This window comes from Peromyscus californicus, unplaced genomic scaffold, assembly GCF_007827085.1.
Source record: "Peromyscus californicus insignis strain IS unplaced genomic scaffold, ASM782708v3 Scaffold_4__1_contigs__length_199733344, whole genome shotgun sequence".
NCBI classification, from domain to species: Eukaryota; Metazoa; Chordata; class Mammalia; order Rodentia; family Cricetidae; genus Peromyscus; species Peromyscus californicus.
This window is the reverse complement of record NW_026294562.1, coordinates 193,445,466-193,499,962: the sequence shown is the minus strand read 5'-3', so window position 1 is coordinate 193,499,962 and position 54,497 is coordinate 193,445,466. Positions and strand designations below refer to the sequence as shown.

General features: G+C 40.4%; 1 protein-coding gene across 5 annotated transcripts; it reads left to right on the top strand.

The window, feature by feature from the left end:
• Nucleotides 1-13,029: 13,029 nt before the first annotated feature.
• On the top strand, nt 13,030-42,831 carry LOC128095647 (vomeronasal type-2 receptor 116-like). 5 transcript variants are annotated; one of them, XM_052714809.1, is made up of 6 exons: nt 13,030-13,235; nt 22,354-22,588; nt 22,954-23,829; nt 24,793-25,020; nt 35,419-35,542; nt 41,912-42,831. In XM_052714809.1, exons 1-6 carry the CDS (start codon nt 13,030-13,032, stop codon nt 42,829-42,831), a joined length of 2,589 nt encoding a protein of 862 aa, XP_052570769.1. The 5 variants fall into 5 exon arrangements, with proteins under 5 accessions (XP_052570769.1, XP_052570771.1, XP_052570768.1 ...); XM_052714811.1 differs by having other exon boundaries at nt 22,354-22,590; nt 22,974-23,829; XM_052714808.1 differs by having other exon boundaries at nt 22,354-22,626; nt 22,974-23,829.
• The last annotated feature ends 11,666 nt before the right edge of the window (nt 42,832-54,497 follow it).

Here is a 54,497-nt window from a genome sequence, read left to right as displayed (position 1 = left end):
TGGTGATACAAACTTTTTTACACCAGATGATGCCATGGTAGATAAGAGGGAAACAGGCCATAAAGGGCCCATGGCAGGTCTGACCAAGTCACAATAGCAGACCCCATGTTCTGTAGAACTGAGACTCTCAATCCTAGTTTAGTTTTCCATGTTTCCATGAATCACAGAATCATCTTCTGCAGATAATATCTGAACCCCAACATGATGTCTGTGTACCACTTGAAACATTTTGTGTCTCTTTCTAATGAAACTAATTCTTGTACTGAGTGGATTTCCAAATGATCATCTTCATGTTAATGTAGAAATCGAGTTTCCTTTTTGAATCTTAACTTTGACTTTCTGTAATATTCTTTTATGAACCATGAAGCAATAAATTGGCATATTGTCATAACACCCCTAAACCTAGAGCACTGTGTCCTCCCACTAATTATCTGAGTCTGAGTACATAGTGTCATAAAGAAATGTAATACTTTAAAATACATCTAGGTTTTCATTCCTCTATACACTGAGTCAAGCTGTCAGGAGAAGGGCTCTGTTTCCAAAAGCACAGGGATCAGTTAAGTCAGTGACTCCACAGTGTGTGTGTGTGGCACTGGAGCTATGATGTGTGTTAATGTAGTGGTGACCACGATGAAAACTATGCACAAAGTAGAATGTGAATCATTGTGCAAACAATGACTTCTCCTTGATAGTGATGTAGTATTACTGGACTAGGACACAGCTAAGTGAGGTTCACTATCCTTCTTGCTCTCCTCTACCTTAACAATCCAGCTGCAGGAGTCTGCCTCCCACCCTACCTCCACACCCTGAGGTTTCCATGGCTTGAATAGAATTGTACTACCCCTAATATTTGTTTTTCATTGTTTTGTTAATCTTTGCCATTGTGACTGAGGTAAGATGAATTATCAAAACCCTTTTGATTTGCATTTCCCTAATAGCTAAGAATGATGATCTTTTTGGAGGTTTCCTGGCCATTTTTTCTTCTTTTTGTAACTCTCTGTACTGTTTCCAGGCCAATTCCAATGACATTTTTGAATTGGTCATTCTTTCTCTTTTTGACTCATTGTGTTTTGGGTTCTTTGTATATTCTGTATACTAAATTCTCTGTCAGATATATACCTGGCAAGGATTCTCTGCCATACTGTGGGCCTCCTTTTCATCTGGTGGATTTTTCCTTTAGCCATGCAGAAGCTTTAGTTTTATGAAATCCCACTTGTAGACTGTTGGCTATTATTCTTGTGCTAATGGAGGCCTTTCCTGTTTGAATATCATGTGGGGTACTGTCTGTGCATCCTTCTAGAAGTTTCAAGTTTAGGTCTCTAATCAATTTGGAGTTTGTTTTTATGTAAGGTGACAGACAATAGTCTAACTTCATTCTTCTGTATGTGGGCATCCAGTTTTCTCAGCACTATCAGTTGAAGATGTTTGGTTTTTCTCCAGCATATGTTTGTGACATCTTTGTCCAATATATCTGTTTTCCTGCCAGTGAATACTATTTTTATTACTATGGCTCTATATTTTATAAGATCTGGAAAATAATACCTCAATATTGTTTCTTTGTTCTGAATTATTTGGACTGTCTGGGGTCTTTTGTCTTTGTCTGGAGTCCATATGAATTTTAGGATAATATTTTTCTGTTTCTGTGAAGAGGGAGACGTGGATATTGATTGGGATTGCAGTGACAAAATCGCTTTTGGTAAAATGGTGATTTTTACAATGTAAGTTTTACTAATCCGTGAGCATGGAATATCTGTTTTTTATTGTGTTTCTCTTTCTCTTTCTTAAGAGGTTTAAAGTTTTCATTGTAAAGTACCTTCACTTCTTTGGTTAGATTTATTACTAGATAGTTTTTGAGACTCTTGTGAATGGGAGTATGTTTATGAATTTCTTCTCTGTGCATTTGTTTTGATGTATAGAAAAGATATTTATTTGAACAAGTTGATTCTCTATCTGCCCAAATTGCTGAATCAGTTGATCATTTCTAGATTTTTTCTGGAGAACTTTTGGCATCTCTAATGTATAACATCATCTCATTAACAAATATGGATAGATTAACTTCTTTTTCTCTCTGTGCCCTCTTTGACTTTCTTCTCTTGCCTTATTGCTCCAGGTAGTACTCCAACCACAGTTCTGTAAAGGAGTGGGGAGAGTGGGCATCTCTGGCCTCTTCCTGACTTCAGTGGTGTTGCTTCATGTTCTTTTCCATCTGAGATCAGGTTGTCTGTGGGTTTCTCATATTTAACTTCTATTGTGTTGAATTGGTCTCTCTATCCCGTGAACTCACAGAGTCCAGACTCATCTCTGCCTGCCAGGTGCTAGGATTAAAAGTGTGTGCCACCACTGCCTGACCTCTATGTTTAACACTGAGTGCATCTGTCCTCTGATCTTCAGGCAAGTTTTATTTCTTTCTCTTTTTTTTTTTTTTTTTTTTTTTTTTTTTTTTTTTTTTTTTTTTTTTTTGGTTTTTTGAGACAGAGTTTCTGTAGAGGTTGGCCTCGAACTCACAGAGATCCGCCTGCCTCTGCCTCCCGAGTGTTGGGATTAAAAGTGTGCACCACCATCGCCTGTAGCTTTATTTCTTAAATTACTAATATCATCACAAAGCCATGAGTCTGGTTGAGGATGACCCTAGTTTCCAGGTTGAATGCATATAGCTCTCGTGTATGTGTGCATGTGTGTTTACAATCTTATTCATGACTGAATTTGTCTCTCAAATAATGCCAATTCCTTTCACACCCAACTCTTCCCTATCCTGTGGAATTCTGGGATATTTTCTCTCTATAGTCTCTGCATCCAAGTCCCTTCATTCAGAAAGAACAAGATGAAAAATTTTGTAGCTGGAGTTTTCTCCAGTCCTGCCTGGGCCCATAGCCACTCAGACCCAAAGAAACACACAAGGGCTTATATTAATTAAAACTGTATGGCCAAATGGCTCAGGCTTCTTGCTAGAGAGATCTTACATCTTAAATTATCCCATTTCTATAAATCTATAACTTGCCACGTGGCTCATGGCTTACTGGTATCTTTATATCTTGTTACCTCTGTGTCTGGCTGGCAACTCTTGACTCAGCCTTCCTGTTCCCAGAATTCTCTTCTCTCATTTTTCTACCTATAATTCCTGCCTGGCTACTGGCCAATCAGCACTTTATTTATTAACCAATCAGAGCAACACGTTCAGGGCATACAGAGTGATAGCCACTGCAAAATTTGTTTTAAGACCTTCACAGGCACCAAGATTTCATCCAATATTGCACAGAGTCCATGCAAGGCATGAAATTCACCTGTGGATTTAGCAACAAGTGTAGAATAAGAAGAAGCTAATTTGAAAGACATTGAAGATGATGCAAACATGATACACCAGAGGATGCCATTGTAGGTGAATAAGGGAAGGCCAGAAAAGACCTATGCTAAGCATGGACAAGTCACAATATCAGGACACCATGTTCTCTACAAAGGAAGACAATCAATGTTAGTTTTCTTTGCCTTGGTCTGGAGGAGACATACAATAGTCCTTATATACATGCATGCTGATGTAACCAATAATATAACCATGCCATAATCTATAAAAATTATGTCTCATTTTTGCTAAAACCAGTGATCATAATGAATGCAAAAATTCCAAATCAACTGCTCTGAAATAATCCTATGCACTGTGAATATGTATTACTCTCATTGGTTTAATAAAGAAGTTGACTGGCCAATACCCAAACAGAATAGAGTTAGGTGGGAGAGCCAAAGTGATAATGATGGGATGAAGAAGGGCACAGTCTGGAGTCATCAGCCAGACACTGAGGGAGCAAGAGTTGAAACTGCCATGCTAATAATGGTACGGCCACTTGGCAGTGTGTAAATAAGGAATATGGGTAAATTTAAAATGTAGGATCTAGTTAATAAGAAGCCTGAGCTATTAGCCAAACATTTATTATTAATATTAAGCCTCAGAGTGGTAATTTGTGAAGCAGCCACCAGGACAGAACTGTTCTACAACAACAATTATATTTCAGTGCAGAAATCAAGATTCTTACTTGTATCTGAACTTTGCTCTATTTTATTGCTTTATTCTATAAGGTTACTTACTCTATCAATATATAGTCATGGTACTTCCCTATACCTAGAGGACTGGGTCAACTTACTACTGACTTTTTGTGGAGAACATGTTGATATTTAGAGAGGTAATAGTTTAGAAGGATCACTATGGTTTTCCCCCCAACCACATAGCAAAATTGTCAGGAGAAAGACTGTGTTTCCAAAAACACAGGGGTAAGTTTTGTCTACTACTCTACTGTGACACTGTAGACTTGATGCATTTTAGTGCAAATGTGCCTGCACAGCAAAGGAGGTGAATTACTGTGTATAAAATGGTCTTTGCTTAATAGTGATAAATTAATATAGGTTAAATAATTTTACCCTGTTCACTGATATTGTAATATACAAGCAGAAATTGAAGTGGGTGTTATTGTGGGCACATGGTAACTATCACTGGCATTTCTTCAACTATTGTCTTCAATTATCTGTAAGCACAGCTGAAAGTGCAGTCTCCTTCTTTAAAAGACAACAACTTATTTCCTACAAGGAATCCTCTAGTGTCACTTTAGTAGGGGATATTTAAAATATTCTTAAACCAATGACAATATGGCTGAGAGTAGATATTACAGAAGGGTTTGAGGAATTTTACCTGAAAAATAAATGCATAAATGTCATCATAATTTTACATTTTTCCATGATACGATGGTAAAAGTTTACTTTGGCTTTTTTGCAGAATAATAAAACAAAATGCAGATGGTATTCCTCTCTTTGTGAGCACTACAGCAGCTTCTCTGTAGATCATTGAGCACAGATGGTGAGAGGGTTCCTATTCTGAAAACCACTCAGCATTAACTGTCACCTTGCATCCAGTTTCCTATATCTTGAGGAAGATTATTGTGTCTCACCACAGGTTTTAATAATAACCTAACCCCTGATACCTTGTAATTCTTCTTTAGAAATTGGTTGTTTTTGAAGTAATCAAGTTAGAATAGGTAAACTGTTCATGGGCTTCATATTATTTGGATTCTTTAATAAATTACAGCTTAGATAAAGAATAAAGTGTTATAACAACAATGCAAGGGTGTCTAAGGTTGTCTGTAGAGGATTCCAAGAGACATTTCTTTCTCCATCCATTTCAGAGTATAAAAGACACAGTCAAACCATTTTATCCTCAATGTTCCAGGATCATAGGGTATATACATCTTTTGTAAGAAGATACAAATTTTTAATTCTGTGTTACAATCATACTGGAAAAAAGAATATCAGTAAATAAATGGGTGAATTCATGAAAGGTTGATTTTAAGAATGACATGCCTTATACCCAAGAAATGCTCAACCACACCATAAGAGCACTTGTTCAGTTATGTTCATATCAGCATTGTTTGTAATAGCCAGAACATGGAAACAACCCAGATGCCCTTCAACTGAAGAATGGATAAACAAAATGTGGTACATATACACAATGGAATACTACTCAGCAGAGAAAAACAATGGCATCATGAGGTTTGCAGACAAATGGATGGATCTAGAAAAAATCATCCTGAGTGAGGTAACCCAGACTCAGAAAGACAAACATGGTATGTACTCACTCATAGCAGGATACTAGACATGAAACAAGGATGACTTGTCTGCTACTCACATCACCAGGGAGGCTACCTGGAAAACAGGACCCCAAGAAAGACACAGGGATCACCCAATGACAGAGAAATGGAATGAGATCTACATGAACAGCCTGGACATGAGTGGCGGTAATGAAAGGCGAGGGTTGAGGGAAAGAGAGCTTGGGGGAGCGGGAGATCCCAGCTGGATCAACAACAGAGAGGGAGAACAAGGAATAGGAGACCATGGTAAATAAAGACCACATGAGAATAGGAAGAAGCAAAGTGCTAGAGAGGCCCACAGAAATCCACAAAGATACCCACACAACAGACTGCTGGCAGTGGTCAAGAGACAGCCCGAACTGACCTACTCTGGTGATGGGATGGCCAAACACCCTAATTGTTGTGCTAGAAACCTCATCCAACTACTGAGGGATCTGGATGCAGAGATCCAAGACTAGGCCCCGGGTGGATCTCTGGGAGTCCAATTAGCGAGAATGAAGAGGGTTTATATGAGCGAGAATTGTTGAGACCAAGGTTGGATAAAGCACAGGGACAAATAGCCAAATGAATGGAAACACATGAACTATGAACCAATGGCTGAGGGGTCCCCACTGGATCAGGCCCTCTGAATGGATGAGACAGTTGATTGGCTTGATCTGTTTGGGAGGCATCCAGGCAGTGGGACCAGATCTTGTGCTCATTGCATGAGTTGGCTGTTTGAAACCTGGGGCCTATGCAGGATTGTTTGGCTCGGCCTGGGAGGAGGGGACTAGACCTACCTGGACTGAGTCTACCAGGTTGACCTCAGTCTGTGGGGAAGGCTTTGCCCTGGAGGAGATGGGAATGGGGGGGGGGGGGGTTGGGGGGAAGGTGAGGGGGACGGGAGGGGGGAGAACAAGGGAATCCGTGGCTGATATGTAGAACTGAATTGTATTGCAAAATAAATTAATAAAATAAAATAAAAAAAAAAAAAGAATGACATGCCTTTATACAAATCCTTCAATACAATATGAGGTGTTTGTAGATGTTGTTGCATTCCTGTTTGGGGTCTGAAATTAGCTGTTTAACTTTAGCTCTCAGAACTTCATAATACGTTCTATGTTCAGTCATATGTATCCTGAATCCAAGTTAACTTATCAATGTGAGAAGACAAATGTGACTAGCTCCTAGACATCACATGCTTGTTACATACATGAATGAATAGTAACTGTGGTTATATGTATAAGGCTTCAAAGATATCAAGAAAGTAAGCAATTTTATCATGGAAAGGGTGATTGTTTCATGATTCTCACACATAGTTGAGGGGTTGTGGATTTTTTTAGTATTTGATTTTATTCTTTTATTAGAAAATTTAAATTGATATAATGATTAATTAAAATCAAACTCATTAAGATAGAAATGAAAGTAACCCTCTACAGGCTAAATATGGTAACAACTGTCAAGGCAGGATATGCCTTATCTGCAGTAGTGGCACAAATGTTATGTTGGTAACCAATTACTTTCTTATTGGATTTAAGATGTGCTCAGTAGACAGACATGCATTCATGGTGAAATAATCTGGCCAAAATCCCCAAGGGGAATCACTCCTATTAATTATCTAAGTGAACATGGTATCAAACAGTCCTCTAAATTCATATCTCCATATCCCCTGGTTAGTGCAACTCTTGACATCATTAGAGAAGCACATTTGTGCAGTGGACAGTCATTAGCACGAATACCCAGAAGTCATCAGAGTGCATAGAATAAGTGACAGTAGAATGGTCAACCACATCTGGAAATATATATCAACCCACTGACATAGGCTCAGGGACCACCATGAAGGAAGACAAGAACAGGTTTTCAAGAATCAGAGGTTAGGGATCACCTGATCAAAGCAATATCTTCTGTACAAAATAGGACTGCGGTACTCATGAACTAATACCACTGTGTTTGCCAGAAGAAAGCCTGTAGTTGAGCAATCCATTTAACCAAGAATGGAGATGGGAATGGCTCCTTAATCCCCATGGCTAACTGAGAAGCTACTGAACTGTGAAATCCTCCAGAAGGAGAATCAGTTTTTATTAAAGGTATGGCACCTGCCAGATCAACCATGTTGTAATAAATGACCTCACAGCCAGTAGTATATGGGCAACACTTATGGCACAGTGACTTACATAAAATATGGAGGATAAAATACTGGAGTTATGGGAGATGAGTGCTGGGCTGGGGAGGACTTGGTGGTGAGTATGATGGAAATATGAGGGATTATATACTCCAAGAGTTAATTGAAATATTATATAAAATTGAAACTCAATAAAAATATGTAGACATATGCAAAAAAAGCAAAACCCACAGAACACCACAGCACACAACATAGCATTATTAATTAGAAAGTGAAGTCCATCTGGAGAAAAATTTAAACTTCAATTCTAAGAGAAGACAATCAGTAATTTTGAATTTTCAATAAAAGGTGAGGTATTAGTCTAATTATCCCTATTTTGAATTTTATATAAGGCATAGATTCTAGTTAGTAATATTAAATTATTGGGTTTATTTCTGCCAGAAACAATTTTCTCATTCATGAACTCCTTTAAAGTTTCAAGTCACCATGTAATCTCCTTCCTTGCTCTCCCACTCCCTCCCTGCTCCAGCTGGACCCTCCCATTTCCCTTTGTTCTCACCCCTCATTCCTTGCCCTCAGCCACCACCCCCCCGACCCCCAGCCAGCTCCTGCAGATCCCATCCACTTCTACTTCGCTGGGCTATCCATGTGTCCCTCACTGTCAGCTAGCCTCTCCAAAGCCATGAGCTGCAGTCTAGCCATCCCTGCCCTACATCATGTGAGTGGGAAGAGGCACAGTGCCAAGGAAGCTCTTAACAATCCACAGGGACGACCCCACTTTAGACTGCTGGCAGTGATCGAGGGAGTGCTTGGACTGGTCTACTCTGGTGACCGGTCAAGTGAATACCCTAGCTGTCATCATAGAGCCTTTATCCAGTGACTGATGGAGGCAGATGCAGGGATCCGCAGCCCGGGGCCAGGCTGAGCTCTGGGAATCCAGTCATGGGAGAGAGAAGGGATTCCGAGGGCTGGGGGACGTTGAGATCATGATGGGAAGACATGCAGAGATGACCTGCTACACTAGTGGAGACCCATGAACTGTGGACTAATGACTGTAGAGCCCCCATGGGAGACAGTTGTTTAGCTCAAACTGTTTGGGGGACACGGAGGGTGAGGTGGGGAGATCGGGATCCATCCCTGGTTCATGGCAGGCTTTTGGGACCCCAGTGCCTGTGGTGTAGCATCTTGTGCAGGCTTGGTGTAGCAGGGAGTGGCTTGGACCTGCCTGGGGTTGGTATTCCGGGCTCTGCTGACTTCCCATGGGAGACCTTGATTTCTAAGATGTGGAGATGGGGCGTGGCTGGGGAGAGAGCTGTGGGGTTGGGAAGAGGGAGGAGGTGGGATCTGTGGGTGGTATGTCAGGTGAGTAGAAAATTTCTTAATTAAAAAAATGGAAAAAAAAGAAATAGAATTAAATCAAATGTAAAATGGAGACCTTGGTTTTCTTAATTTTTCAGTAAAAATCCTAATATAAATATTATGTAGCTTTAATACTTTGTTTTATGAGTGGAATTAGAATTCTCAGAACAGAATATCTACAAATATAACCACATAAAAGAACTTGAGGACTAGATGAAAAGACATGGAAATGTCCAGCCACCCTGCTTTTTCTCAAATAAAAACTTTAAGTAAGTGTTAACATGAACACAAGCATTCAGATGCCATGACTGTCAGTCTGATAGCCAAGATGCTAATTAGTGGGTAGTATGTCCAATATGAACATGTTGGACAAAGTTATTCATGTCTCAAGCAAGAAAGAATGAAAAGACACAGTATTTTATCATTCCACCTAAAATGACAGTAACTTAGAAATTATGAATGACTTATATCTGGGATTTTTCCATTAAATATTTTCAGACTATTGTTGGCAATGAGTGCTGACACTGTGGATACTGGGATATTGAGTAATTATAGCCTAGGGACTGGAGAAGCAGCTGATGGAGTGTTGAAATATTCCTATTCCCTTTGTTTCCCCAACTATAATCAATTGGTGGTTCTAGCATGGCTTCTAAACCGCCATCTTACCTGATCAACTTCAGTTCTTAGTAACAACAGCAGATGTACTAAAATCTTATACCAAGACCAGCAAGATGTCTCAGTGGCAAGAGACACAGATAGACCTGAGGCTCTGAGACCAACCCCAGGATCCCACAGTGACAGGAGAGAATAGATTCTGAGAACTACCCTCTGACTTCCACATCCACACTTTAAGTATCTGTATTTACACACATATGCATGCATGCGCATACACACACACACACACACACACACACACACACACATACACACACACAAATTAAAAAATATAATTTTAGAGCCGGGAGTTGGTGGCGCACGCCTTTAATCCCAGCACTCGGGAGGCAGAGCCAGGCGGATCTCTGTGAGTTCAAGGCCAGCCTGGGCTACCAAGTGAGTTCCAGGAAAGGTGCAAAGCTACACAGAGAAACCCTGTCTCGAAAAACCAAATATATATATATACATATATATATATATGTATATATATATACATATATATATAATTTTAGAACTCATACCATATTAAGAGTGTGATATCTTAGTCTTTCATAAAACACCTACCAGAAAAATTATCATGCTAAATGATCAAATGTTAACAACAAACAACTTGGGGTAATTGGGAAAAGAACCTGAATTCCCATTATCTTCATTTTTTTTTTTTTTTTGGTTTTTCGAGACAGGGTTTCTCTGTGTAGCTTTGTGCCTTTCCTGGGACTCGCTTGGTAGCCCAGGCTGGCCTCGAACTCACAGAGATCCACCTGGCTCTGCCTCCCGAGTGCTGGGATTAAAGGCGTGCGCCACCACCGCCCGGCTTATCTTCATTTTTACACAACACTCTAGTTTAATCAGGCAATGAAAAGAAAATTTGATTGTGAAGGGAAAAAATAAAATTATTGTTATTTCCACTGGATGAAACTATAATGGTTAGAAAGTTCAAAATTTTTAACTAAAGAGTGAATGATGAGCTGAGCAGGTCTGTATGACTTTCAGCATACCGAGGGGATATTGCAAATTCAATGTCACACCCACAATAAAGTAAATATTAAAAATGATTATTGTTACATTGTTTAGTAACAAGATATGGCCAAACCAGTAGGGACTCAATCTCCCTCATTATCAGGAGACCTCATTAGGATCCCCTTTATACATTTTAGGAAGTCTTCAATGCACTAGATTTCTATACCGTTCATCAACTGCTCCTCAATTCCAGCTGTCTCTCCCGAGATTGCCTTCCTCAATCCGATTTCTCTTCACCCCGCCCACCTGACACCCCATTTCTGTTCCCCAAACCCCAGTCCACCCATAAAAATCTATTCTATTTCTCCCCTTGAAAGATTCATGCATTCTCCCAGAGCCTTCTTCTATACCTAAGCTCTCTGGGTCTATGGATTATAAGGTGGTTATCATTTATCTAATGGCTAATACCCACAAATAAGTGATACATACCATATTTGTCATACTGGGCCTAGATTATCTCACTCAAGATGTTTCTTTTTTTCTAGTTCTATACATTTGCATGTAAATTTCATGATGCCATTTTTTCTGTTTTGTTTTTTGAGACAGGGTCTTTCTGCGTATCTCTGGTTGTCCTGGAACTTGCTCTGTAGACCTTGCTGGCCATAAACTCACAGAGATCCCTCTGTCTCTGCCTCTTGAGTGCTAGGATTAAAGTCATGCACCACCATTGCCCAGCTGATGATGTCATTTTTTAAACAGCTGAGTAACACTCCATTGTGCAAATTTACCACACATTCTCTCATATGGAACACATACACACATATGACATGAACTCAGAAGGCAGCTACTTGTGCTGAGTAAAAAAATCAATAGTAAAATGAGTGACAAATGTGGGTAATAAAGGAGCAACCACCAGTAAAGTACACTGGTATACACCTATGAAAATGCCACACTAAGTCCCATTATGTTATGCTCTAATTTAAAAACTAACAATAATTAGTAGAAAGAAACCATTAATCCTGAATGCTGTGATCAATACAGATTCCGTTTTGAAATATGAATTTTCTCATTTTCATATGAATGTCTACTCCCATCACATCTGTCTATATCCACATCTTAAACAGTCTTAGACAGCTCATCACAGAATCAGGGGGCCATGCATGTGTTAAATGTTGATTTTTAAATATTCCACAAGATCCAGAGAACACCAGCCCTGTGTACCTAATCTCCAGTACTAAATAAAATCTACCATCCTCCACACCAAGTAATTACCCTACTTTTGTGCTGTTTGCTTTATAGTTCATATCATCTAAAGGTGATTCCTCATCCCACACTCATCAATGAGCTCTCCCACTGGCAATACATATTCTAGAATGCAGCCAAAGATATATGAGCATGACAATGGAATAAGAACAGCTTACACATTGAACACAGGCTTTATTCCCAGTTACTAATGGTTTCTAAGCTACTGAATACAGTGCTGCTTTGGAGTCACTACTGGGTTCTAATATAAGCAGAAATGAATAGATAATGAAAGATAAAGTTTAAGAAATAGGTCATCAGAAGGAACTGACTTCAGGGAAGCAGTTCATGTTTCTTAACTCAAATACTCAGCTTAATTTCTCATGGATAATGATGGCCTGGGCATTTCTGAACACAGTATAAGACAAGGAATTTCTAGATTTGACCTGATTATTGGAGCTTTGTAAAATGGAGAGCAGGGCTACTGGTTTGTTATTTTGTCTCTGTGACTGATGTAGCATGGTCCATACTGCCCATGATCCATGAATGGTGGATGCCATACACATGAGACTGAGTCTCTCTTATTTGCACTTGGGAATAGAACACACAGTGTGTCCACATGAACTCTGACTGTCATGGGTCGTTTCAATTCTTTACCTTCACATCTTACTGTCGATCTTCTGATATGTTCTGCTGAGATCATTTCTAAAGATGTTCAAACAAATAACTCATTGACACTGTCCTGGGACCAATCTGCCCAACATTGCTTTCTCCCAGGAGCCTCAATACCAAGGGATATGATTTGATGTCATAGGACCTGAGGCTGAGATGTCCTCAGATATATTTTCCAACCCATGTTTTTTACCTCTTCTGTGGAATCAGCTGCAGAATCCTAGGTCAGAGAGTGCTTGACATTTCTCCAGGGTAGTGGAGCCAACTGGAGAGCAAGGCATCTCATCCACATAAGTGATCTCTACAGTAGACAGCAGACATAAAAGCAGATGTGTATACATGTTTATCCATTTGGTAAACTGATATGCATCCACAGACCACACTACCGGCTTAGAGACTTGGAGGCAGGACCTGATGATCACTCTGCATTTCTTCCTCTGGATCCTGAACATCCCCCTCCTCGTGTGCAACTTCACTCACCCCAAGTGCTTTTGGAGAATGAAGCAGAATGAAGACAAGCATGGAGAGGTGGTGACAGGTTGTGTCTTTTACCTTCTTGCAATGCAGAGCAGTGAAATGCAGGTGGACAAAGAGTATTTCAGGCTTGCCCTGGATGTGCTGTAAGTGTCTTTGCATTTTTCATATAAATGTCATGATATATAATGCATAATAGGTGTGTGAATGGGCAGAGCAATGCTGGGAGCTTCTGTCCTTTTCTCCCAATCTTATCTCCAAGATCTGATGCAAAATGTGTTTTGATTTTTAATAATCACTATTTGCCCACTATCAAGCTGTGAGACTTTTAAATTTTTTTCCAATTAGCCTCCATTTACAAGGCAGAAAGCCAAGTTAAAAACAGCATTCTTTCCTTTGTTCTACCATAGGTAGCCATTCTTTTCACAGGTGCCATTGTGAGGTAGGCAGTGGTGTCCTAAGACAAGAAACTCCAGACCACTACAATGAGTTCAGCAGTCACAAGGTGCATTCAAACCTCTTCCAGAGTCTGCTAATGTCACATGTATCAGTGTGTGACTCCTAGTGCACATGCAGGGTCTCTAATATTTGTGCCACTCCTCACTGGGGAGAGTATCCATGTAGCCATTTCGTTCAGCTTTCAGATACTCTGCATGTGATCACTCCACACCTCTGAAGCTGTGAGGAGAAGTACGTATGAGATCCACCTACTGTGAGGTACTTGGGTGTGTCCTTTGTCCTTTCCTCACTTGAACACATGCCCAGTCACAGGCTTTTAGAAATTACAAAGGCCAGATCTATCTCTGTCTTCAAAGTCAAAAAGGAATGTCTGCATTTCAAATGTTGTGTTTTCATCCAGAAAAGGCTAGGATATCACTTATAGTGGTGACTGCTTACTCTCCTTCTCACTTGCTACAGTGGCAGGAGCTGCCTGTGGTAGCTGTCAACGTTTGAGAACTGGGATGGAGAGGCTACACACTGGGTCATCTCTGCTACTGTAAAAGATGTGTGTGTCTGATGTTTTAAGTCTAAATATTTTATTCTCTGATAACTACATTTACCTCTATTCCTCTTTTTCTTGTTTCTTTTTTTTGTTAAGGAATTTTTTTATTAATTTTACATTCCATCCACATATCACCCTCTCTTCCCTCCTCTCACCCCTCCAGCTTTCTCCCTACGCAAACCACTATTCATTCCCTCCTCCAATAAGGTGTCCTCCATGGGGAATCAGCAGAGCCTGGTACATTCAGTAGAGGCAGGTCCAAGGCCCTCTCCCTGCATCAAGGCTGTGAAAGGTGTTTCATCATAGATAGTGTGCTCCAAAAACCCACCTCCTGCACCAGGGATGGATCCTGATCCTACTGCCAGGGGGCCCCTTAATCAGATCAAGCTACACAACTGTCTGCCTTATGCAGAGAGCATAGTCCAGTCTCATGGAGGCTCCACAGTTGTTGGGCAAAGTTCATGAGGTCCCACTAGTTTGGTTTGGTTTTCTCTGTAGATTTCCCTATCATGATCTTGATTCCCCTTGCTCATAGAATCTCTCTTCTCTCTCTTCGACTGATGTCCTGGAGCTTGGCCTAGTGCTTGGCTGTGGATCTCTGCAAGTGCTTTCATTAGTTACTGGATGAATGCTCTATGATGACAGAGTATTCACTGATGTGATCACTGGGGTAAGCCAGTTCAGGCACCCTCTCCACTATTGCTAGTAGTCGAAGTTGGGGTATTCTTGTGGAATCCTGGGAACTTCCCTAGTACTCAGTTTCTAGCTATCGCCATGATGTCTCCTTTATCATGGTATCTCTTTCATTGCTCTCCCACTCCTTCCCAATTCCAGTTCGACAATACTGTTCCCTTATGATCTCTCAATTAATTTTTTAAAGGAATCATTGTCACAATATTGAGTATTCCTGTGTGTGTGTGTGTGTGTGTGTGTGTGTGTGTGTGTGTGTGTGTGTAAGATTTCCCCATCTACTAATGATATATTCAGTTTCTTCATTATTTTAAAGTTTTCATTATTAATGTCCTTCAAGTTTTTTTAAGTTTATTTTACCATATTTCTGAGGCAATTGTGAACTCGGTTTCTTTAATTTCTTTCTCAGCAAATGTGTTCTTTGTATGTAGGGAAGCAACTGAGTTTTGTGGTAATTTTGTATTCTGTCATTTTGATGTAAATAAGTTTCTGTGGAGTGTTTAGGATCTCAAATATGGAAGCCTGTTGTTGGTTTCTATTGTGTTCATTGATATGAAAAGAGGTTGAATTTTTGTCCCAAGTATTTTTGGCATCTAGCAGATGACACTGTGATTCATTTCTTAAGCCGTTTGTGCAGTGCATTGCATTCATAGATTTCCTTTTCCTGATCCATTGTTGCATCTCTGGAAAGAAGCCTACGATCATGGTGAATGATTTAATCTAAGGTGTTCTTTAATTGGTTTTAAATGTACTATATTAAGAATCGACAAATAGCTGGTCATGATGGAGCATGTCTGTAATCCTAGCACTCTGGAGGCAGATATAAGCAGTCTCTGGTGATTTCAAGACCAACCTTGTCTATATAGTGAATTCCAGGATAGCCAGAGAGACATAACTGACCCTGTCTCAAAAAGATATAAGAGTGTTTTATTAAATGATCATATAAGTTTTGTTTTGTATAAATCTTGTTTGGACATGAGAACGACACTGCCCTCATATCTATATTTAGACGGTACTTCATCCATTTCTGCTGAATGGACTAATTTAATAGCTTAATAGCATTGGTGTCAGATATTGGTAGATTTATTTGCATCTAGTAGTGACTACTACTAGTCTGCTAGGTTTTTAGTTGGAAGATGGTTTTTTATTACTGTTTCAATCTCAATCCTTAGAATAGAAATTGCTTAAGGTGTTTGCCACATCTTGGTTTAATTTTTCTAACAGATACCTAAAGAAAATGCAACAAGAATGTCATTCAAACAATTCTCAGAAATTGAAAGGAAAGTAATAGAAGCAATGATATTTTAAAAACTCAGTATGTCCCTGACACCAAAACCAGATAAGAAATCATCAAAACAGAATAAAGGAAAAGGCAGTTATAGGCAAATATTACTGATGTACTTAAACCAAATATTCTCCAGAAAATACATGCAATCCAAATTCAAGTATGTATCCGCAAGATCCACTGTGGACTAGGTGGCCTCATTCCAGGGTTGGAAAGATGGTTTAACACCAAAACTCAGTGAATGTCACAGATAGCTTTAATAGACAAGGCAGACATGACATGATCATCTCAACAGATGCAGAAAAGGCATCTGACAATCTACAGTATCCCTAAAACATTAGGAATAGAGGAGTAATGTCTCAGTGGGATGAAGTCTGCACAAGTCAAACCCATGTCCAGTATTACATCAAATGGAGGATAACTGAGAACCTTCCCTAAAAACACAGAAGGAGGGAAGATGATCATTCATGTATCACAAAAGTCAGTCTTGCTCATATTCTGCTAAAACAATAAGCCCAGAAAAAAGAACAGAATGAATCAAGAAAAGAAGTCAAACTTTTTCACCAGTAGATGATATGAACTTGTACATGAGATGGTCAACACTCCCTAAGTGTGTCTTAGACCTAAAGTATACAATCAGGAATAGAGGAGAATACAAAATCAAAATACAAAATGTCATTTTTGTGTACAAGGAATGATGATACTGAGAAAGAAGTCAAGAAAGCAACCACAGTTACAATAACTTCCCACAATAAAATACCTGAGAAAAATGCAACCAAGGAACTCAAGGGTGTTCATGGTGAAGAATTTGTAACAGTGAGGAAAGAAAGAGAAGACAATGGAAGATGAAACTATGACATGTTGATGGGTTGGCACAATCAATGTGTACATTAATACTTGGTTACATTAACAAAATAATCTAAGATTCTATGCAATCTCCATCAAAATTCCATTGAAACATAACTAAAAATCATAGGCAAAAACAATCCAAAATGTCCCATAAAAAATCAGACTCCAGATAGACCAAGCAAAGGTGAAGAAAGGAAACAATGCTGGAGGTATCACAATGCGTGTGTTCCATTTACAACCCAGGGCAACAGTAACAGAGGATCACAGTGCTAACTGTATATTATATAAATATTTTGGGAAAGCAAAATGGAAAACTCATAATTCAGTTCCATGGGTATAGTCACCTGGGCTTTGACAAAGGTTTCTGCAACAACCAGTGTAGAAGATTCAGTCTACTCAACAAATATAGGTAGGAAACTGAACATTAAGGATTAGCATCTCAAATGCACAAGAACATCAAGCAAATAATAGCCAAACTAAAAATGGGGTAAAATATTAATCAGTGAGATCTCAGAAGATTAAACACAAATGTCTGAACAATACTTAAAGAAATCATCCTTAGCCATCACAGAAATGCAAATAAATACTACTTTGAAAATTCCTCTTACATCAGTCAGAATGTCCAAGACCATTAATACAAATGACAGGAGATTCCGGGAGTGGGGAACACTTATTGATTGCTTGTGGGGGTAAAAACATGTGCAGCCACTATGGAAACCAATGTGACAATTCCTCATGAGGTGGTGAACCTATCTACTTCAAGATCCAATGATATTATTCTTGGGCACATACTCAAGGTATTCTGCATCTTGCTACACAAATACTTGTTCATCATTTCATTCTTGTTCTATTTATAATTGTTGGAAATTGTAAGCATCCTAGAACCTCATCAACTGAGGAATGGATAATGAAATCATAGCACATTTGAACTATGTGGGTTTTTTTTCAGTTGTAACAAAGTTTTTGAAAAGTAATTCCTGAACAATGCCAGAGGCCCACGGTCAGACATTGTTCTGTGTTTGGGGAATCCTACTGGAGAGAGAGAGGGCAAGGAGAGTAGGAGCCAGAGCAATCAAGGACATCACAAGAAAACCCACAAAAACATCTAACGTGTGATCATAGGAGTTCACAGAGACTGAACCAACATCAGGGAGCCTGCATGGTAGTGACCTAGGTGTTCTGCATATGTGTGACAGTTGTGTAGCTTTGTCTTCTTGTGGGACTCCTAACAGTGGCAACAGGGGCTATCTCTGATACTTTTGCTGGCATTGGGACCCAACTCCTTATCCTGGACTGCCTTAATACAAGGGGAGGTGCTTATTCTTCCTGATACTTGATATGGCATAATTTGTTGATAACCATTGGAGGCCTGACCCTTTCTGAATAGAAAAGTAGGAGGAATGAATGGGGGCGGGGAAGAAGTGAGGTGGGGGGAAAGGCTTGGATGAGAGACGGGAGGGGAAACTGTTGTCAGGATATAAAATAATAAATAAACTTTATTTAAGGAATTCCTGAAATCCACAAGTAAATATTGGAACTAGTGAAAATCATCTTGAGGAATGTATTGAAGAACCACCCCCTCCCAAAAAAGACAAATATGTGTTTTCTTTTACATGTGACAATTAGCTTTTAAAACTTTGATATGTGTGCTATCATCTGAATAACCACAGAAGTTAAGTAAGTAGTAAGTGCTGTGGGATGGTCTGTATGTCAAATGTGTTGCTGATTGGTCAATAAATAAATCACTGATTGGCCAGTGGCTAGGCAGGAAGTATAGGTGGGACAAGGAGGAGAATAAAGCTGGGAAGTGGAAGACTGAGTCAGAGACACTGCCAGCCGCCACGATGACAAGCAGCATGTGAAGATGCCGGTAAGCCACGAGCCACATGGCAAGGTATAGATTTATAGAAATGGATTAATTTAAGCTGTAAGAAAAGTTAGCAAGAAGCCTGCCACGGCCATACAGTTTGTAAGCAATATAAGTCTCTGTGTTTACTTGGTTGGGTCTGAGGGGCTGTGGGCCTGCAGGTGATAGAGATTTGTCCTGACTGTGGGCCAGGCAGGAAAACTCTAGCTACAAGTAAGGGACCAGGTTAGAGAGGATCTAGCATGGTAGGGAAAATGGAACGTACTGTTACACAGAGACACAGGGAAAACTAGAAATAGAAGATTAAATAGGGAGGGAATGGCAGAGAGTGGTGAATGTGGGTGTGTTTAGAAGGACAACTCACACTCAAGGCCAGTTGAAAACTATTTGTAAACTGGTACTTGGAAGGTTCCTAAAGTGTTTACATGTGTAAAGGAAGTCTGAATGGAATCACCAAATAAAGAGGTAACAGTGCCCCAGCTAGACATTTTCTGCACCAAATATTTATCTAATGCCAGGAACAGGCTACATATCTTTTGAGTCATTAGCCAAAGGGGATCCATGGAAACTACGAAACATCATTGGCTATTCCCAAGGCTATGGGTTACTCTATACAAGTTTCTGTTAAGGCTTTATTGCAGAAGACACCACTTATTATTTTATTGAAAATGGAGAAGTCAAGCTAGTGTTCTCTAAAGCCTTCACCACCACTGACTTGCATTCATGGTACTGGAAGGTATTCTGCATTCTACCAGAGGAACATTGTAACCACCAATCCAGCTACAGACTTTGTGATCTACAGTGATGACCTGCCTGCATGATACATAAGTACAATAATGACATAAATACCAAGGGTTTAACCAACCAATGTCTGACTGGATTTAAAGTCCACTCCATGAAATGGAACTCGACCTGACATGGATAAAGATTCCTAGAACCTCAGAGTATATATGTGAAAGACATAGAGGAAAATCTAGTACTACTATTCTGTTTAAGGAACACAGCAATAAATTGAATCCTAATGATATTCTGCTATACTCGTTGATCAGTGCATCACTCAGTCTCATCAGAAAAGATGCTTCTTGTAGTCAATGGGAACTAACACAGAAATCCACAAGTGCACATTGTGCATGCAAAGAGTGAGGAACTTTGGAGCACATTGTCTTCAGTGAGTTGTCTCATCAGTTCCTTCAACTCAGGCTCAGAGATCTATGCAGAAGAGGAGACAGACAGAATTATGAGTCAAATGTGCTGGATAACTACAAGGAAGCAGTGTCTTCCAGACACAATGGCTGAGATATATATAAGCTCACCCAGACTGTGTGAGCGTGCCCAAGGCCTGTTGAGGTTCAAATGCTGTTTACAGATGTCTCATAATTGAGAGGGGCAAGTGGACACCAATTTTCACCCCTAAAGAAGAAGCTATGTGAAATAGATACCTGCTTTGAAAAGGAAAAGAAGTTTCCTCCAGTGGAGTCTCACTGAGTATATTATTAGACACACTTCAGGACCAGTCCCATGCGCAAGAGTGGTTCCACAACACAAAACAGACAGAATGGTATTTTTGTAGATTTTTTTTCTTATTTTGCTTCCCTTGGTCTTCTTTGTGTATTTGTTTGTTTTCATTTTTTCATATTTATTATTATATTTTTTATTTATTTTCTTGATTTTACATTCTACCCAAAGCTTCCCTCCCCTTCCCTCTTCCTAGGTCCCCTACAACATTGTTCTCCCCCTCCACCACATCAAATCCTCCTTCACTGTTATACTTTAGATACAGGCAGGAATAGATATCAGTGAGCCTTGGTATATCCAGCTGCAATGAGAGCAGGCACCCCCTCTCCACCAAGGTTGGATCAGGGAATCCAGCTGGAGGAATGAGTCCCAAAAGCAGGCAACAGAGTCAGAGACATCCCCCTGCTCTCACTGCTAGGAGTCCTACACGAAGACCAAGTTACACAATTGCACCAAATAGGCAGAGAGTCTAGGTCAGTCCCATGTAGGCTCCCTGGTTGTCGTTTCAGTCTCTGTGAGCCCTTCTGAGCCCAGGTTAGTTGATTCTGTGGGTTTTCTTGACACTACTGGATCCTGCAATCCTTCCTTTCTTTCTTCTTCGGTATTTCCCATGCTCTGCCCAATGTTTGGCTGCTACAATTTGTCTGGCCTACAAGATATGTTGGAGTAAAGATGGTATAGAAATTGTAAGAGTGACCAACAGATGACTGTCAAAGCTGGAGACCCATTCCATGAGAGGAAATCCCCCTTGAGAACCAGGACTGAGAATCAGGATATACCAGAGACCTAGGATAGAACCAAATATGAGTGGGAAAAAAGTCAATGGAAGGGTTCTTAATGATATTCTGCTATACTCATAAATTGATGTCTAGACCAATTGTCATAAGAGACGTTTCAACCAGATGTCTATTTAGTTTTTGGTGTTTATTTTAATTTTCATTTTTATGTTTTTTTTTCAGAGCTGAGATCCAAACCCAGGGCCTTGCACTTGCTAGGCAAGTTTTCTACCACTACTCTAAATCCCTAACCCCCCTTGTGGTGTTCACTTTGCCTTTTTTCTCCTCTTTTTGGTTTTGTTTTTAAAGAAAAATAGAGAGAAAAAGAATATAAAAGTAGGTATGTATAGCTGGGGAGAACCCAGAAGAAATTGGGAGAAGAGAAAAACATTATCAAAACACAGCCAAGGAAAATATTCAATTTAAGAGTAGGCTATCCCCCCATATATAAAGTGGAGAAGAGACAGCCTACTCAAGAAATGCTAGTGGAAAACCTGCCAACCAGAGGTTGAAAAGAAGTATCTCCAACCATTGTCCTGTTCCAAAATCAAGTCTAAATGGATCAAACACTTTAGTGTAAGTCCATAAAGCATGAATCTGATAAAGAAAACATGGAGAAAATATCTAAATATATAAAATAACTCAGGATATAAGACCACATTTTAACAAGTGTGATTGCATAAAAACTAATTTTGTTTGCATTCAAAAATGTTATGAGCACGTTAAGAGGCAGCCCGCACACAGATGGAAAAATATCTACTGGCTGTACTAGACTGAAGAATATGTAGAATATAGAAAGTAGTAATAAATTGGGACTGTAGACACGAGTCATCAGTTAAGAGCACTTGCTGTTCCATCAAATGATCTGAGTTCAGTTTCAACTACCCATGTTGGCAGGCACCTCAAAACGACTTAAAATTCCAGCTCTACAGGATCCAGCTTCCTCTTCTGGCCACCAAGAAAACTGTATTCCCAAGCTTCCTACAGATACACACACATATCATTTATCAAATGTGCATCCAGTCCTCAAATAGCCACAGTGAAATTCTCCATCACAGTAGACAAGAACACATTTCTTAGTTTTGTGACATCCACTCTTATCAACTTTTTGGGTTTTTTTAAGCTCTCAAGCATCTCTTGTTTTTCCAATCTTACAACACAGAGGAATTAGTCAAACTATATGTGAACATGACATTCAATGCAAGATAGTCCTTGTATTAACTACAAACTTTCACCTATATAGCCTTATCCATACTATACCCTGTGCCATTATTTTCAGAATACCAACTCGAAACTACCCGTTTGCTCTGCCTTTGGCTTTTGCTGTGGAAGAAATCAACAGGAATCTATATCTTCTACCAAATGTGTCTCTCATATTTGACTTGTTCACTGACAATTATCATGATAAACAAACATTTCAAAATTTCATATATTTTGCTGCAAAACAGCATAGACTTCCCCTTAACTACATCTGTAAAGATACGAACAAATGTCACATAATGATTACAGGACCAATGTTAGCACCATCCATGAGCCTGGCACAATTTTTTGAGCTCTGCAAATATCCACAGGTGAGGTTGTTTGGGTGGGAAAGTATGGAATCTTTCTCATTATTTGGCTAAGCCTGATGCTGAGAAGAGTATAAGGGGGAGATTGGCTTCACATTAATGTAAATCAAGTTCAAGTGTAATTAATCATGCACTCAATGGTACATTCCCAATTCATCATTTGATATGTAGATGAGAAGAATTAGCAGTCAGGGTGATTTTCCTTGAACAAATTGTAGAAAGGTGATTTTCTGCAGGTTTCTAACCATGTAGTATAACTGTAGTAATAGGGAAAAATTGTCTTCCTGTCATTTCAAACTGGTGCTTCGCACACCTCAGGGCTTCCATTGAGATTTCTGACAGTCTTCTACCTCATGGTGGTCCCTGTGTTTTATGTCCTTCAGCTCACCTATGGACCTTTCCATCCTATCCTGAGTGATCGTGAACAGTTTCCCAATCTGTATCAGATGGCCCCCAAGGACACAGCTCTGGCCCTGGCCATGGTCTCTTTGATGCTTCACTTCAACTGGAACTGGGTTGGGCTGGCCATCTCAGATGATGACCAGGGTCTCCAATTTCTCTCAGATCTGAGGGGAAAAACTGAAGTCCAAAGAGTCTGCTTAGCCTTTGTGATCGTGATCCCAGTCAACATGGAGTTATACATGTCAAGAGCTGAAGTATATAACAACCAAATTGAGACATCATCCACAAATGTTGTTATCATTTATGGTGACACAGGCAGTGCACTCGCTGTGTGTTTTAGAATGTGGATATCACAGGGTATAAAGAGAATATGGGTCACCACCTCACAGTGGGATGTCACTACAAGTAAGAGAGACTTCACCCTTGACTCATTCCATGGGACTCTTGCTTTTGCACACCACCATGCTGAGATTTCTGGTTTTAAAAATTTTGTTCAGACATTGAACCCTTCCAAATACACAGACATATCCCTGGCAGGACTGGGGTGGATATACTTTAGCTGTGAAGCCTCCACATCTAACTGTAAGACACTGGAGAACTGCTTATCGAACGTCTCACTGGAATGGTTAATGCTACAGAGTTTTGACATGGCCTTTAGTGATAATGCTTATGATATATACAATGCTGTGTATGCTATGGCCCATGCCCTCCATGAAATGCTTCTTCAACAAGTAGAAAACCAGCCAATCAACACTCTGAGAGAACTAGATTCTGACTGCTCACAGGTACTGTATCTTCCAATGGATGGTACTTGGTGTCATCAATGCTATATTCTTTAAGAGTCTCTCACTTGCTGAAACCCATATTTGTCTTATATGTGATGGTCACTATAAGGGATGGTTTGCATAAGTGTACTCACCTGATTCTGACCCCACTGTAGGCTCTGGGGACCTTATCCCTCTTGATTCTCTGAGAGCAATATCAGAGGAAATAGTGCTGATTCACTTCAATACCTAATTGTGTGCCTGTGTGTGTGAGTATATTTGTGTCTGATTGTCTTTATGTCTTTGTGTTTGTTTCTGTGTACATGTTTGTGTCTTTATGGGTGTCTAAATGCTTTTCTGTGGCTTTGTATGTGTGTGTATAGATGTGCTACTTTTTATGTATGAATGTCTCTCTCTTGTGTTTGTGAGTAACTGTATGTATGAGCATATATTTTTTGTGTGTACATATGTCTCTTTGTGAATGTTTTTATCATTGTGTTTCTCTGTGTGTGTTTTGTGTCTTTATGTGCCTGTGTGTCTCTGTGACTGTGTCTGTATTTGATTGCTTAGGTCTATCTGTATGTGTGTGTTATTGTGTATATGGGTGAATGAGTGTGGTTGTATTACGTGTGTGCCTCTGCATGGGTATCTGTGTGGAATTGTGTGTGTGTGTGTGTGTGTGTGTGTGTGTGTGTGTGTGTGTGTGTGTGTGTAGGAGTAGGTGTGTGTGTGTATAGGAGTAGGTGTGTGTGTATGTATGGTGCATATTTATATTTGTGGGTTGTGTATATGTCTGTGTTTGTGTTTGATTGTTTCCCCTGAGAGAACTAAAATCGTATGAACACAATGATTTCATTTATTCACATGCTTTCATTGAGTTTCTCCCTTGGCACCTTCAATAAAGTTGCCTTGGGATGAAATCAGAACAGATTTTCAGACTTAAAATAAGAGAATATAGACTAAAAAATGTTGCCTATCTTTTAGCTTCACCAATTTCTGAAGAATATGCACTTTATTAATCCCATTGGAGATGTAATAAATATGAATCAGAAAGAAAAACTGCAAGCCGAGTATGGCATTTACCACATTTGTAATTTTCCCCATGGTGTTGGACTTAAGGTGAAAATAGGAGAGTTTAAGCCATATTTTCCACATGGTCAACAGCTCCATTTATATGAAGATATGATAGAGTGGGCCACAGGAACTAGACAGGTGAGTCTGACCAAAATGTACTGATGTATACTTCACAATTGTAACCAGTGTCAAGTGGGGCCATTTGGTTTCCCTGTGACTTAGTGGAATTAGAAGGATGGTCATGTAAAGACTCAATTTTAAACTTCTATATGATGTTTCTTCACTTCAGTTTTTAAAAATTTTTGAAAATCTAAGTCACACATATGATATAGTTTTATTGTATCAGATACTCTCTGATTTATAAACAAATATAAAACTAGATAAGACCAACATTTGATATTATTCCCAGTAAAGTTATCAATACTCTCTTGGTACCATTCTGATTGCTGCCCATTGATTTTCTTCTCTTCTGTTGAAATTCTAGTCTGCATGCTGAAAAGACCGAAACTAATTGTAAGGAAAGATTTGGAACTAGGAATAGATATGCAAGTCATTAATTTATATTCTATAATTTTAATCAAGCACTTTGACCAGGAGGTCCTAAATTCCCCACTTCTCTAACAATACATCACACTTTCATGGGACACCTTAAATATTTTATTAATTATAACTTGTTTTTGAAACTATTTTTGTATATGGATGTTTTGCCTGTATATATCTGTGTTACATTTGAGTATGAGGTATCTAAATATGCCTGGAGTGGGATTAAGATACCCAGGAACTGAAGACAATTTTGAGCCTAAGTGTAGGAGTGGAGGATTGAACAGCAAGTGTGATAGATTGCTAAGCCACCTCTCTGGCCCTGAATCATAATTTCTAAAGGAATCCTTCATTACAAGAGCATTTCTTTGCACCTTAATTCTTTTTTCATTTTTTATTTTTAATTTATTTTATAATTTAGTTTAATTTTGCATATCAGTCACAGATTCCCCCGTCCTCCCTCCTCCCTCCCCCCTCCTCCCGCCTTCCCTCCAGCCCACCGCCCATTCTCATCTCCTCCAGGGCAAAGACTCCACTGGGGTTTCAGTTCAACCTGGTAGATTCAGTCCAGGGAGGTCCAGTCCCCTCCTCCCAGGCTGAGCCAAGTGTCCCTCTATATGTCCCAGGTTCCAAACAGCCAGCTCAGGCACTAAGGAGAGGTCCCGGTCCCACTGCCTGGGTGCCTCCCAAACAATTCAAGCTAATCAACTGTCTCACTTATCCAGGGGGCCTGATCCAGTTGGGGGCTCCTCACCTATTGGTTCATAGTTCGTGTGTCTCCATTCGTTTGGCTATTTGTCTCGTTGCTTTTTCCATTCTTGGTCTCAACAATTCTTGCTCATACAATCCCTCCTCTTTCTCGCCAATTGGACTCCTGGAGCTCCACCTGGGGCCTGGCTGTGAATCTCTGCATCGACTTCCCTCAGTCATTGGATGAGATTTCTAGCATGACAGTTAGGGTGTTTGGCCATCCTATCACCAGAGTAGGTCAGTTCGAGCTGTCTCTCTACCACTGCCAGTAGTCTATTGTGGAGATATTTTTGTGGATTTCTGGGGGCCTCTCTAGCACTTTGCTTCTTCCTATTCCCATGTGGTCTTCATTTATCATGGTCTCATATTCCTTGTTCTCCATCTCTGTGGTCTTCATTTATCATGGTCTCATATTCCTTGTTCTCCATCTCTGTTCTTGATGCAGCTGGGATCTCCCACTCCTCTAAGCTCTCTTTCCCTCGAAACTTGCCCTTCATTACCCCCACTCACATCCAGGTTGTTCATGTAGAACTCATCTATTTCTCTGTCATTTGGTGATCCTGTGTCTTTCTTAGGGTCCTGTTTTCTAGGTAGCCTCCCTGGAGTTGTGAGTAGCAGTCTAGTCATCTTTGTTTCATATCTAGTATCCTCCTATGAGTGAGTACATACCATGTTTGTCTTTCTGAGTCTGTGTTACCTCACTCAGGATGATTTTTTTCTAGATCCATCCATTTGCCTGCAAACCTCATGATGTCATTGTTTTTCTCTGCTCCATTGTGCATACGTACCACATTTTCTTTATCCATTCTTCACTTGAAGGACATCTAGGTTGTTTCCAGGTTCTGGCTATTACAAACAAGGCTGATATGAACATAGTTGAGCAAGTGCTCTTGTGGTATGATTGAGCATTCCTTGGGTATATGCCCAAGAGTGGTATACCTGGATTTTGGGGGAGATTGATTCCCAATTTTCTAAGGAAGCACCATATTGATTTCCAAAGTGGCTGGACAAGCTTGAATTCCCACCAAGAGTGGAGGAGAGTTCCCCTTGCTTCACATCCTCTCCAGCATGAGCTGTCTTCAGTGTTTTTGATCTTAGCCATTCTGACAGGTGTAAGGTGGTATCTCAGAGTCATTTTGATTTGCATTTCCCTGATGACTAGGGATGTTGAGCAATTCCTTGAATGTCTTTAAGCCTTTTGAACTTCTTTTGTTGAGAATTCTCTGCTTAGTTCTATAGCCCATTTCTTAATTGGACAGTTGGGCATTTTGATGTCTAATTTCTTGAGTTCTTTATATATTCTGGATATCATCCCGCTGTCAGATGTGGGGTTGGTGAAGATCTTTTCCCATTCTGTAGGCTGTCGCTTTGTCTTGTTGACCACGTCCTTTGCTCTACAAAAGCTTCTGAGTTTCAAGAAGTCCCATTGATTGATTGTTTCTCTCAGTGTCTGTGCTACTGGTGTTATATTTAGGAAGTGATCTCCTATGCCAATGTGTTCAAGACTACTTCCTACTTTCTCTTCTGTCAGGTTCAGAGTAACTGGGTTTATGTTGAGGTCTTTGATCCACTTGGACTTAAATTTTACGCACAGTGACAGATGGGGCTCTATTTGCAGCCTTCAACATGTTGACATCCCGTTATGCCAGCACCATTTGTTGAAGATGCTTTTTTTGTCAAAAAGTATATGTTCATAGGTGTGCGGATTAATGTCAGGGTCTTCAATTCGATTCCATTTGTCCACATGTCCGTTTTTATGCCAATACCAAGCTGTTTTTATTACTGTAGCTGTATAGTAGAGCTTGAAGTCAGGGATTGTGATGCATCCAGAGGTTGTTTTATTGTACAGGATTCTTTTGGCTATCCTGGGTTTTTTGTTTTTCCATATGAAGTTGAGTATTGTTCTTTCCAGGTCTGTGAAGAATTGTGTTGGTATTTTGATGGGGATTGCATTGATCTGTAGATTGCTGTTGGTAAGATTGCCATTTTTACCATGTTAATCCTGCCTATCTATGAGCATGGGAGATCTTTCCATTTTCTGACATCTTCTTCAACTTCGTTTCTCAAGGACTTAAAGTTCTTGTTATATAGGTCCTTTACTTGCTTAGTTAGAGTTATCCCAAGGTATTTTATATCATTTGTGGCTATTTTAAAGGGGGATGATTCTCTGATTTCCTTCTCAGCCTGTTTGTCAATTGTATATAGGAGGGCCACTGATTTTTTTGAATTTACCTTGTATACTGCTATGTTGCTAAAGGTGTTCATAACCTGTATCAGTTCCTTGGTTGAATTTTGGGGGTCACTCATGTATACTATCATGTCATCTACAAATAAGGAAAGCTTGACTTCTTCCTTTCCAATTTGTATCCCCTTAATCTCCTTATGTTGTCTTATTGCTCTGGCTAGAACTTCATGTAATATATTGAATAAGTATGGGGAGAGCAGACAACCTTGCCTTGATCCTGATTTTAGTAGAAACGCTTTGAGTTTCTCTCCGTTTAATTTGATGTTGGCTGTTGGCTTGCTGTAAATTGCCTTTTTATGCTTAGGTATGTTCCCTGTATTCCTGATCGCTCCAAGACCATTATCATGAAGGGGTGTTGGATTTTGTCAAAGGCCTTTTCTGCATCTAGTCAGATGATCATGTTGTTTTTTTTTTTGAGTTTGTTTATATGGTGTATTACATTGATGGACTTTTGTATGTTGAACCACCCTTGCATCCCTGGGATGAAGCCTACTTGATCATGGTGGATAATTTTTGATGTGTTCTTGGAGTCTGTTTGCCAGTATTTTATTGAGTATTTTTACATCAATGTTCATGAGAGAGATTGGTCTGTAGTTCTCTTTCTTTGTTGCATCTTTGCTTGGTTTAGGAATCAGGGTGATTGTAGCCTCATAGAAGGAGTTTGGTAATGTTCCTTCTGCTTCTATTGTGTGGAACAATTTAAAGAGTATTGGTGTTAACTCTTCTTTGAAAATGTGGTAGAATTCTGCACTGAAACCATCTGGTCCTGGACTTTTTTGGTTGGGAGACTTTTAATGAATGATTCTATTTCCTTAGGGGTTATTGGACTATTTATATAGTTTATCTGATCTTGATTTAACTTAGGTATGTGGTACCTAGCCAGAAAATTAACCATTTCTTTTAGATTTTCCAGTTTTGTGGAGTAGAGGTTTTTGAAGTATGACCTGATGATTCTCTGGATTTCCTCATTGTCTGTTGTTATGTCCCCCTTTTCTTTTTTTTTTCTTTTTCTTTTTTTTTTTTTTTTTTTTTTGGTTTTTCGAGACAGGGTTTTTCTGTGTAGCTTTGCACCTTTCCTGGAACTCACTTGGTAGTCCAGGCTGGCCTCGAACTCACAGAGATCCACCTGCCTCTGCCTCCCAAGTGCTGGGATTAAAGGCGTGAGCCACCACCGCCTGGCCATGTCCCCCTTTTCATTTCTGATCTTGTTAATTTGGATGCTCTCTCTCTGCCTTTTGATTAGTTTGGATAAGGGCTTGTCTATGTTGTTGATTTTCTCAAAGAACCAACTCTGTTCCATTAATTTTTTGTATTTTTCTCTTTGTTTCTATTTTATCGATTTCAGCTCTCAATTTGATTATTTCCTGGCATCTACTCCTCCTGGGTGACTTTGCTTCTTCTTGTTGTAGAGCTTTCAGGTGTGCTATTAAGTCACTAGTGTGAGATTTCTCCAACTTCTTTATAGTGTGCTTTATATAGTGCTTTCATAGTGTCCCATAAGTTTGGGTATGTGGTATGCTCATTTTCATTGATCTCTAGGAAGTCTTTAATTTCTTTCTTTATTTCTTCCTTAACCCATTGGTGATTCAGTTGAGCATTATTCAGTTTCCATGAGATTGTAGGTTTTCTGTAGTTTCTGTTGTTGTTGAAATCTACCTTTAAACCATGGTGGTCTGATAGAACACAGGAGGTTATTCCAATTGTTTTGTATCTGTTGAGATTTGCTTTGTGGCCATGTATGTGGTTGATTTTAGAGAAGGTTACATGGGGAGCTGAGAAGAAGGTATATTCTTTTTTGTTAGGAGGGAATGTTGTGTAGATATCGATTAAGTCCATTTGAGTCATAACATCATTTAAGTCCTTTATTTCTCTGTTAAGTTTTGGTTTAGCTGATATGTCCAGTGGTGAGAGTGGGGTGTTGAAGTCTCCCATTATGAATGTGTGGGGTTTGATGTGTGATTTAACCTTTAGTAATGTTTCTTTTACATATGTGTGGGCCCTTTGTGTTTGGGACATAAATGTTCAGAATTGAAACTTCATCTTGGTGGATCTTTTCTGTGATGAGTATGTAATGCCCTTCTTGATCTCTTTTGATTGATTTTAGTTTGAAGTCTATTTTGCTGGATATTGGGATGGCTACACCTGCTTACTTCTTAAGACTGTTTGATTGAAAAGTCCTTTCCCAGCCTTTTATTCTTAGGTAGTGTCTATTTTTGTATTTGAGGTGTTTTTCTTTTATGCAGCAGAAAGATGGGTCCTTCTTTCATATCCATTCTGTTAGCCTGTGTCTTTTTATAGGTGAATTAAGTCCATTGATAATAAGGGATATTAATGACCAGTGATTGTTCATTCCTGTTATTTTTTGGTGGTAGAGTGTGTGTTCTTCTCTTCTTTGGGGTTTACTGCTGTGGTTTTATCTATTGCCTGTGTTTTTGAGGGTGTATCTGACTTCCTTAGGTTGGAATTTTCCTTCTAGTGCTTTCTGTAGGGCTGGGTTTGTGGATAAGTATTGTTTAAGTCTGGCTTTGTTTGAAATGTCTTGTTCATGCCATCTATGATGATTGAAAGTTTTGCTGGGTATATTAGTCTAGGCTGGCATCCATGGTCTCTTAATGTCTGCATTACATCTGTCCAGGTCCTTCTGGCTTTTAAAGTCTCCATTGAGAATTCGGGTGTTATTCTGATGGGTTTGCCTTTATAAGTCACTTGGCCTTTTTCCTTTGCTGCTCTTAATATTCTTTCTTTATTCTGTATGTTTAGGTGTTTAATTAATATGTGGTGAGGGGACTTTTGGGGGGGTCTGGTCTGTTTGGTGTTCTATAGGCTTCTTATATCTTCATAGGCATTTCCTTCTTTAAGTTGGGAAAGTTTTCTTCTATGATCTTGTTGAATATATTTTCTGTTCCTTTGAATTGATATTCTTCTCCTTCCTCTATCCCTATTATTTGTAAGTTTGGTCTTTTCATGGTGTCCCAAATTTCTTGGACATTTTGGTTCATGACTTTGTTGGCTTTAGTGTCTTTTTTGACTGATGAATCTGTTTCTTTTACTGTATCTTCAATGCCAAAGATCCTCTCTTCCATGTCTTGAAGTCTGTTGGTTATACTTGCATCTGAAGTTCCTGTTCATTTACTCAGATTTTCTATTTCCAGCATTCCCTCTGTTTGTGTCTTCTTCATTTTTTCTATTTCCCTTTTCAGGTCTTGGACTGTTTCCCTCATCTGTTTCATTGCTTTTTCATGATTTATTGTTTTCTTCTGCTTTATTTTTCCTATCCTCTAGTTTCTTATAGCTTTCTTCCCTTTTTTGGTTTGTCTGTTCCTCAATTTCATTTTTGATTTTTTTCTATATAAGGCTCTAGCCTCTTTTTGATGTTATTCATATGGTTGTTTTATTCTGCTTCTTCCATTTTGTGATGTTCAGGTCTAGCTTTGGAGGTGGGCTAGGTTCTGGTGATGCTGTATTGCTCTTCATTATGTTGTATGTACTTCTGCCTTGACATCTGCCCATCTCCTTATGGATTCATTCTTGGTCTTATCAGTGCTCTTGGTCCAGACAGAGCTGACAGATTCAGGAAGCCTCTCTCTGGTCCAGATGGAAGCTCTGGGCTTGATGGGAGCTGGAGGCTGGTCTCTGATTCTCAGGCAGTGGCTGGCATCCCCTGTGGATGGGTGAGGGGGCAGGGTGTGAAGATTGCAGGGTCTGCCGTGGGTCTTGGAGAAGGGGAACCTTGGGTAGGGTCCTGCCAGATGGCCAGAACCTGGGGCCAAGTTGGGCAGGTCTTCCTAGAATGGCTGGTTCCCAGGGATGGGACCTAGGGGCTGGCCTCCCTGGGTATGACCCCAGGCACTCACCTCTAGTTCAGATGGGAGTTCCAGGCAGGATGGGAGCTGGGGGCTGGTCTCTGAGTCTCAGGAAGTCGCTGGGGTCTAGGGCAGATGGGTGTGTGGGCTGGGTGTGTAGATTGCAGGGTCTGCCAGTGGTCTTGGTGAAGGGGAACCTTCCCATGGGGCCAGCCTGATGGCTAGAACCTGGGGCCAAGTTGGGCAGGTCTTCCCCTGAATGGCTGGTGCCCAGGGATGGGACTTAGGGGCAGGCCTCTCTGGGTATGACCCCAGGGATTCACCTCTGGTCCAGATGGGGTCTCCCACAGGACATGGAGATTGCAGGGTCTGTGGGGGGCCAGGGGGTGGGGGAGGGTGTCTTGGAGAAGGGGAACCTTCCCGGTGGGGGTGGGGGGTGTCCTGCCAGATGGCCAGAACCTGTTGGGCAGGTCTTCCCCAGAATGGCTGGTGCCCAGGGATGTGACCTAGGGGCAGGCCTCTCTGGGTATGACCCCAGGCACTCACCTCTCACACCTTAATTCTTACATAACTCATTCAAACAAACAAAGAAATAAACAATCAAATAAAAAAGATTTGTATTGTTTCCTTATTTGGTTGGACAGGCACTCATAGTCATCATAATTTGGCTTTGAGAAAATTTGTAAATAAAATATCCCATTATGTGTCTCTAGATATATTATAGGTATTGATTCTGATGTGTCCGGTTTTATAGTATCTGAACTACATTGCCTACTACAATGTTGTGTGTTGGATTTGAAAGGGGTTTAGGTTTAGAAAGTGTGCAAACTTATTTTGAAGTGATATTTTACGTTGTTCAAGTAGAGTTGAATCAAGAGTTAATATTCTATTTTCACAGTGATGAGAAAATTATGCTCAGAGAACAGAGCAAATGGGATGAATTTTTAGCTACTGTCCTGTTCCACTAGATCAGAGGCGAGCAATGAAATTGCAAGCCAACTTCTACCAGGCCTAACTTGAACATTACAAAAACATCAACCAAAAGGGTAGGCAAGACTAAAAACAACCCAATATGTGCTATATTCCAGACATGCAAATCGTAATGCAGAAATGAAACTTGTAAACAGTGAGGCAGCAGGACTCCAAATGATACAATCATAGGCTTATGTTACAGTGAACTCAATGACATACTAAACAAAGACTGCAAAGAATAATTGTAGGGATGTTCAAAAAATCAAAGAGCAAAAAAAAAAAATCACCTCTAATGACAATCCAATTAGATCACAAACACTTGCAAATAATAAGGAATAGGGTGAAGATGTGACAAAAATTCAATAAAGGTACAATAACAATGAAGAATTCGTACTAACATTCTGAAAATGAAAGACACAACAATTCAAATAACAAACTGTGTAAAACGTCTTACTAAGAGAATATCTCAAGTAGAAGAGGTCTATTGTGACTTGAAACAAGACAGATGAATTATAATTCAAACTGTGACAAAGATAAAACAATAAGGAAGGATGAAGAAAACACAAGAGACTTAGGGGACATCAGTAAAAGACCAAATTAAGAAAGCACAGGCACAAGAGCAGGACAACATGTGGAAGGATCAAAGGTATTTCTAATAAAATGACAGCCAAAATTTTACCAAATGCTGGGGGAAATATGGCCATCCAGATAGAGGAGGCAGTCAGAGTGCCTAACAGACAGGTTAAGAAAAGGATATTTTGAATTTTGAATATTACTTAAAATCTGAATTAGGGAGAATAAAGACCAATTTTAGGTTACAAGAGAGAAGGTCAATTTCATTGAAACTCCCCATCATAATCACAGTAGCTTTATTCATAGACACTTTAAAAGTAGAGAGTATCAATTATGTTTTTAAAACAGAGACAAAATTTCCAACTTCAATTACTATACACAACAAAGCAATCGTTCATAATTTCAGGAAGATAGAAAAATTTGCAATGGTGAACACAAATTACAGGAATATATAGCTACTGCAACATCACTAAGGAAGACACTTCCAGAAGTGTCTTTACATGTCACACTTCTTCACACTGAATATTAAGATAAACAGTAGATGTTACAGGAATGTGTAGACTACACTAGATCACTAGACAGAAAAGCAAAGGTTTGAAATACATCAAAACTTACAAAAACAGAAATTGACAATAATCACCAAATGACTTTCATTAATAACTGAATTTGAAGAATCCCACTCTCTAATCAAAGGAAACAGACAAGAAATTAAAAAAACAATACTATGTTGCTCAAAAGGTAAACACTGCACTCATAAAAAAGAATAGAGTCTCCGCAGTACAGGAAAAAGACCATCCCAGGTAAAGTGAATCAGAAAGAAGAAAACTGTACTCCAATCAATGAACATGGATGGAGAAATTCTCAAGTAAATACTAGGAAACAGGTCTCAACAGTACATCAGAAAGATCAGTTCCTATACACAAGATGACTTTATTACAGGCATGTAAGGCTGGTTCAACATATGCAAATTAATCAAGTTTAATATGTCCCATAAATATATGCTAGGATAGAAATTGTAGGCTCATTGAAAAAGATACAGAAAAGGTCTTGAGCAATGTCCAGCATCCCTTCAGATAAAACAAATGAAGAAACATAAAAAAAAAAACTTGAAAAATAAAAACGACATTTCTTGACAAAATAAGTTTGTATAAGACAAAACATAGACAACATTGTACTATATGGAGAGAAACTCAAAGCATTTCCACTAAATTCAGAAATGGAACCAAGTGTGGTGGTGCTTCCCAGAATTGATGGGCAACTAAAAAATTAGGTCACCAATATGACTAGAGGCCAATTAAACAGAGACAATTTCTCAATTAAGTTTCTCTATTTTCTTGTATCTCTGCTCTGTGTCAAGTTGACAAAGCTAAGCTACACAATGGGTGGGTAGGGTGTTCAGTTCAGGCATTCCAGTGGTGACACAACATATATTCCTAGATCTTCCTGAACTTTTAATAGTTCAGAAGCACCTCAATGTTTCATCAATTTGTTCTCATACATTCATGTGTGGCCTTGTATAAAGTACTGAAAGAAATGTGTTCACTCAGGTCATGTATAGAAAGAAATCTTGTTAACTTCTCAACATGATGAGATGCTATAACTATTAAAGGAGTAGTCAAACTCCTGGCCCAGCATCTGTCTGATTTTCCTCAGATGCCCTCTGCTGTGTGCAGTATTGATTGTCACCCTGGATTCAGAAAATTCCAACAAGAAGGAATGGCAGCCTGCTGTTTTGATTGCACCCCCTGCCCAGCAAATGAGATTTCCAATGAGACAGGTAAGTGTTTACTGCAGGCAGAAATCCTTCAGATTGACTTTCTTCTGCTATCCACCCTGCACTTTCGAAGGTACCTGGAAGGGTGCTGCACTGCTGTGTGGTATCCACCAGAGAAGACTGCTCAGACATAGGTTTAAGCCAAATAAAGTCATCATTAACTGGATGTCAACTACAGTTGATGTGCAGGACCCCAGTGTAGCACTGAGTCTTTCTCAGGGTGAGATTTGAAGCAAAAGAAGCATGTTCTGGGTTGACATACTTTAGTTACCAAGAACAGTGAGTCAAAAGCAGATCCACAGAAGCTAAAAAGCAAAGTTAGTACATTTTGAGACTTTCCCAGAACTAAAAGGACTATGATGGATTACGCCTTTGCTTCAGTTTGGCAGGTGGTGCTGCTAGGTGGTGAGTTTTATGGTCTGAGTGGTACTTCTATCATGGAGTCAGTTGAGCTAGGAAGGGTCTGAGGACCTACTAAGTTCTGCTGTGGGATGTTCTGTATGGCAAATGTGTTGCTCTGATTGGTTAGTAAATAAAACACTGATTGGTCAGTAGTCAGGCAAGAGGAAGTATAGGCGGGACAAGGAGGAGAAGAATTCTGGGAAGTGGAAGGCTAAGTCAAAGACACTGCCAGCTGCCGTCATGACAAACAGCATGTGAAGACGCCGGTAAGCCACAAGCCATGTGGCAAGGTATAGATTTATAGAAATGGATTAATTTAAGATGTAAGAACTAGATAGCTAGAAGCCTGAGCCATTAGGCCAAACAGTTTAAGCAATATAAGTCTCTGTGTTTACTTGGTTGGGTCTGAGTGGCTGTGGGATTGGCAAGTGACAAAGATTTGTCCTGACTGTGGGCAAGGCCCGAAAACTCTAACTACAAAGTTCTGTGACCCTTTTACAGCACATATACCCTTGACTCACTGTAAAATCATTGCTGGTAGTATTTTGTGAAAGAAAGTGTTTTGAAAAATCAAACAGCCATGTGAGGGAATTCTACACTATATCTGTCCCAATGATTATATCCCTGTAAAGGTACATGTAGACTAGATTGGAGTCATGAGTGTTTGTAAATATTTGGTTATTCATTTATCCTCCTTGAATGTATGAATGTATTTCTGTGTGAGTTTATGTGCAGGAGATTGTGGAGGCCAAAATAGTGCATACAAGCCCCTAGACCTTGATTTATAGACAGGTATAAGCTTCCACATGGATGCTGAGTCCAAATACTTGTTCTCTCAAGAGCTGTAAGCACTCTTTATTTTTTTTCATTTTTCTTTATTAAGAAATTTTCTACTCACTCCACATACTATCCACAGATTCCTGCATCTCCCTCCTCCCATCCCCAGCCCTCTTTCCTAAGCCACCCCACATCCCCACATCCCCCAAATCGAGGTCTCCCATGGAGAGTCAGCAGAGCCCAGCACACTGAGCCTAGGCAGGTCCAAGTTTCTTCCCATTGCATCAAGGCTTTACAAGGTGTCACATTATAGGCACCAGATTCCAGAAGCCTGCCCATAGACCAGGGACAGATCCCAATCCCCCTGCCTGGTTCCCCCCAAACAGTTTGAGCCAAACAACCATCTTCTGTATCCATAAAGCCTAGTCCAGTCCCATGGGGGCTCCACAGTCACTAGTCCACAGTTCATGGGCTTCCACTAGTGTGGCCGGTCATCTCTGCAAGTCTTCCCATCATGATCTCGAAGTCCCTTGCCTGCAGAATCTCTCCTCTCTCTCATCAATTGGATTCCAGGTGCTCAGCCTGGTGCCTGGCCATGGATCTCTGTATCTGACTCCATCAGTCACTGGACAAAGGCTCTTTGATGACAGCTAGGTTATTTGCTAGGCTGGTCACTAGAGTAGACCAGTCCAGGCACCCTCTGGACCTTGCCAGCAAACCAAGGTGGGGTTAACCTTGTGGATTTCTGAGAGCCTCATCAGCACCCTGCCTCTTCCTATTCCCATGATGTCCTCATCTATCATGGTATTGTCCTCTCTGCCCTCCCACTCTGTCCCTGTTCCAGCTTGACCCTCCCATTTCCCTATGTTCTCATTCCCTACTCCTCGCCATCTGCCATGCCCCCACACCCTGTCTGCTCATGTAGATCTCATCCACTTCTCCTTAACACGCTCATCCATGAGTTCCTAATAGGGTCTTTCCCTGTTAACTAGCCCCTCTGCTGTTGTGGGTTGCAGTCTGGCCATCCCTTCCCTCACATTTAGTATCCACTTATAAGTGAGTAAATACTATGTCCTTCTGAGTCTGGGTTACCTCACTCAAGATGATATCTTCTAGTTCCTTCCATTTGCCTGCAAATTTCATGATATCATTGTTTTTTATTGCTGCGTAGTACTCCATTGTGTATATGTGCCATATTTTCTTTATCCATTCTTCAGTTAAGGGACATCTTGGTGTTTTCAGGTTCTGGCTATTACACATAATGCTGAAATGAACATAGTTGAGCATTTGTCCTTGTGGTAAGATGGAGCATTCCTTGGGTATATACCCAAGAGTGGTATAGCTGGGTCTTGAGGAAGACTTATTCCCAATTTTCTGAGGAACCGCCATACTGATTTCCAGAGTGTCTGTACAAGTTTGCATTCCCACCAACAGTGGATGAGTGTTCCCCTTGCTACACATCCTGTCCAACATAACCTGTCTTCAGTGTTTTTGATCTTAGTCATTCTGACAAGTGTAAGATGGTATCTCAGAATTGTTTTGATTTGCATTTCCCTGATGACTAAGGATGTTGAGCAATTCCTTAAATGCCTTTCAGCCATTTGAGATTCTTCTATTGAGAATTCTCTGTTAAGCTTTGTAGCCCATTTTTTATTGGATTATTCAGTATTTTGATGTCTAGTTTTTTGAGTTCTTTATATATTTTAGAGATCAGCCCTCTGTCAGATGTGGGGTTGGTGAAGATCTTTTCCCTTTCTGTAGGCTGTCGTTTGGTCTTATTGAACCATGTCCTTTGCTCTACAAAAGCTTCTCAGTTTCAGGAGATCCCATTTATTAATTGTTGCTCTCAGTGTCTGTGCTACTGGTAAGCACTCTTAACTGTTGAGTAATCTCCTGCCACTGAATGCTGTGGAATGTTCTGCATGGCCAATATGTTAATAAGTAAAACATTGATTTTTTACTTTAGTAGCCAGACAGGAAGTATAGTCAGGACTAACAGAGAGGAGAATTAAGGGAACAGGAAGGGAAGGAGGAGACTGCCTGCAACCACTGCCAGGACAAGGAAGATGTAAGGTACCAGTAAGCCACAAGCCATGTGGCAAAGTATAGATTAATAGAAATGGGCTAAGTATAAGAGCAAGAGCTAGATAATGATAGGCCTGAGCTAATGGCCAAGCAGTTTAAATAATATAAGCATCTGTATGTTTATATTATAAATGGGCTAAGGAATTCAAGGGCTTGGCGGGACCCGGAGAGAAAACTCCAACTACAACTGAAGTCATGAATCCTACACAATTTGTTCTTGCCACTGCCCACAGACATTTCTGACAAAGAGATATTGAGTTACCATGTGTTGTGATGGTAAATAAGTATTGTGTGGTGGTGGGCATGCTGTTTATACAGCATTTGATGAATGGCTATGATTTTGTGTTGTTATTTAGCTGACAGGTGCATGAGGAAGACAGCATGAAGATGGGAATTCAGAGTGGTACTATAAGGCTGCAATGGGAACCTACTAAGGAAACTTTGGGAGGATGCAAGTGCTGTTACTTCCATTAGAGGGAGGTTTTCAGAGAGTTTTGACTGATGCCATTGTAGGTTGTGGTGACTAAAGAGTAGTAACTGTGGGTAAAATTACTAGAAACAGCTAAACATGAGACAACACTTGATTTCATATAAAAAAATGGGGAAAAGTGTGGACACTTGATGTAGAGAAAGATAGGTGTCTCATTTAAGATTTTTATACACAGTAGCAATGAATGTCACCATAATATAGATAAAATAGTTTTTTTTGGTTTTTTTCTTTGTTTTTTGGTTTTTCGAGACAGGGTTTCTCTGTGTAGCTTTGGAGCATGTCCTGGAACTCACTCTGTAGCCCAGGATGGCCTCGAACTCACAGAGACCCGCCTGCCTCTGCCTCCCAAGTGCTGGGATTAAAGACGTGCACCACCACCACCTGGCTAAAATAGTTTTGTAGTGAAAAGAAACAGCTACAATGATTCCAATGATAGTTTGGCATACATAATCCATATAAGTCAACTGGTTATTGATTTGGAGATGGCCAAATTCAAAGGAGAGTCCAGATTTGTTTTTGGCTTTTATTGCCAGTCCTTGTCTATAATGCAAAGAACACTTAAAAAAGACATTTGGGGTGTTGGGGAGATGTCTCAGCAGTTAAGAGCATGGGATGCTCTTCCAGAGGTCCTGTGTTCAATTTTCCAAAACCACATAGTGGCTCACAACTATCTACAATGAGATTTGCTGTCCTCTTCTTGTGTGCAGGCATACATGCAGGCTGAGCACTGTATACATAATAAATAACTAAATCTTTTTTAAAAAAACACGATATTTAGGGTCAATGAGAAGAGTTAGCAGGTAAATCTCTTGCCACAAGTTTGATGACCTGAACTCATTGCAGGAAGCCCATTGAAATGAGATGGAGCCAACTCCTACAAGATGCCTTCTTGACAACTTGCACTTTACACACACACACACACACACACACACACACACACACAACACTCACACACATGTGTAAAAAATAAACAGATTGTAATAAAATTGATTTAAGATAATAACTATAAAGGGCATTTATATTAATAATTACCAACAAAAATAAACAAACTTTTATGTTTATGAATATTTGAATTAGGCATATATAGAGGGTAGTAAGTCCATACAGGGCCAGGTCCATGTGAAGGCCACAAGAGGCATCTGATGCCCTTTGTACCAGAATTACAGGTAGTAAAATGGCACTTCATATGTTCTGGGAACTGGACTTAGGCCCCCTGTAAGAGCAGACCATGTTCTTAACAGCATAGCCATCTTTACAGCCCCTTAAAGAACAACAACAAAAAAGTAACCATAGCTGGCCATAAATTCTAGGTTGGTTTTATTCAAAGAATGACTTAAAATCCTGGAAGCACATCATTGCTCTCCATTATCCACAATTTAGCACAATTACAATCATATTTCACTTACTTGCTGTGGTGGAAATTACAACTTATGAATGAGTTATTATTGTTCAATTCAAATATTCTGTGTTACCACTCTCACTTGGGAGTTCTCATGTTGTCTTGTTCATGCTGTTTTACCAATAACTCCTTCACCATTGAGTACATTAGTAGAACCCAGGTCTGTTGGAGTCCACAGAGGTTTCCTAGTGATATCTGAGCTTGCATTACCAGCAGGGCTGCATAAGAGGATGATTGGACCTCGGGCCTGGGTACTAGCTGTTTGGTAGGGTCTACATTTAGTTGTATCTAGTAATGGGGTGGTCTTTTGCCTCCCCCCTTGGCACTGATATAAGAACCCTTTGGAATAAAGTTCTGGGCTGGTGGATTAGGATCTAGGCTCCTCTGAGGCTATCCTGTGTTTCTGTCTCTCTCTCTCTTCCCTCTATACTTGTATCTAAATCACTTATCCCTCACTCCCCAAGAACACCCAGGGGGAAAGTCCCCACAGAGGTCTCATGTAGAAAGAAATTAGGGAAGGAAGTAGGTGCTCTGTGCTCACAAAGGTGGTGATATAAGATACAAGACTTCTGGGTGTTACATATGTATAGTTTTCTACCTTAATAGTAGGATTATTTCATTTTATAAACTATTTAGTGTCCCTGTTCCCTGATGAGGACACAACTAAGGGCATTATATTTGATTAATTTTTCTTGAGAATTTCATACATCATTATAAAACCTCTCTCTCTCCCAATTCTATTGCCCACACATCACATGCAAGAAAAAAACTGTCAAACTCATGAGCTCTTTTTCATTTACTATTTTCAAACACTCATTTTCATTTACTGCTTTCACATACATATGCACTTGCACACACACACACAATAGATTCAATTAGGTGTTGCTTAGCTACTCATGTGTTTGGTGATGATCATATGGGAATTAAATAAAAGCTATAAGAGCTTTCATCTTGGATAAGACCAAGTCTCCATCTCTCATGAGGGCATCACTTCTAATCCAGACAGGAAGATTCATGTAATAATGTATCAATAGGATCTGTGTTTGTCCTTGAAGAAGATAGGCATTATGAAATGGAAGCATTGCTCTTCAGAAAAGTCTCAATTACATTTTTATCAATAAAGTATGTGGATGTTGTAAAGTTTCCAAAACACACTGGCGTGGCCTGTCCATAAGAAATGCTGAAGTTGCACTAACAATACCTTTGCTTTCTGTATCAGATATGGATCAGTGTATGAAGTGTCCAGAGGACCAGTATGCCAATGCAGAGCAGAACCACTGCCTCTACAAAGATGTGATCTTTCTGGCCTTTGATGACCCATTGGGGATGACACTGTCCTGTATGGCCTTGTGTTTGTCTGCATTCACAGTTCTGGTTCTTGGGATCTTTGTGAAGCACCAAGACACTCCCATTGTGAAAGCCAATAACCTCACTCTCAGCTACATCCTGCTCATCTCCCTCATCTTCTGTTTCCTCTGTTCCTTGCTCTTCATTGGCCATCCCAACTCAGTCACCTGCATCCTGCAGCAAATAACATATGGAGTTTCATTCACTGTGGCTGTTTCCACTGTGTTGGCCAAGACAATTACTGTGGTTTTGGCTTTCAAAGTCACTACTCCTGGAAGAAGGATGAAGTGGCTCCTGATATCAGGGGCACATAACTACATCATTCCCATCTGCACCATCATCCAAATTATTCTCTGTGCAATCTGGCTGGGAACATCTCCTCCTTCTGTTGACATTGATGCACACTCTGAGCATGGCCACATCATCATTGTGTGCAACAAGGGATCAGTAACTGCTTTCTACTCTGTCCTAGGATACCTTTGCTCTCTGGCCCTAGGGAGCTTCACTATGGCTTTCTTGGCCAGGAATCTCCCTGACACATTCAATGAAGCCAAATTCTTGACATTCAGCATGCTGTTGTTCTGCAGTGTCTGGGTCACTTTTCTCCCTGTCTATCACAGCACCAAGGGCAAGGTCATGGTGGCTGTGGAGGTCTTCTCCATCTTAGCCTCCAGTGCTGGCTTACTGGTATGCATCTTTGTCCCCAAGTGCTACATCATTTTGCTAAGACCAGAGAGAAATTCTCCACAAAAGTTAAGGGAGAAAACATTTTCCAGAACTCATATTTCATAAATTTTAACTGACGAATATAATGGTGGTACAGAACCACCTATTAGGATACAATGCAAGGTTATTCATTAGCTAGTGACACTCACTGTTTCTTCTAATGGTGTTGCTTATCAGTGTCATGAATACTACTTTTATCTATATTGTCTCCCATAAACTTCCACTCAGCCACCTATTTTTACGGGACTTGGGTTTTGGACATTAGTTAAGAGTGGAAGTGTTCTCTTTGTCTCTAGTATGTAATAAGATTTGAAATTAACTCAGAGGTTTCTTTTTGATGTCTTAGTGAATGTAAGACTTTGACAGCAATTGACTATGGGAGAAGTTGAAGGAAGCTTGTGACCTCATCTTTGCAGATGAAGGCAACACAATGCTACCCCTTGTAGGGGGAAGACTAGAGAATCCTGATGCATCCTGGGAGTTAGAGAAGTAGAACTTAGGAGCAAGAGGGATGTTTCAATAAACAGATCTTGCAGAATCTGGAGAGATGTCTCAATAGACAAAATCATGTACCGCTCATGTAAAGTGGCAAAGTTCAATACACAGACATCATAAAATGTAGTTCACACTGTAGATGTAACCAATCGTCTTATTAAATAAGAAACAGAACCAATGCAAAGAAGAAAGCCAAGAGGTCAGAGCTAAGAGCTAAAACCTTAACCTTCCTCCTGCGGTGGTCCTACCTCTCTGAAAAGAAAGTTACTTCCTGTGTTAAAGTCTTTATATAGACTTTTGGTTCTGCCTTCTCATTGGTTGTAAACCCAACCACATGACCACTTCATCACTGCCTGTCTGTATAGACCTCCAGGTCTTCTATGATTGGTATTGAGATTAAACGCATGTGTCTCCAATGCTGGCTGTATCCCTGAACACACAGAGATCTACCTAGCTCTGCCTACCAAGTACTGGGATTACAAGCATACGCCACCATCGCCCAGCTTTCCTGTGGCTTGCTAATAGCTCTGACCCCCCAGGCAACTTTATTTATTAACATACAAATAACATTTTAGTACAAAATAAAATATCACCTTATTTCCCCTTTTCTATTTTAATACAAAGAAAAAAGGAAAAAGCTTATAACTTATTGCAAGCTTTTTGCCAAGGTTCACTTTCTATTCATAATTTTTCAATGTCCTCCTTAGTTAAAGGTATGACAATTTCTGCTGGGTCTATTCTTGCTAATTGACGAAGTCTCATTTTCCTTTCCAAGTTAAGTCAGAGATTTTTTCCACATAAGTTTTTAATTTTTTATTTGGTTTATTTGGTAAAAATATCCATTCCAATATAATATCTTCTCTCTGCATTAATATTCCTGTTGGAGAATGCCTAGAAGGTAAAATAACCAAAATGCAATCCAGCTTTGGATCAATACGATCTACGTGCCCTTCATGTACTTTCTTTTCTACCAAGGCCAATTCTTTCTCAGCTTCAGGTGATAATTCTCTTGGACTATTTAAGTCCTTGTCACCTTCTAAGGTTTTAAACAAATTATTCAGTTCATCATTTTTTACCCCAACAATAGTTCTTAGATGAGAAATGTCTCCAAATAATCTTTGAAAGTCATTAAGAGTCTGTAGTCGATCTCTCCTAATTTGCACCTTTTGAGGTCTAATTTTTTGTAGCTCTATTTTATATCCTAAATAATTAATAGAATCTCCTCTTTGCATCTTTTCAGGAGCAATTTGTAATCCCCAGCAAGGCAAAATTTTCTTTACGTCTTCAAACATTCTTTCTAAAGTATCTGCATTTGAGTCAGCTAGTAAAATATCATCCATATAATGATAAATTATAGATTTAGGAAATTTTATACATATCACTTTCAATGGCTGTTGTACAAAATATTGGCACAGAGTTGGGCTAGTCAACATTCCCTGTGGGAGGACTCTCCATTGAAATCTTTTAGCCGGTTGAGAATTATTATAAGTAGGCACCGTGAAAGCAAATCTTTCTCTGTCTTTTTCTTGTAAGTGTATTGAAAAGAAACAGTCTTTTAAATCAATAACTATGAGAGGCCATCCTTTTGGTAACAGAGTAGGCAAAGGAATTCCAGATTGTAGAGAGCCCATTGGCTGAATTACTTTGTTAATTGCTCTAAGGTCTGTTACCATTCTCCATTTACCAGATTTCTTTTTAATAACAAATACAGGAAAATTCCAAGGGCTGGTTGATTCTTCAGTATGCTGAGCATTTAACTGTTCTTCTACCAGCTCTTCTAAAGCCTGGAGTTTCTCTGTTGTTAAAGGTCATTGCTGAACCCATACAGTCTTGTCTGTTGACCATTTTAAAGGTAGAGCTGTTGGTGTTTTTACATTAATTCCTCTGAGTACCCTTTGGGTTACATCCTGCTGGTAATGGTGTTTGATTGTAGAATGAACAAGTAGGACGTTTCTTTACTATTTCTTTGGCTTGTTGCCAGGTTATGGAAAAATCCTTTTTTAAACCTTCACTATTGACATGATGTTTTTTATGAAATTCTGAGGCCTCCAGTACATTTCCTATCAATAATTTATCAATCTCATCATTGCCTTGTGCTAGAGGGCCTGGCAGACCAGAATGGGATCAGATGTGAATTATATATAAAGGATGACTCCTTTTCCTGACTGTATCTTGTAATTGAATAAATAGTGAAGTTAATTCTGAAGCATCTTGGATAAATTCTGCAGTCTCAATATGTAATACTACTCTTTCAGCATACTGAGAGTCAGTTACTATGTTGAGAGGTTCTGAAAAATCCATTAATACCAACAGAATAGCATACAGTTCTGATTTTTGAACTGAATTATAAGGACTTTGAACCACTTTACTTAAATTTTCGGATTTGTGAAACCCAAGCCTCTTCCTGAGACTTAGATGCCGGCCCCCAGCTCCCATCTTGCTCCGGACTTCCCTTTTGGAACACTGGTGAGTGCCCTTCCTTGCCCCAGACCCCATCCCTGGGCACCAGCCACTCCAGTGAAGACCTGCCCAACTTGGCCCCAGGTTTTGGCCACTGGGCAGGTTCCCTGCTAGCCCCACCGGGAAGGATCCCCTTCTCCAAGACCCCTGGCAGACCCTGCAGTCTCCACACCCTGCCCCCACGCCCATCCGCCTGAGCCCCAAGCCTCTTCCTGAGACTTAGAGGCCGGCCCCCAGCTCCCATCTTGCCCCGGACTTCCCTTTTGGAACACAGGTGAGTGCCCTTCCTTGCCCCAGAACTCATCCCTGGGCACCAGCCACTCCAGGGAAGACCTGCCCAACTTGGCCCCAGGTTCTGGCCACTGTGCAGGTTCCCTGCTAGCCCCACCAGGAAGGATCCCCTTCTCCAAGACCCCTGGCAGACCCTGTAGTCTCCACGCCCTGCCCCCACGCCCATCCGCCTGAGCCCCAAGCCTCTTCCTGAGACTTAAAGGCCGGCCCCCAGCTCCCATCTTGCCCAAGACTTTCCTCTTGGAACACAGGTGAGTGCCCTTCCTTGTCCCAGACCCCATCCCTGGGCACCAGCCACTCCAGGGAAGACCTGCCCAACTTGGCCCCAGGTTCTGGCCACCGGGCAGGTTCCCTGCTAGCCCCACCGGGAAGGATCCCCTTCTCCAAGACCCCTGGCAGACCCTGCAGTCTCCACACCCTGCCCCCACTCCCATCCGCCTGAGCCCCAAGCCTCTTCCTTTGACTTAGATGCCGGCCCCCAGCTCCCATCTTGCTCTGGACTTCCCTTTTGGAACACTGGTGAGTGCCCTTCCTTGCCCCAGACCCCATCCCTGGGCACCAGCCACTCCAGGGAAGACCTGCCCAACTTGGCCCCAGGTTCTGGCCACCGGGCAGGTTCCCTGCTAGCCCCACCGGGAAGGATCCTCTTCTCCAAGACCCCTGGCAGACCCTGTAGTCTCCACGCCCTGCACCCATGCCCATCCGCCTGAGCCCCAAGCCTCTTCCTGAGACTTAGAGGCTGGCCCCCAGCTCCCATCTTGCTCCGGACTTCCCTTTTGGAACACTGGTCTGTCTGAACCAAGTGTGCGGATAAGGCCAAGAACGAACCACAAGGAGATGGGCAGACATCAAGGCAGAAACATATACAACAAAATGAATAGCATTACAGCATCACCAGGCCCTAGCCCTCCTCCAACACCTAGACCTGAACATCAGAAATTGGAAGACGCAGAAGAAAACAGCCTTATGAATGACATCATGAAGAAGCTAGAGGCTTGTGTAGAGGAAAAGACAAAAAAAATGTGAAGAACGCTGCTGTGGGATGTTCTGTATGGCAAATGTGTTGCTAATTAGTAAATAAATAAAGCACTGATTGGCCATTGGCTGGGCAGGAAGTGTAGGCGGGACAAGGAGGAGAATAAAGCTGGGAAGTGGAAGGCTGAGTCAGAGAGACACTGCCAGCCGCCATGATGAGAAACAGCATGTGAAGATGCCGGTAAGCCACGAGCCATGTGGCAAGGTATAGATTAATGGAAAAGGATTAATTTAAGCTGTAAGAACAGTTAGCAAGAAGCCTGCCACGGCCATACAGTTTGTAACCAATATAAGTCTCTGTGTTTACTTGGTTGGGTCTGAGTGGGACTGGCGGATGAGAGAGATTTGTCCTGACTGTGGGCCAGGCAGGAAAACTCTAGCTACAAATGGCGTCCAACGTGGTGGCAAGAGTTTCCACCTAAAAACTGAGAAAAGATTCTAAAACGGAGCTAAAAACAGTTCCTAATTGTCTCTCTCAAATGAGCGGCAGCTGCCAGTTTGAGCTACTGGTGGGTTCCTGGCGTGCGCACTCGACCTGCCCGTATGGCGGGAACCAGGCCTTTGCAAGTGGCACTTTGAGCTGCATGGTGGATTTAGCTTTTCCTGGTGCAGAGCAAAAGGGGAGGTTTCTGGGTTACACGCTGATAGATCCACGATAGCTCCCAGAGCTGGTGGTAAATCACCTCCATGTTGGGAAGCTGAGGTGGGCGGAGCCAGCAGCCACAGCTGCTGCAGTTTAAGGCAATAGATTCACAATAAGACAGATTCAGATGTAATAGTTTACAATGTGTGAAAAGATGCGTAGGCTTGAAAGAGACAAAAAAAAGATGATATATAGAGTTATAGAAACAAATACGTAGTTTTAAAAAAATAAAGTCTTTAAAGAGACAGTAAAATTAATATAAAAATAAGCCACGTGAAGATGAATATTACACAGAGAATCTGCATTGTGTTGTCTTTGGGATTTTTAACTGCAGAAAAACATTTGATCATAAAAGATGTTGAGTTAAACCAATATGTATATTTTAAAGATACCATGACTTCAAAATTTGGATATAAGGATATGTTGCTTTGGAAAAGAGTCTCTTTTGTTCCCACAGAAAGCCAAAGGCTATGGATTTGTTCAAGATTAAGATACATCAGGTTTGACCAGCCAAGACCCCCTGAAAGGTCTCCGATGACACCATGGCCCAGATGATCCAACATCCAGAACGGTTTGAAGGAAACTGGCTCAGACGATACAGCCTCATGGACTATTCCATAATCCTAAAATTTTCTTTGTTTCCCCATAAGATACAGCGCCCCCCTCCAGCAGGAAGTAGTAAGAGAAGCTACGCCCAAATTCCCAAATTATATGTAATTTTACTTTGTTAAGGTTAAAACCTTCCTTTTTGAAAAAAAATGGGGGAAGTGCTGTGGGATGTTCTGTATGGCAAATGTGTTGCTAATTAGTAAATAAATAAAGCACTGATTGGCCATTGGCTAGGCAGGAAGTGTAGGCGGGACAAGGAGGAGAATAAAGCTGGGAAGTGGAAGGCTGAGTCAGAGAGACACTGCCAGCTGCCATGATGAGAAACAGCATGTGAAGATGCCGGTAAGCCACGAGCCATGTGGCAAGGTATAGATTAATGGAAATGGATTAATTTAAGCTGTAAGAACAGTTAGCAAGAAGCCTGCCACGGCCATACAGTTTGTAACCAATATAAGTCTCTGTGTTTACTTGGTTGGGTCTGAGTGGGACTGGCGGATGAGAGAGATTTGTCCTGACTGTGGGCCAGGCAGGAAAACTCTAGCTACAGAACGCTGTAAACAACTAGAGGAAAGGGCAAACAAATTAGAAGAAATCAATAAAGTCCTGGAAGAAAACAATAAAATACTGAGAGAAAATCAAGAAAAATCAATGAAACAAATGAAGGAAACAGTCCAAGACCTGAAAAGGGAAATAGAAAAAATGAAGAAGACACAAACAGAGGGAATGCTGGAAATAGAAAATCTGAGAAAACGATTGGGAACTTCAGATGCAAGTATAATCAACAGAATGCAAGAGATGGAAGAGAGGATCTCTAGCGTTGAAGATACAGTACAAGAAATACATTCATCAGTCAAAGAAAACACTAAAGCCAACAAAGTCATGAACCAAAATGTCCAAGAAATTTGGGACACCATGAAAAGACCAAACCTAAGAATAATAGGGGTCGAAGAAGGAGAAGAATACCAACTCAAGGGCACAGAAAATATATTCAACAAGATCATAGAAGAAAACTTTCCCAACTTAAAGAAGGAAATGCCTATGAAGATACAAGAAGCTTATAGAACACCAAACAGACTAGACCCCCCAAAAAAGTCTCCTCGCCACATAATAGTTAAACAACTAAACGTACAGAATAAAGAAAGAATATTAAGAGCAGCAAAGGAAAAAGGCCAAGTGACATATAAAGGCAAACCCATCAGAATAACACCCGATTTCTCAATGGAGACATTGAAAGCCAGAAGAACCTGGACAGATGTAATGCAGACACTAAGAGACCATGGATGTCAGCCTAGACTAATATACCCAGCAAAACTTTCAATCACCATAGATGGAGTGAACAAGACATTCCATGACAAAGCCAGATTTAAACAATACTTATCCACAAACCCAGCCCTACATTTAGCACTAGAAGGAAAATTCCAACCTAAGGAAGTCAGATACACCCTCGAAAACACAGGCAACAGATAAAGCCACAGCAGTAAACCCCAACGTATAGAAGTATCCACACATCACCACCAAAAAATAACAGGAATGAACAATCAATGGTCATTAATTTCCGTCAATATCAATGGACTTAATTCACCTATAAAAAGACATAGGCTTACAGAATGGATACGAAAGCAGGACCCATCTTTCTGCTGCATACAAGAAACACTTCTCAAATTCAAAGATAGACACTACCTAAAAATAAAAGGCTGGGAAAAGACTTTCCAATCAAACGGTCTTAAGAAACAAGCGGGTGTAGCCATCCTGATATCCAGCAAAATAGACTTCAAACTAAAATCAATCAAAAGAGATCAAGAAGGGCATTACATACTCATCACAGGAAAGATCCACCAAGATGAAGTCTCAATTCTGAATATTTATGCCCCAAACACAAGGGCACCCACATATGTAAAAGAAACATTACTAAAGCTTAAATCACATATAAAACCCCACACATTAATAGTGGGAGACCTCAACACTCCACTCTCACCACTGGACAGATCTCCCAAATTGAAACTTAACAGAGAAATAAAGGACTTAAATGATGTCATGACTCAAATGGACTTAATCGATATCTACAGAACATTCCATCCTAACAAAAAAGAATATACCTTCTTCTCAGCACCCCATGGAACCTTCTCTAAAATTGACCACATACTTGGCCACAAAACAAATCTAAACAGATACAAAACAATTGGAATAACCTCCTGTGTTCTATCAGACCACCATGGTCTAAAGTTGGATTTCAACAACAACAAAAACTACAGAAAACCTGCAATCTCATGGAAACTGAATAATACCCAACTGAATCACCAATGGGTTAAGGAAGAAATAAAGAAAGAAATTAAAGACTTCCTAGAGATCAATGAAAATGAAGACACCACATATCCAAATTTATGGGATACTATGAAAGCAGTACTAAGAGGGAAATTCATAGCACTAAATGCCCACATAAAGAAGTTGGAGAAATCTCACACTAGAGACTTAACAGCATACCTGAAAGCTCTAGAACAAGAAGAAGCACAGTCTCCCAGGAAAAATAGATGCCAGGAAATTATCAAAGTGAGAGCTGAAATCAATAAAATAGAAACAAAGAGAACAATACAAAAAATTAATGAAACAAAGAGTTGGTTCTTTGAGAAAATCAACAAGATAGACAAGCCCTTATCCAAACTAACCAAAAGACAGAGAGAGAGCATCCAAATCAACAAAATCAGAAATGAAAAAGGGGACATAACAACAGACATTGAGGAAATCCAGAGAATCATCAGGTCATACTTCAAAAACCTCTATTCGACAAAACTGGAAAACCTAAAAGAAATGGATAACTTTCTGGATAGGTACCACATACCTAAGTTAAATCAAGACCAGATAAACTATTTAAATAGTCCAATAACCCCTAACGAAATAGAAACAGTCATTAAAAGTCTCCCAACCAAAAAAAGCCCAGGACCAGATGGTTTCAGCGCAGAATTCTACCAGATCTTCAAAGAAGAGTTAATACCAATACTCTCTAAATTGTTCCACACAATAGAAACAGAAGGAACATTACCAAACTCCTTCTACGAGGCTACAATTACCCTAATTCCTAAACCAAACAAGGATACAACAAAGAAAGAGAACTACAGACCGATCTCCCTCATGAACATTGATGCAAAAATACTCAATAAAATACTGGCAAACAGACTCCAAGAACACATCAAAACAATTATCCACCATGATCAAGTAGGATTCATTCCAGGGATGCAAGGGTGGTTCAACATACGAAAGTCCGTCAATGTAATACACCATATAAACAAACTCAAAGAAAAAAACCATATGATCATCTCACTGGATGCAGAAAAGGCATTTGACAAAATCCAACACCCCTTCATGATAAAGGTATTGGAGCCATCAGGAATACAGGGAACATACCTAAACATAATAAAGGCAATTTACAGCAAGCCAACAGCCAACATCAAATTAAATGGAGAGAAACTCAAAGCAATTCCACTAAAATCAGGAATGAGGCAAGACTGTCCACTCTCCCCATACTTATTCAATATAGTACTTGAAGTTCTAGCCAGAGCAATAAGACAACATAAGGAGATTAAGGGGATACAAATTGGAAAGGAAGAAGTCAAGCTTTCCCTATTTGCAGATGACATGATAGTATACTTGAGTGACCCCAAAGATTCCACCAAGGAACTGATACAGCTTATAAACACCTTCAGCAACATAGCAGGATACAAGATCAACTCAAAAAAATCAGTAGCCCTCCTATATACAATGGACAAAGAAGCGGAGAAGGAAATCAGAGATACATCACCCTTTACTATAGCCACAAATGACATAAAATACCTTGGGGTAACACTAACCAAGCAAATGAAGGACCTATATGACAAGAACTTTAAGTCCCTGAAAAAAGAAATTGAAGAAGATGTCAGAAAATGGAAAGATCTCCCATGCTCATGGATAGGCAGGACTAACATAGTAAAAATGGCAATCTTACCAAAAGCAATCTACAGATTCAATGCAATCCCCATCAAAATACCAACACAATTCTTCACAGACCTGGAAAGAATAATACTCAACTTCATATGGAAAAACAAAAAACCCAGGATAGCCAAAGGAATCCTGTACAATAACACAACTTCTGGAGGCATCACGATCCCTGAATTCAAGCTCTACTATAGAGCTACAGTAATAAAAACAGCTTGGTACTGGCATAAAAACCGACATGTGGACCAATGGAATCGAATTGAAGACCCTGACATTAATCCGCACACCTATGAACATATAATTTTTGACAAAGAAGCCAAAAGTGCACAATGGAAAAAAGAAAGCATCTTCAACAAATGGTGCTGGCAAAACTGGATATCAACATGTAGAAGGCTGCAAATAGATCCATATCTATCACCGTGCACAAAACTTAAGTCCAAGTGGATCAAGGACCTCAACATAAATCCAGCTACTCTGAACCTGCTAGAAGAGAAAGTAGTAAGTAGTCTTGAATGCATTGGCATAGGAGACCACTTCCTAAATAGAACACCAGTAGCACAGACTCTGAGAGAAACAATCAATCAATAGGACCTCTTGAAACTGAGAAGCTTTTGTAGAGCAAAGTATATGGTCAACAAGGCAAAACGACAGCCTACAGAATGGGAAAAGATCTTCACCAACCCCACATCTGACAGAGGACTGATATCCAGAATATATAAGGAATTCAAGAAATTAGACATCAAAATGCCCAACAGTCCAATTAAGAAATGGGCTATAGAACTAAACAGAGAATTCTCAACAGAGGAAACTCAAATGGCTGAAAGACATTTATGGAATTGCTCAACATCCCTAATCATCAGGGAAATGCAAATCAAAACAACTCTGAAATACCACCTTATGCCTGTCAGAATGGCTAAGATAAAAAACACTGAAGACACCTTATGCTGGAGAGGATGTGGAGCTAGGGGAACTCTCCTCCACTGCTGGTGGGAATGCAAGCTTGTACAACCACTTTGGAAATCAATATGGTGCTTTCTTAGAAAATTGGGAATCAATCTCCCCCAAGACCCAGCTATACCACTCTTGGGCATATACCCAAGAAATGCTCAACCACACCATAAGAGCACTTGTTCAGCTATGTTCATATCAGCATTGTTTGTAATAGCCAGAACATGGAAACAACCCAGATGCCCTTCAACTGAAGAATGGATAAACAAAATGTGGTACATATACACAATGGAATACTACTCAGCAGAGAAAAACAATGGCATCATGAGGTTTGCAGACAAATGGATGGATCTAGAAAAAATCATCCTGAGTGAGGTAACACAGACTCAGAAAAACAAACATGGTATGTACTCACTCATAGCAGGATACTAGACATGAAACAAGGATGACTTGTCTGCTACTCACATCACCAGGGAGGCTACCTGGAAAACAGGACCCCAAGAAAGACACAGGGATCGCCCAATGACAGAGAAATGGAATGAGATCTACATGAACAGCCTGGACATGAGTGGGGGTAATGAAAGGCGAGGGTTGAGGGAAAGAGAGCTTGGGGGAGCGGGAGATCCCAGCTGGATCAACAACAGAGAGGGAGAACAAGGAATAGGAGACCACGGTAAATGAAGACCACATGAGAATAGGAAGAAGCAAAGTGCTAGAGAGGCCCACAGAAATCCACAAAGATACCCCCACAACAGACTGCTGGCAATGGTCGAGAGACAGCCCGAACTGACCTACTCTGGTGATGGAATGGCCAAACACCCTAATTGTTGTGCTAGAAACCTCATCCAACTACTGAGGGATCTGGATGCAGAGATCCATGACTAGGCCCTGGGTGGATCTCTGGGAGTCCAATTAGCGAGAATGAGGAGGGTTTATATGAGCGAGAATTGTTGAGACCAAGGTTGGATAAAGCACAGGGACAAATAGCCAAATGAATGGAAACACATGAACTATGAACCAATGGCTGAGGGGTCCCCCCTGGATCAGGCCCTCTGAATGGGTGAGAGGGTTGATTGGCTTGATCTGTTTGGGAGGCATCCAGGCAGTGGGACCAGATCTTGTGCTCATTGCATGAGTTGGCTGTTTGAAACCTGGGGCCTATGCAGGATTGTTTGGCTCGGCCTGGGAGAAGGGGACTAGACCTACCTGGACTGAGTCTACCAGGTTGACCTCAGTCTGTGGGGAAGGCTTTGCCCTGGAGGAGATGGGAATGGGGGGGCGGTTG

What these genes read in the sequence shown, in the direction of transcription:
- LOC128095647 (XM_052714808.1), top strand. Translation starts at nt 13,030, where the DNA reads ATGATCACTCTGCATTTCTTCCTCTGGATCCTGAACATCCCCCTCCTC. An exon ending in AGCCTGGCACAATTTTTTGA is followed by an intron (nt 22,627 to 22,973) that starts GCTCTGCAAATA and finishes GCTTCCATTGAG; the next exon opens with ATTTCTGACAGTCTTCTACC. An exon ending in TAGATTCTGACTGCTCACAG is followed by an intron (nt 23,830 to 24,792) that starts GTACTGTATCTT and finishes CCTATCTTTTAG; the next exon opens with CTTCACCAATTTCTGAAGAA.